We start from the raw sequence: 72,089 nt of genomic DNA, 5'->3' as shown, positions 1-72,089 counted from the left end.
TTATCACAACATACTTTCATATCATTATAAATTGATGGTTAAGCAGACTAACTACATTCACGATTAGATTAAATGGATTTCAATGAAAGGTACACTTTAAAAGAGGAATACATCACATCAAGTTTTTGTGCATTATGTGAAAACGAGCCACAATTTTATGATCCTTTAGTTGTGAGTTGCTTAATGCTAATGGCCATGGGTGAAGGACCCGGGTATCTCCTGTCATTCCTGTTTTTTTGTTTGATGATGTAAATTTTCGTGATTTTGTTTGAAATTAGAACCTGGTGTAAAATTTGATGACCATATGAACAAGAATTATTTCATCTATCGGATTACATAAGAAAGAGCCCACTGAGTTTCGGATTTTAAAAGAATGCCTATAAAGAATATTGAATATTGGAGTAAACCTACATATAAAATGTTGAGTGAACATATAAACAAAGTGAACCGTGCTCTAGTGGTAAAGACACCGCCTCCCTAAAGTGGCAACCTAGGTTTGATTCTGTCATGCACATAATTTTTTGATTTGTTTTTCCTTTTCTCTTTTAAATGATAACAAAGGTTGATTAGGGTTTCACTCTTTCACAAGCCACATCGCACATAATGCAGACATACTCACACGGTACTTGCCTCCCTCACCCTACTGTCCCAACGCATGGCGCCCACTTGCCTGCTTTCGGGTTTCCTCCCTAGCTCGGGTTTGAATTTATTCACGACCTTTTTATAACGGATTTTAATCCATTAACTTGTCCATGTATGCTTATTTTTCAATTTTTATGCCTAGTCGTATAAAATTAAAGCATTTAAAAACAGTGACCTCACAGGAAAAAATCCTGGATCCGTCACTAGTTAATTCCATGATGACATAATCCTTCGAGCTACATGTTTGTTTTCTTTGACGAGCTAGAAATGATAAGACTTTTAACCACAATAATCGGAGATATAGAAGCATACTATCTTTTGTGGTTATGCAGTAGGGCAAAACGAGTTGGTCATAACTAGAAGTATTATTGTAATTTAAAGTATTCTTGTTTCGTCGAGACATAGTTTGTACCCTCTATTATCTTGCTTAAACTTTTTATTTACTCCAATAATTAAAAAAGTGCTTTCATATTAAATTAAAGTTAGTCATGTCAAATCTTCATATGTATTGTAACAGAAAATGCACCAGCCTTAAAGGAATAAACACGTCACACTAGTAACATTATTACAACAATTACTTAAGAAAACAAAAGAAAAACATATTACTTTCGATATGTTTCAACATTAGTGTCTATATCAGATAAGGCTTTATCATTATAATAATTAATTTCGAGTATGATAATGATATTCAAATTTATGTAAAACAGTGCATTCTATTAGGCTATGTGTAGTGGAGGGACTACAAAATGGGTTGATTTACGTCATGTGACGTCTAGTTAGTAAATGGTAGGTTTTTGTGTATATATAATAATATCAATCAATCAATCATACCCAGTGGAGTCCCACCAATAGCAAAGCTACATGTAGGGTCTGGGGAGGGTGGGATGTAGGCACACCGTACCTCTATCCAGCGGGATAGAGAGGTGGCTTTCAGTGAGACCCTCGGCTATTGACTACATATGTATGCGGCAATATAAAAGGAAATCGAAGTTCAACTATAGTATAATTCATAGTAGCACGTAGTAAAAAATGATAATACTATATATATATATATATATATATACATATATATATATATATATATATATGAAAAGAAAATACCATAATGGTGTGTGACCAAAATAAGGTAAATATAGGCCCCTAAGGTATTCATATCTCCCTAAAAGTCCTTAACTTTAGTTTTACTTCTCAAAGAATTCCTATCTCTAACCATGTCCTCTGAGAGATTTAGGTCTATCAAATCATGCCTAATCCTCTCATCCCACGTCAACTTAGGTCGTCCTCTACCCCTCCTCCCCTCTATAGTAATATTTTTTACGGATCTAACCGGGTTCGTCGTCTGTCTTCTCTTCACATGTCCAAACCATCTCAATCTCCACTCTCTTATCTTGTCTGATATGTTAGTTACCCCTAATTTCTGTCGAAACACAACGTTTCTTATTCGGTCTAACCTTGTGTGCCCACACATCCAGCGTAGCATTCTCATATCTGCTACCTTCATCTTCCGCACTTGTGCCTTCTTGATGGCCCAACAACCTGTACCATATAGCATTGCAGGTCTAACTGCTACCCTATAAAATTTTCTCTTTAGTTTAGTTGGGAAACTCTTGTCGCATAATAGACTTGTGGCTGCCTTCCATCTACACCATCCTACCTGAACTCGATGTGTCACATCACTGTCTAATTCCCCATCGCTCTGAACGTATGATCCTAGATACTTAAACTTCGTTACCTGCGGAACCGGTTGCCGGTGATCTGGGCGTCCTCATTGTCCTTTAGTCCACCAAAATCACAGTGTAGGTACTCCGTCTTAGAGCGACTAATCCGTAAACCTTTTGTCTCTAAGGTTATTCGCCACTCCTCCAGCCTCCTGTTAAGGTCTTGCTTTCTCTTAGCAAGTAACACAATATCGTCTGCGAATATCATGTACCACGGGAGCGTCCCCTGAATCGACTTTGACAGCTCATCCAAGACTACTTCAAAAAGAAACGGACTCAACGCTGACCCCTGGTGGAGGCCTACCTCTACGGGGAAGAAGTCAGTATCCCCCACGGCGCACGGACAGTTGTTGCACTCCTGGTATACTTATCCATAATTATCTCTATATATTTCCTCGGGACTCCTCTACCCTTTAAGCACTCCCAGAGCACTTGTCGTGGCACGCTGTCGTAGGCCTTTTCTAGGTCAATAAACACCATATGCAGGTCACGCTTCTTCTCCCTATACTTTTCCATCAATCTTCTTAAAAGATGTATTGCCTCTGTGGTGGAACGCCTTGGCATGAAGCCAAATTGGTTCATCGTAACCTGAGTTTCCCGTCTAAGTCTAACCTTAATCACTCTTTCCCATAGTTTCATAGTATGGCTTAGTAGTTTGATTCCTCGGTAGTTACCACAGCATTGGGCGTCGCCTTTGTTTTTATAGATAGGAACTACAACGATGTTCCTCCACTTGTCTGGCATCTTACCAGATTTGAGGATAATACTGAACAAAGTAGTTAACCACATGACTCCTTCCTCTCCCAGACACTTCTACACCTCGATGGGTATGTTGTCTGGGCCAACCGCCTTAGCCCTTCCCATCCTCCTAAGTGCATTCTGCACCTCTTCCCGTGTGATCCGTCGGCAATAGCAGTTATTCGGTTGTTGTCGTTGGGAGATTGTGTCGTCATATTCTTCTTGGAAAGCTCTCCCATTGTTAAAAAGATTGTGGAAGTAGGTTTTCCATCTTAGTTTGATGTCCTGCTCCTTGACCAATACATGCCCATCTGTATCCTTTATGAACTTCACAGGCCCTAGATCTTGCCTTCTACGTTCCCTAGCTTTGGCAATCTTAAACGTTCATACATCCGTTTATAGGCCGTGTTCCCCCTCTTTTGTTTCTAAACGTTCATACATCCGTTTATAGGACGTGTTATTTGCTTCCACCACTGCCTTCTTCGCCTCTCTCTTTTCCGTTTTGTAGATCCCCTTCAATTCCCCTCGCTCCTCCTCATTCGTGCACCTCATAAGCTCCCTAAAACATCGTTGTTTGTCCTTTATCTTGACTTGTACGACCTCATTCCACCACCAAGATTCCTTATTGCCACCTGTCATTCCTGTTGTGACCCCGAGAGTCTCCTTTGCTACTTGAATGATCTTTGTCACCATAGCTTCCCACATACGAGTGATCTTCCCACATATTAGTATATATAATAATAATAATAATATATACACACAACGCCGGCAACAAATGACCCCCCCTTATTGCCCCACAATTCGCCGGGGGGTGTGGGGTGTTTGCGCTCATCTTCGTTGAAATTCGCCCCAATCGTCATCCAATACATATGCCCTTAGGAGTACAATAATCGACAATTCATACTTTATTTTCTTAATATTTTATTGTATGCAAAACTTTCTAGAGTATTAGAAAATTCTTTGTTAAGTTATTTGTTAAAAGTATACATTTTTTAATAAGTATAAACAAAATACTTTTGAATATAATTGAATATAAAGTGAATAAATGAAATGTATTCGTATATTTTCTTTTCTAGAAATTTAAAAGCTTGTATTTTGTAGGTTTCGGATTTTATGTAATTTATAGCCTTTTGAACTATGTTTTTTGTTGGTACACGAAACTAAGACTATGTGTAGTCGTAAAGCTTCACATCCAGGGGTTATGCGTTACGTGGCGCCCAGTCAGAGTTATGGTTTTGTACAAAAACAGGCTGTAGTCATAACTCTCCACATCCAGGGGTTATGCGCCACGTGGCGCCCAGTCATTATAATTTTATTTGTTTTTTTTAAATAATAATTCATTTAAATAAATTAACATAAAATTAAAAATTACATTAAACTTCCAAATAAAAATTACATTAAACTAAATTAAAAAAAAATACATCAAATTAAAATAAAAAAACATAAATAATACTAATAAAACTAAAACTCATTTATATTTTTCTAAAATTTTCGCTCGTCGATACTCCACGATATCACCGTCTTTTTAACCTGAGGTTCGCCGGCGGGCTTTTTTGCGTGTTTTTTCGAACGTCCGCGTTGGCTCGAACCGCCCTCGGGTTGTGTCTCCGGCACGAACTCGACCTCGGGTTGGGTCTCCGGGGCGGGTTGGGAACCCGAACCCGCAAAAATGTTTGTCAATGGGTTTTGGAAACCGGGCACCGCATTTGGCATAGAGTTTTGTAGAAGTGCAAAGTACGCGGCCATTTGCGGGTCATACATTTGCGGGACGGGTACGGTTGGCGTTGGGGCGGTAGATTGGTTCGGTTGTGGATTTTGGTTGGCTTGACGGGCATGTTGACCGAAACCGAGAATATTTTGGTTGTTTGGAAACATGATGGTAGAAATATTAGTGTAAAAGATATAAATATTTGTGTAAATTGGTAGATTGGAAGGAATGTGTTAAAAAATATGAGTTTAGTTTGTTTATATAGTATACATATAATTAATTTTTTTTAAACTCCAACGGCTCCATCCAACGGTAACATTTTAATTCTCGTGCCATTCTAGCGTTTTAGATACAACGCGCAAAAAAAAACTTTAACATAACGCAGGGGGGGGCGGTGTACCCCCTGCGTTTTCACCCAAAACGCTAGGCACAACGTGCCACTACACCTGGTCTAATAATCGAAAACAACATAAAATGTATTTCGAAGAACAAGATGTTATCTTTTTGAGAATTTATATCAATTCAATGTTTGTAAAAGACCCGATGTTTTCCTTTTTATAGGGACCAACCAACAACAATTATTTTGTTGAATCATTGCAACCCTTCGCGAAAGGCTATGACGTTTGGAAATAACTAATGGCGGTTACAATTGTTGCTACCGAATTTAGTAACTTTTGATGATCATTTTTCGCAACTTTTAGTCATGTATGACGACCGAATGCATTATTAATAATTTCGTTGAGGCACGACTCAAACCAAGGAGGGGTCTTTTTGGAACCCCTTATAAGGGCTTTTCCTTTACGGCCTTAGAGATAAGCTAGTATTCGGAGTCATAAATGATGTTGTATGACTGTATAGCCCTAAGTTATAGGTTTGCTCAGATACAATTAATTTGAAAAAAACAAAAAATCAATTATATTAGCACTTCTAATTTTTTCTCTAGTTGTAATACACTAGCTTCTTATTTGTAGGTTTTAAAATTCATAGGGTATGGATATATCTTAGGGGTGAGCATAAAACCGAATTAACCGAACTGAAACCGAATAACTGAAAAAACCAAACCGAAGCATTAACGGACGGTTAATTTTTTAGTTTTTCGAAAAACTGATTTTTGGGTTTAGGTTAGGTTATCCATTTAAAAAAAAAAACGAACCGAACCTATGTTTTCTACGTATTTTTTTAAGATGTTATGACTTGAAACAAAACACCAAAAGAATATACCATTGATGGTGATGAAGATTATGAAGATGATTAAGATTGGGTCTAAACTTTGAAAATGAATAAGACAATGAATGAAGATTCGAGAAACCTTTAGTTTTTTTTATTAAGAACGTTGTTGAATTTTAAACTCTACTACTCAAACAACTTTGTATTTGTTTGGTTCCATATAACACGTGCATATTTTTGTATTTTGAATTAAATATGTATGAGGTACTCTATTTATTTAGAATTCTTTTTTTTTGTAATGTCTACTCACAATAAAAAAAACCCGATAATAACCTAAACCGAAACCGAAAATAACCGAAAACCGAATAACCGAATAATCGAAAACCGAATGGTTGGTATTCTAAAATAACCGATAGTTTAGGTTTAGGTTTGGGTTTCACCCAATAACCGAACCGAACCAAACCGAACCGTGCTCACCCCTAAATTATATCTTGTGGGTAATGTACATAACACTCTTAAATTGAAATGTTTCATTGGTACTCAAGAAAATTTTCAATCAGATAATTCACAAAGAAAACATAAGAACAAATATGCGGATGTGTAACCGGAACAATATACTTGTTGCTACGACAATTACAAGACCAATGATAGTGAATGGACTGGTTAGGCTAACAGGATTCAAGGGTTCCGGTTAACCTAACGTAGGTCGTGGTGTCCCTCTACGTTTGCAAAACGCAGAGAGAGGTTCACTAGTTTATTGTTAGTTGTTATAGTTCACGGATGATCCAAAACCGAGATGTTGAGATCGGTTTTGGATGAATTTCTTGATGAAGCTATGATGTTTGTGAAGTAAGAAAGAAATAAGCAAAGTGCATATTTCTCAAGGAAGAAGATAAGATCAGGGAGTGTGTGTTATGCCCAGATCTTGTTGTGTTCTTGTTTATGGCTAAGTTGTCATTTTATAGAATGAGAGATCAAGCCTTTTGTCCAGTGTATAAACTAATTCACCTCTAGTTTGCTTAGAGAGTTGACCTTTATGGGCGGGAACCTTTGGACCGTTGGTCCATGATTAAAATAATAATACTTTATCTGAGCATGTCCCTTGTTCAGAGGGAACAGTGATGTGAATAGTGATTTGACATCGTACTGTAGCACGTGAGTACTGTTCACGTACCTGTTTACATAAATTGGGCGGGAAAACGAAGCTTTTAACCTTTTAACCTTTTTAGCGTTAATGTGTGAAAGCCATTTTATTAATTCCTTGGGCTACCCACGTCATCAATACTAAAGTGGCCGGACGAAAGATTTTTCTTATATGAAGGACTAACCATCATAACATTTCAGGTGAACATTATAACCATCAATATTTTGATGCTTACGTTAGAGGAAAACTCTCAGTAAAAATTAAGCTCTAGTACTAGCAACTTATTTATCATCGATAGTCGAGTTGTTGTTGATAGTAAGTTATTATTGTGCTCATTTAAAGTTAGTACTAAGTTATCTTTAAAGATTAGTTGCCACTTTCAATCATTTACCATAGGAGACCAAATTGGAACCGGTCAATAAAAACCCACTGCTAATGGTTACCATTGTTAATCCGTTACGCTAGATAATTAGCTCTCATGCAAATTCCCATGAATAATGTAAATTCATAGCAACCTCTGGTTCATCTCATTAGAAGAATGAAAAATTCACTATTCACCACTCCCTATCCTTGGACCATGGGTGAGGGGTTGCCCTCGAACCCCTTATTAAGGGTGGCGCATGCCCCTAGAATCATCGGGTTTGCTTAGGTATAAATCAACAATAACCGTGAATAGCGTGTACACTTCTTCTAACCGTATGAATATTTATTCTTAATTTCTTTTGATTTTAAATATATTCAATTCTACTAAACCGGTATAATAAATTAATAACATTGAAGTCTAATATGTAACTTATTTAAATTTTACCTGGTTTCAACAAAAAAATTTACCAACTTCGGCAATGTTGATACATGTTATTGAGTTATGTGTGCAAGAAACTTACTTACTTTAAGGGTATATAAGAAGTAAAACTTTTTACTTTATGATACTTCGGCTGCTAAAGTCAACTTATTTTTTATAATTATATATTTATTTATATATTTCATTGGCAAAAAATATAATCATATTGCTTTGAAAATTCCATTTACACCGAAAGGAAGCCAAATAAATCAGCGGTGGGTCCCACATGGGTGACGTGTAGGGCTATCTTTACACTTAAAAATCTCAAAATAAAAAAATCACTTGAAAAAGAAGTAGACTACCAAAGGTGGCGAAACTTGATTGGTCTTCAAGTGTTTCCCCACGGTAGATTAACATGGGTTGGTCGTAGAGGATACTAGCTCATTTGTATAATACAACACTTTGTCTAAAATGATCATTGAGGATATGTTTAGTTACTAAAACAGTCCTTGTAGTTAGGGAAGTTACACACTTGACACCAAGAGGGGTTAGGTTTTTTAGGGTGGACGGGGTATCCGCGGTACCATATCCACGTAGTATTCACTATGTGGTAAAACGTTGTCGGAGCCTCGAGTATCAGTTTTGGGTTCTGGAATCGGGTATTTCTCATCGAATGGAAATGTGAGAATGTAGCTGTTGGGAAAGACACAATTGTAAAAATTGTGTCTAGGCGTCGATTATTCAACGAGTCATTGCTAGTCGGTACCCCCATCGACTGGTCACCAATCAATCATTTTTGGTCAAAATTAAAAAAATTATATATAAAATTTGTGTATATATACATTTGAAAAGGTACGTATAAATTCCAATCCAATTAATCTTTACAACTCTCGATTAATTGGTAGTCCCTACTCTCATCGTCCAACTAACGTCAACAGAGTTCTACAATGTTGCCAAAATTGTGAGAATGGTTTAGGGTGTTTGAAAGGAGTGATACCACTAACTAGGGTACTCCACTGTAGTCTGTAGTCTGTAAAACAAAAATTACAAGATTGATGAAATTTTAGGATATAGTAAAACGTGCTTTAAATTGGAACCCCTTCTACTATACTACGTTTTGAAGCAAATAAGATGTGAATATATTTTAAATAAACAAAGTAAAAGTGATTTCATTTTTATTTGTACTTACGGTGTTTTAAGTTACATAATATTCCTAAAGTATTAATAAGGGTAATTTTTCTTAATATCATATACTTAATAAACAATCGGGTTGATATATCTTTGATTCAACTTTTATCAAATTTCTTTGCTACTCTTGCACACACTCTCCCTTCTAGGGAGGACGGACAAACTCAAATATGATGGACACGGACAAACACAAAATTCAACACATTCAAAACGGTAACAGAACATGTTTTCGAGCATGGGACATGCATGATATTAGTTTTATAAAAACACTACGGGTATGAGACGTGTCTGATAATATGTGATACTTGACAGAAATCAAAAGCCCAAACCCAAAAAATAGAGAAGGGTCTCCAACTTTTATTTTACTTTGATCTCTCATAATTGTTGAGTTGACGCTGCAAATTTGCAAAGACATGTCAAAAATATGTTTAAAGCATTTCACTAGTGAACAAACTCCTAAAAGATATCAAGTAAATTTCAACACTAACATTTAAGTATGATTGTTCGAAATTTTTGTTTGATTTAGAAGTCATAACTAGAATCCTAGTGCTATTTCAAAATATAATGAACAAACTCCTAAAAGATACCAAGTAAATTTCAACACTAACATTTAAGCATGATTGTTCGAAATTTTTGTTTGATTTAGAAGTCATAACTAGAATCCTAGTGCTATTTCAAAATATAATGAACAAACTCCTAAAAGATACCAAGTAAATTTCAACACTAACATTTAAGCATGATTGTTCGAAATTTTTGTTTGATTTTGAAGTCATAACTAGAATCCTAGTGCTATTTCAAAATATAAATAAGAGGGGGATTTTTGGGGTTTGAATATATAAAATTCATATCATATTTATATTACATTCTTTTAAGGTCCTCCTAACCACACCTCACACCCCACCAGACGCTGCGTTTAGCCCTTACCGTGGCGGTTTATTCGACGTAATTGATTTGACGACGTCGACGGATGATTTGATTGGTGAAGTCTGTCGTTGTCCTAAAACACGCCGCGTTTAAACCTTAATGTTGCGTTTACAACCATCAATTATTTAGGTTGATTCCCAGACTTGTGGTGGTATACATTAGCTACATTACATACAAAGTATACATTAGCTAGCATGCAAAACATAAATTATTTGCTACATTACATACAAAGTGTCCAAATTCCCAACTCAAGAAAATGTCTTGGATGTTTGACGGTTATTTTCCGAGCCCGCCGAGGACAAACGACGAGGCAAGTATTCCGGATTTGAATCTTGTGCCGCCGGAGTTTGTAGATTATGACCGGGGGGGGGGGGGGGGGGGCGTTACCAAATTTGAACCAGGTATCGTCACATGTTTATTTGGGTTACCCGTCGTCATTAATTTCTGAAATTAGATTTGTTAACAATATATTTTGTTAGGAATATTTTGTGCACGATCAACCGGATTGGTATTTGGCGCCTAGCAGCAGTTCGTACTTGTCACATCCTGAACATGATTACGGTCAGCCGTCATACCATTTATCAGGAGACCCGCATTACGTTGCGCAGCCTTCGTACCATTTTAATACCGAGGAGCCGTATTCATGTAGTCAACGTTCGTACCCATTACCAGTAGGTGATGCTTATCGGTCACAACCAGAACCAGACCATATTCTTGAAACCCCCCACGAGAATGTTGATGAAGATTACGGCAGACATAATTCTGACGACGTTGGTGATAATTACATTCGCGAGGCTAAGGTGTCATATAAAACGGATATCGTACGAGCCAATTTGTTTTGTTTAATAAAAATATTTTGTAATTAGTAGTTGGCTTGAACTTGTTTTAAATTTGACGTTAATATTGTTTCAGTTATTTTCTTCTCGTGAGGAGCTGGAGGAGTGGGCGAAGAAAAGAGGTCGGGAGCATGGGTGTGTTGTTGTTGTCCAGCGGTCTAGGCTAAGAGCAGTGGATCTTGGATGCAATCGCGGCGGCGAACCAAAACTCACCGCCACAATCATGCGTACAGGCAGTATAAAGAAAGGATGTCCGTTTAAGCTAAAAGGAAGGCACAACCGTGTTGTTAATTTTTGGAAGCTTGAGGTCGTAAACGAGACGCACAACCACGACCCGTTCGTCTTTAAGGAGGGTCACGCGTATCTAAGGAGAATGACCGACGAGATGGTTGATATGGTTGCGAGGTTACACGCGGATGGATTGAAGACATCAAAATAGGTCCACTGTTACGAAGACAGTTTCCAGAAGCCTGCGTTATTGACAAGGACACACACAATCTTATAGAGTGCTGGAGAAGAGAAAATACAGTTGGCGATACCCCAATGCAGGTTCATGTTTTTGAATTTGATTTGTTGCAATGGATGTTCAAAAAAATACATTAACGTCAAATAAAACCGGTTGCAGGTATTTGAAAGCTTCCTGATTAATAACGGGCTCGTTTATCACACACGGGAGAACCCTGCCACAAACCGCATAGATGACGTATTCTTTTGTCATGACACGTCGCATAAAATGTGGCGTGCGTTCCCCCATTTGTTGCTGATTGACACCACTTACAACACAAACATGTACAAGTGGCCGTTTGTTCAGTTTATTGGCGTGACGTCGACGTCGAAGTCGTTCTGTATCGCGCACGCGGTGCTACTTAGGGAACGCCAGACGGATTTCACATGGGCCCTCAAGCACCTGAAAGGTATGCTCGAGGATTCTATTGAGCCGCGTGTCATAGTCACCGACAGAGAATCGGCCCTAATAAATTCTTGTAAACAAGTATTCCCGAATGCTACCAGAAACCTGTGCCGGTGGCACATACGTGAGAATATAAAGAAAAAGTGGAAGGGTATCTATGACAGCGAGGCAAGAGAAGATTTCGCTCTATTATGGACGGTCTTGTGTGAGTCTCCCACGTTCGATGAATATGAATATAACTGCTTAAAGTTGTAAGGAATGTTATTCAAAATTGGGAAAGAAAGTAAGTCGTTCTGATTATTAATATACAATAAGTGTTAATCTAGTAGTACATTTGATAAGTTTAGTTTTGTTTCGTTTTCAGAGGTATGGGAGTATATCCAAGATAGCTGGCTCTCACGAGAGAAGGAAAAGTTTGTATCTTGCTGGATGGCCGATCGGTTAAACTTCGGCGAGAGTACAACAAACCGAGTCGAGAGTCAGCACGCGAACTTGAAAAGGCACCTTAACGGGGCCAACAACACCCTCCACGCACTTGCGGCTTATACCATTGAGCTAATAGAAGCCCAGAAAATTGAAATCGGAGCAACATTTGAAAAATCCCGGATTACGTTGAAGAGAGACCATAACCTTCAGGTTTTTTACAGGCTACATTATAAAGTGTCGATCAAGGCTCTTACACTACTAGAAAAGGAGTACGGAAATCTTGACAAGATGATCAAGTCAGGAAATACGTGCCGACACCAGTTGCGAACATCTATGGGGTTGCCGTGTGCTTGTGAGGTGGAGCGTCACCTTGATACTTTGGTACCTATTTCACTAAAATCGATAGACCCGTTCTGGAGGAAGCTTGACTTCGATCCAGTGGTCCCGCCGGTAGAAGAAGAAGACTTCGAGGCAAAAATGGAAGAGCTTAAACAGACGGTTTTGATACGTAAAGATCGAAAACAGAAAAGAAGTCTTTTATCGAAGATTTGGTCCGTTCTTCCCAGCAACTCAAATAAAAAAGAGCCAGAGAAACGGGAGGACCCTCGCGGGCGCCCAAACCTAAACCAGCAAACAAAAAAGGTCGAGGCCGCCAGGCACAGCTCGTATATCCCTTCCTCGTACCCCACTTCGTCCTCACAGAACACTGACCAAACCCCCTCATTCTTGGAGCGTTCGCGGTTGCAGTCCCATTCACAGCTTAAGATGCCCCCTCCAAAACCTTCAAAACGGTCGTCTAAGAAAAAGGAGACTGGAGTTGCCATAGGTTTTCCTTTAGTTGTTTATCCGGAAGATGTTGCAGTGGTAAATCGGTATAAGGGCCTTGTTCCAAGCTGGAGTTACCCTTACATCTCAAGGATCATAGACGTAAAGCCTGACGGTAACTGCGGTTTTCGGGCAATTGCAGAGGGTTTAGGAATGAGTCAAAATTGTTGGAGGGAGGTTAGGGTTGCCATGAAGAATGAGATGGATAGGAACCCAGATTGGTGGAGGGAAAGATTAAATACGGAGCACCCGGAGTTTTTTGAGATGACCAGTAGCCGGTTTGATTTTTTAGAAACGGTTCAAGATGCGCCCTGCAACCGTTGGTTTCAGTTACCCGCCCATGGATATGTCGTTGCTCAAGCATTTAATTGCGTTAGGATTCTCATGGAGCCGCATAGCAGCCAGACCTTTTTCCCGATGAGAGAGGGACCAGATCTGTTTCGTGGTCATCCGGTACTGGCCATTGCTAATGTTACAGATACTCATTGGCTATATATACAACTTGAAGAGGATTTCCCGGTGCCTTTGCCGGTTACTACTTGGGCGAGATTTGCAAAAGAAGAGGCTTACGATTGGAGGGCCTTGTATGAAAATCGTATAAACGACTACCTTAGAATCATGTCAAGTTGGCGAGTCGAATGTGATACAGTTGATTTAACCGCTTGATTGAATATTTAAATCGATGTATCACAGCCACATATTATACGCACTGTGCGATTAAGTACATAAAAATATGTAATTTTATGTACTAATCGAATATCATTAAATATGAAGAACAATCGAACACGATGACACAATTGTCCAAAATAGCATCCACACGTCCACCATTAGTAGTCTTCGCACCCGTTTTCTTGTAATATTCACACGTAGTTTATTTGAAAACGTTTGGTATTTGTTTTGGTGACACTTGTTGAATGAGTTTGGGAGAGAGGTGTCATACGATGTTGTTTTTGGTGATATATGGTTTATGAGGTGGTGGGGGTGGGGGGGGAGAGGTTGTTCGGATGCTTTAAATGTATTGGCTTTGTAAACTGGAAAAAAAATCTCTATCCGCAACGGACGATTATCTGCGCGTTTGGTGGCGCGCGATTGCGAGTAAGCCTTTCCCTAAAGGTAGCCAAACAAAAGCCTCCTGCATCATTGAACCGTTGTACAGGTACGTGAACCTATGTTACTTTACATTACGTTACATTGTAATATATTACGTTACATTTTATAAAATTTACCTTATATTATATTTCGTTGTGCAGGTACCTACACAGGCTGATAGCCTCGTCAGTACAAGGTCGACATCAAGGTGCTGACCACTGCAAACTCTCAGACTTGTTCTTTCTGCGGTGCCTGTTGACGAAGATCGATTGCAACCTCGCCCATGGCTTCGCCTACTACATCACCACATACCCGCACAGGCAGGGAAGAGGATCGTTGCTCGGTGGCCCCTACGTGACGCGCATCGCGCATTATTTGGGACTTGAAACACAGCTACCTACCCTTACGATCCCGACAGTATCCCCCCGCGAGCTCACCCGTGCTAGCGCCCAGGGCATGCGTATTGTTCTCAAGTTTAGGGACCCCGACGGGACAAGAAGAGACCGTCTCGTCACGGACTTCGGTATGCCACCGTACATACCGGTGCCATTAGTTGAGCCTCCACCATTGATTGCCCTGGAGGTGCACGTCGACGACAACCACGAAGAGCAATCGGGGGACGAGGACATAGGGGTGGGGGAGGATGAGGCGGCGGATGGAACGGAGCAGGTTAAGGTTACTTTTATAACTCGTTTACATTTATTTGTTTATGTCTAAATATTAACGTTTAATTCTCATTTTAATGTTAGCCACGGGTGCCGCAGCACGCACCGCGCACCTATCACACTGTGCGTTTAGACCATGCCACGGATGCACACTTACGGAGAATCGAGGCCGCGGTGCTACGGATGCAACGTCAAATGGATTGGATGATGGAGAGGGAGGCCAGCCGACAGCGCGGTGAGGATTACACATTACCTCCCCCACGCTTTGATCACGAGGCTAGCACATCAAGGGCCGGCGCCTCAACTGACGGGGACGAAGACGGGGACACGGTAGTGTAAATATTGGTTTTCACTACTTTTTAATATTCTATCAAACTTTAATATTTTGTATGTTATGAAGTTTTTATGAACTTATTATGAACTTTTATAACAAGTTCAAATTTTGTATGAACGTGAACTTGTTATGAACTTTTATATTTTGTATCACATGGTTTTATGTTTTTTATGCTTTCTAATATTGAAAGGTAAATCCAACCAAGTAGTAACATAAACATGATCATAATATTAGTTTAACTACATAAACAAAAAAGAAAACGACGAGAGCTTTGATTCCAAAACACCAAAAATCAAAGCAAAATGAAGATGTATATTTCATTTAATATTTTTTTAAACAAATAGCCAACACCTAATATTATAGACTAAAATCACTTATTTTATATTTATTTAAATATATATCATTTTTTATCATAATAATCATAATCATATAATTAAAACAAATTTATATATAAATCAAATTCTTATAATTATCAACTTAGGTTAATATTAGTAATATTAATATTAATGATAATAATATGTTGATTTGAAATGGTGAGATGATAGTTGATTTGATTGATTGACCACAACGCCGCACACCGCCACGTTTACTCCTTACCGTTGCTTCTTGTGCGGTTTTCTAACCACACCGGCGGTGTGGTTAGAATTGCCCTTCTTTTATTCTTATTCCAATCATTTAATCACCAAACGGATGAAACAAAAACGTTGCAGGCCATACCTAGAACCTAGAACACTAGTTTGATAAATAAAAATTCACTAAATAAGATAACATAAAGTATATTATAAACATAGATATATAATAAAAGAAATTAGGAGGTTTGATTCTATTTTCTTTTCGCTTGTTTTTGAGATTAATTACAACCCATACGGGCTTAAGTTGAATTATACAGGACCGTTTATGAGAATCTATTGTTGATCAGTTCTTCATGTAAGTAATAGAAAACATGATAAATATTAAACTTATGAACCTGTTACAGCAGTGAGAGTAGTAACCGCAACAGAGAAGGATGTAGACGACATGGTTGTCAACTTGGTCGAGTTCCCCTTTAGGATGTATAGTTAAGGATGGTGTTAGGGTTCTTGAGAGGAACCCGGTTTTAGGAGAGAGGAGACACAAAATATTATTATATGTGTGTGATTAGGTTATGATGTTAATATTTATCTCTCTTTATATACACCCAAGGGAAACACTTTATTAGTTAATTATAGGTAATATGGTCCATCAACAATTACCAAACTAATATATAATAATGTATATTTAAAATTTTGATCTATCATAATATAAATGATTATAATGGCCATATATAATATATTATTATATATTATTCTTACATTCTCCCACTTGGCCGAGTAATCATTTATTATGATTATTAGATAAGCCTGATCAGGAGTTAACACTCATTTTAGCTTTAAACTTAAACTGGAGTAGAGAAATACAGTCATTGAATTGAACATAAGCTCAAGACCCCATTAATCATACTACAGTCCTTATTTAAAACCTAAGTAATTATGATCAAAATTTCCAAGTAAGCCCTTCAGAACGTTTGATTTGTATATTAATTTGTCTATATGTCATTATGCATGCAGAACATATTAAGAGACGTACAAAATCAAAACTGAGGAAAAATTACAATTAGTCATTCATAGTACAGTATGCAATTATACATGGTCATTAGTAATCTCGTCTTAATTATTAAGGGCTTTCATAAGACTTATGGGTGACAAACCATTAGTTAATGGATCCTTAAGCATATTAAGAAGGTATTCGATACGAAAAATTAGATTCCTCAATTCGTTTACAAACGAATAATTAATTTCATATCAAAATTTAATACAGCACCTCTCAAACTGTTATTGTATGAGAAAACATGGTAGCTGACTTTATCACAATAAGTCTACAATAAATAATTTATATGGAGTTTAATAAAAACTTATGAGTCCACTAATAAATGTTCAACAACATTTATTGACAACAACGTTGTAATTAATCAACATATTATGTCGTTATGACTTAGGTTGTTGTTATCAGTTCATTATGACTCCTCCATGAGATAGATTTGTCTACTGACATAAGAATATATCCCGAAAATTACATTTTCTTATATTTGAATATGACAAAGTTTAGAGTAATCTACCGGTTTGAATTCTCACTTCTTCTTTTAAATTAAGTCTTTCGTTTATTTTAAAGATATCTTAGTACTCTTTTAGATGCTTCACATTAATCTAGACATATCTAGTGTGTTGCAATTTTGAGTAATATCTAAACGAGTATAGACTTGAACTTATATAAGACTTCTACTTAATGAAGCATAAGGAAATAATCTATGTGTTTCTATTATCCTCTAAAGTAGAGCAATACTGTTTGTTACATGTGTAAGGAATATCTCTGAGATCTATAATATCAAAGTATGTGTGAAAAATGCTTTGACTCGTGTGACATATACTTGTCAGAAGAATGTCATCTATATAAGGACAAGTTTGTTTTTAGTTGCTCCCACTCATCTTGAGGTAGTTACATTATTCCACTTTTTTTTGATGAAAATAATTGTATAAAGATTTCATCATATTTGTTGTTTGCATTAACCCATATATGGATTTTATTGACTTATAGACTAAATGTTCTTTAACCTTCAGTTTATAACTTTTAGGTTGTTTTATGAACATATAATTATGTAAGCCGATTGTTAGGGAAAGTTGTTTTAATGTTCATCTAATGTAGCTCTTAACTATTGTAAGCTACTAGAACAATAATGATCCTTAAAGAAATCTTTTGTAATATAGGTAGGAAGATTATTTGATAATTGGTTTATCCTTGAATATAACATTTAACAATCAATCATGCTTCTTACTGTCTTAACGTTTCGTATTGGGATTTAGTTTAGTTATAAACACTCTAAGGTGATTCAACCAAATCTCAAAACGTTATCCTGACTTATGGAGTCAATTATGATTGATTCTAATGGTTTAATTATAAGGGGTATGATCATTAAACTTTCCAACATCCATTTCAACTTTAGTTAGGGAGGTTACATAATCATTAGTGTTAGTAGGTTTTAAAACCTAGATGGCCTACTGAGTTGATTATTAAGTAATTTTAAAAGTCTCGGTTTTATGAATTAGCTCTTTGTTAGGTTGCTATCATTTTTAGGATTCTAAGTATATAAGAGTTGGTGCAATATGGTGTACAAGAGGTGTAATTGGAGTTTAAATATGGAGTAAAATTTAATGACCCTCTTCCCCTCCTCTTGTACTTCTTACAAGTCATTATAAGGACTTTTACTGCTCTCACTAACCTTAGAAGCCTTTAGGAAAATTTGCATGCTTATGGTCAATATTTAAAGACCAAGAGGTGTAATTAAGATAATATCAAGTTTTCACTCCTCCACCTCTTGCAAATCTTGTAAGTTATGATTGAGACACTTAAGGCTCTCACTAATATTCGATATCTCTAAAAACTACATGAGAAGTTTCAATGATGTACGTGATGTGGGAATTTGTCATACATACGTTAGACTTAATTTAATTTGCTTAATGTGTCATAAGAAACTTAGGGACATATTTAGAGAAATCATATTAACTATATATGAATGGATCTCTTTAAGACCATAAATGATAGAAGACAGACTATATACAAGTAAATAGCCTTTTAAATGATAAAATAATTATGTCTGAATATTCTGTATGAATAAGTTCCACTAACGTAAGTGAAATATAGCTTCTGGTGGACCAATACTTATTTCTTAAGCCAAACAATGTTTAGGGCATCTAACACATGATTTAAAATCACTAATAATGAGATTATATGAAAAATCACCCTCATTAACCATGCCATGATTTCTCATGAAATTTGGTTTTAATGGATGCATTTTATATGTCTCATTTGTCTTTTGTTAAATTTTTATTTGCATGATAACAAAAGTTGTTAAAGTATATAGTATCATCTAGTTGTATTTTATAAATGTTTCAATCCAAATATTGATAATAAATCATATGAGAGTTTAAGGTAATAGTGACTTTATGTTAGCTATGCAAACCTTATAACTGTCATAATGTAGATTAAGTATTGATACTAAATTCTGATTAATCTCCAGAATATTTAAGGTATCATAAAGCGTAATTTGAAGACAGATTATCATGGTTCTAATAACCTTAACATTTAAATTTGTCACTAACCCTCATGTTATTTATTTGTTGATTTTTGGGTAAACATATAGAACTAGACTCAACCAATCTTGTGTTAATGTGAATATTAGGATTATCAAACTTTAATATCATTTACAACTGTAAATTTTAGCTAGTTGTTCTTTTGAATTATGGATAATCTTGTAATTACTATGTCTAATCTAATGGTATATTTTTGCAATAAGACTTCTCCTTAGAGAACTTAAAAGCTGGAAGTAATTCTTGTATTTTGTCTATGATTCTTAGAATTATCCTCTTTTAGGTTTTAATGGTATTAGTTGAATAACATCTTATTTCCAGTACTAGACATTTCTTTTCTTGTACATATGTTGCTGATCAACACACTCATTTTCCTTAGGTACTTCTGAGTGTTATAGTTGACTCTTAAGGCACCAGATTGTACTATTAAAAATTTTAGTATGTAATGTACTAGAAAATTGTAATTAATTTCATGTGTAGCCCTTAATTTTATGGGTCATGATTGTACATTATGATGTATTCAGTAATGCCATTTAACCTTATAGTTAGACTTTTTTAAGAAGTGCATGAATCTTAGGAGTTATTTGATTAGTCTTAGGTAAAACTAAATCTAAAATAACTCTAGTGATAACATTTATTTATATAAGTTCTTGATTATCATTATCGTAAGAGACATTATGATTGACTCATCCAATTTGTTATGCTCTAGTTTTCAATAGAATGATTGTTATTAGAAAGAGCAGTACGATAGTCATATCATGTCTTAATTGATAATTAAAACTGAGAAGAGCTAAATGTTATTAAAACTCTTTATGAGACAAAATTCAATTGTGTTTTGAGATTAGAGTGAATGATTTGGATAAGATTGTTATTTATAGAAGAAAATTATAGTGAGTAATGTCATGGAATATTAAAATAATACAGATTAATATTTATGACAATTAGAATAATGAAGAATCATTAATGTGAGGATAATATGTTTTATTGAATATGTGATATGTCTATTATTAACATCAAACTAATAGACTATAATTAAAAGATGTTTGATCCCGTTAAATCTCGTTCCAATCAATAACTAATGTTTAGATCTGATCTAGATCTATACGTTAATATTAATCATATGGATCTAACTCTTAAATACCTTAGCTCGATTGTTATTAGTACGTAATATATATTATCAATAATATTAACGTGAAGCTTGAGAGAGAGTATAAACTCAAGTTTTTCTGAATAATGTTATTTCTCTCCAAACTTCCCTAATTACAAGTGAACAGTGGTTCACTATTTATAGAGACGATCTGGTTCGCTAACATCCCCTAGCGAACCAGCATCCCCTTCGTTAACTTAACGAACCTCCCCCTGATTCGTTAACATCCCCTAACGAATCAGGAGGGAATACATTATAATGTCCTAGTTCGCTAACATCCCTAGCGAACTAGACTTAACCTTAACGAACTAGTCTTAGTTCGCTAACATTCTTAGCGAACTAGACTCAAACATAACGAATTAGATAAATAAACATGTAAATATTACATTTAAATATAAAATAAACATTAATGATAATTACAAAGACTCGAGACGCAAAACCGTGCACTAACAGACACCCCCTCGTCTTGAGCTCTTTATCTTTAACTTATTTGAAACGCTTTGTCTGCCAATCTCTGCAACTATGAATCCCATGTCCATGGCATACACGAACAACACGTTGGAATTGCATAGCCAGGTCATGATCTTCTTGGCGTTCAAACAAAATCTGCTTCCTGTGTAGCACGTCATTGTCTGTCTCTGATAAATTAACCAACCGCATTGGATCGATTATCTTGATGAGCTCAGTTTGTAGTCCTCGACCATGAACAATAACGGCCTCGCCAGTACGATTGTTATAGTACCAACGGTTGAAAGACAGATGAATATCTTGAGGCATTGTCTTCACAGGAACCCTTCTCATAGTCTTTGGTGGCTTCACTTTCAAAACAAGTTTCTTCCAGCCAGTCCTCGGATCAATCTCATCAGTACGTTTACGTCTTGGGACCTGGGGTTTGAAGAATTTGAAGCCATGATTGACCTCGAACAGTAAGTGTTGATGAAACCACTCAGCAGTTCGGTTACCCCACGATTGATAAATGGACGTCTCGCGAGGGTGCGTACATCCCAACGCGGTAATGTTAATACATCCATTATCCTCTCGTAATATTGGACACCCTTTTCCCATTTCACAATACATACCTTAAGTTCTGAATCATAGAGCCAGGAGACAATATCACCATGTACCTTAGAAACAGTCTTGAAGGTAGTCATCTGATTTGCCTCAATCCAAGCAGCAGCTGTATCCTTTCTTTCTTTATCTACATACCGAAATGCACTGATGATCTTACCCACTTTCTGGCGTTTGAACCATCTTTCAATGTCATCATCAGTCACTTATTTTAGTGAAGGAACAGTCCGTTGCACAATCTTCTCCAAATCATCCTCAGTCTCTTTAATTACGTCTTCATTAAATACCAGAGCACCTTGATCAACATTTGCATGTTGATACAAGTCCGGGTACTCATCAGCTGTCACATCCTCCATCTCAATCTCCTCGTTCTCATAAATAAAATTCGTATCCATAAATAACGGATCATCTTCCATTTCATTCTCATTGATCACTTCGACATTGGGCTCAGTCTCTAATGCAGTCAGCTGATCGTCGTTTAGCCCAAGTAGAATCGAGATCTGCTCCCTTGTCAAAGATCTAATCACAAACTCACCGATCTGTATCTCATCTCTGTTCACCACACTCCTAACCATCCCCAATTCATCAATAAATATCACCGTGTTAGCCTCAATCATTTCTATCGGCTTGGCAGCTGTTGGATCTTGATATGAAATTATCTGTTTGTTCGAATCATCAGCGCCACTAACACCAGCACCAGAGGATGAACCATGCGATTGTTTAGGCTCACCTCCTGCATCAGACTCGTCAGGATCATCATCATCATATTTGAGTTTCTTGAGGGCATCATCTTTACAAGTTAATTGTAAAATTAACTCATCTTGTTCTTTTAATTTCACCCCCTGAGACTCAACAATCGTGCGTAACGCCTTGGTCTCCTTTTGACAGAAAGAAATATAACTCATCATCTTTCGTTGATTCTCAATGAGTCGTTCTTGAGTTTGTCTGTCAGCTGCCATTTGATTTTCATATAAATGTAGCAGATTAAACAGCATTTCCGTTTGTCGACCCGGTGACAAGTTGTATACAGATGGATGAACAGGTTGAACAGGTCCTTGAGGCCGAGTGATCCTCATGAATGAGACATCACTAGGCAGAGGTGGAGGAAGAGTAGTTGTAGGCAGAGGAGGAGGTCTCATTGAAGTTGTTGAAGAAACAGTCGACAGCATAGCAGGAGGCCTCGGTATCTCGGTCAACGCCATTTGAGGAATTAAACCGAGCCTCGCATGTGACACCATCGTCGTGGTCGAAGTAAGCATCGGAGTGCTAGTAGTTAGCGGCACCGCCGAGCTTTGAGTAGTTGATTGACGAGGTGGTGGTGTTCCAATAATTACATCAGCTCCAGAAGACACACGGGGCTTCTTCGGTGGTTCATCAGTAGCTACCGCTTTGCCCTTTCGTTTTCGTTCTTGCTGAGCTTTTATGGTGGCAGCTAGAGCAGCATCGACTGCATCTTGTTGTTCTTTCAGAGCTCGCTCACCAGCTCCATCATCATTGTTAACATCATCATCCCCACCATCATTGTTCCCACCTTCTCCCCCTTCACGCTCGGAATCTGAATCATCATGGATCCAGCGCTCATTAGGAGGACATACATAATCTGGATTGATTATATGACCAATCATCCTTTTGTCCTGTGGCTTATCCTTTCGATATATCAACATCCGATGCACCATTTCAGCTTTCATATGCTCCATATCAAGAACATCGCTCACCAACGATCGATCAATCACCAAATCCGGTATCAGATCTTGAATAATTAATTGTAGAAAGCGTGGATACATCAAGAACTTCTTTGACGGTAGAGTTTGCTGAACTTGCTCTTTCAGATGATCAAAGATGAGTTCTGAGTAGTTGAATGGCTTGTTCAGGATTAAAGCAACAAATGCCGATTGTAAGCTCAGTCTACATTCATCGAAACCACCGCGACGTCCACTCAAGCAATGAAGCAAGACATGCAGCAAATACTTGTAAGGTGGACACAACCCATTCTTGTTCAACATTGACCGACGAATATCACCCCCATAATTTAATCTTGTGAATAGCCCCCTAACCAGCGTCCTGTCAAATTCACTCGGGTAATCGTCACTATCGTCAAATTGAAGTACCCGACGAATGACCTCAACATCAATCGTGATCGGAAGCTGATTAATTGTAGCTTGAACCCAATTACTTTCCTCAACATATACCGCCGTGTTCCAGAACTGTCTGATTATACTAAGATACACCTTGGGTTTAGCAGTGATTGCATAATGTATCTTCGAACGGCGTAAGAAATTTAACATAGCTCCGAACGTCCTTAAATCAGCCACATCATGATCGACATAAGCACATATGTTGTGCTTCTTATCGAACGGTAATAGAATCATTTCGACTTGTTGAGCTTGTTGTGGTGGTTGTCCTTGTGGTTGTTCTTGATGAGGTTGTTCCTGTGGTTGTTCTTGTTCAACCATGATTTACTGTATAAATAACAAACCGTTCATAAGAATAGATAACACACAATATATCCAAAAATATGTGTAATTAAACTAGTTACTCGTATTAGACGATTTATATACTTTAATTAAATTAAATGAATATTCAATCTAGTAAATTAATTAAAGTAAAATCTTTTTTAATGTCATTCGTTAACAATCACACTGATTCGTTATACAAAGATAACGAATCAGGCGATTCGCTATCAAGTAAATAACTTAACGAACTGGACCTAGCGAATCACTAAATAAGTTAACGAACTAAACTCTAGTTCGTTATATTTTAATCGAATCAAACTCTGATTCGTGTGACATCTTATTCGCTAAGCTAGTTCGTGTGAAATCTTAACGAATTGGACACGAAACAGTTCCAATTCGCTAAGACTAACGAATGGTAAAAATTAAGACTTTTTCTTTGACTTCACAAAGTCAAGGTCAAAATTATCAAGAACAATAATAGTCAACAATTTAAACCCAGATTCAATTAGACCATAATTGTCGTCGAATCAACAAGATAATCAGTTCGTTAAGCTCGGAAACACACTCGTTAATGTAGGTGAATGAGATTGAGACTCATTACCCAAATGTGTTAATAATCAAACGAACCAACAGTGAATATCGAGAACACATAACAATAATTAACCCAGCAAACAATAATCAAATATTGATTAGAGTCCACCAAGGGTATCGGAAAGTGATTCCGATCAAAATGATAACAAAATCAGACAATTAATAACATAAATTATACACAGAACGGTTTCAAAGGTTCAAAACCCTTAAACCTCTAAAATTACATAATTCAACAGTTAAATCAATGTCATTTTTGACGAAAATGATATCGACAAGAACATTTATACCTTAGAAACTCAAATATATCTTTGAAATGTTCAAACTTAAAGATCGAAAATATCAGAGAGAATTTGAATAGTTTCTGAAAGATGAAGAAAGAAGACGAACAGTGGAATACTATTTGTTATCTTGTCTTATATAGCGATACACGAAACCCTAGGCACAACTTGCACGAATCAGATGATTCGTTTAACTTAAAGTTAGCGAATTAGCCCATTCGCTAACTCAATTCGTTACCTTATGTTAGCGAATCACAATGTGATTCGTTAAATTAAAGATAGCGAATCAAGACATGATTCGTGTCATGATTCGTTAAATATGTATAACGAAGGGATGATTCGTTACAGAGTGCGGAAGCGAATTAGGTTAGCGAACCAGAAGCTAGTTCGCTAAAGAATCACCTAGTTCGTTATCCATAAATAACGAATGGGAGTTTAGCGAATTAAACTCTTTAATTTAATATTAAACTCTTTTATTTAATTTTAAATGAAATTAATTAAATGAATAAATTAAAGAATTAAATAAAATCAATAAGTTAAATTATCGAGAAACCCTTAGAACCCGACAACCTAATACGTTAAAATTGTTTCAGATTACCGAAACTTAATTTAAAAAAATTATTTAAGTATATTGTATAAAGAAGACGAAAATATTTTTGATATTTTGTAAAAAAAAAAGAATTGAAGAATGTATTTACAGAAGAATATTCAATCCTCTAAAATAGACCATCTTTTTGTGTTTTTCAATGATTTTATCAAAAGCAGTACATATTTTTGTATTTTTGTTGAGTTTGAGCAGAGAATCATATTGACCAAATTGCGCTTCCATCACAGTTTTATATTTCAACGATATTATGACTGGCGATAAGTCGGTCATTGGTATTGTTGTCCACATAAGTCTAATAACACACATTCAAGTATTTTTGTGATATGATTAAGTAGTTCAATTAGAGCACAGAATATCAGAAATTATCAGCCTTTAATCTTGGTTCAAGCGTAATTTGATTTTTGCCAAATCACCTCAACTTGACTTAAACCATTATATTGTTGATCAAAAAATTTGATACAAATTGAGAAATTTTGAGCAATGCATCAAGTTTCCTTTACTGTGAGTGAGTATGCACGAGTCCATCTGTCGGCTTACATACATTGTATCCCCTGGGGTCCGTTTCTTAATGGTATTAAGACGCACGCAAGGGAGGAACAATTGTATGACTAACAGCGGATTTTGATCAAGTCAGTAATTTAAATTGTACGAGGTACAGCGGTGATCAAGTTTAATGACTTTGGGTTTGCTCTAGAAAGCGAGTGAAATATTCATGCATATGAATATCCAGATGGTTAAGCCGCATAAAGACTCACGGTGTCCAGAATCTTAACGCTTGCTATTTGCTTTATTTGATTTTTGGGTGATCAACAAATATAAGGCTTGAGTATGACTGGTTATTACATTTCTGCCATCCTCACCAAGACTTTTGCTAGAGACTAACACCCCTTTCAATTTGGCCTTTCTTTATGTTTATATCATATACTTTACTCTACTGGGTTGTTTTAAGACCTACCAATGCACCAATGCAATTAAGCACACAGTCTTTTAAGCTTACTTTTTGCTGAACTTGGGGTCAAGATAATCAATGTACTATCATGTTCCCTTTTTGCTTCAAAAACTCAAAATTTTGAGGAGCATAAAACATAAATACAAGATAAATCTTATCGCCCCAGTTAACTTAAGAGAATAAATAAATGGCTAACCTTCAATCCACAAGTGAATCATAGGACCAAGACATGCAAGCATGCTTCATAAACTTAAATAACCGACATAATTTTCAGCGAGAAAATAATCTAAAAATCTTTTTGGTTTTTCTCTGTACAAACTTTAAAAACACAATATTTTTGTCTTTTTCAAATTTCCTATAAACAAAATAAACTTCACAATCTTTTTGGATTTTCGGATTTTTCTGTACAAAAATATAAATCACATTCTTTTTGGTTTTTCAAAATTTAAAATGTTTTTGATTTTTCTAAATTTTAAAGGAAAAACTTAAAGAACAGAAATCACAATATTTTTGAATTTTTCCTTAATTTTTTAATGTTTTTGGATTTTATCTATACAAACGAAAACACATTCTTTTTGTATTTTCTAGATTTCTCCCCCTAAAACCTAAAATATAAAATAAGACTAAATATATAAATGCAATTAAAAAAAATAATTATACTAATTTGAGGATCTCAGCAAGGGTCTTCAATCCATTTAAACCAAGCAAAAAAGTAAAACGTGTTTTATCGAACGCTTTGGTAAATAGATCGGCTTTTTGAAAATCTGTGTGCACTTTCTCAAGATCAATGAATTTCTTTTCATAACAATCCCGTGTAAAATGATATCGAATCTCGATATGTTTCGTTTTAGAATGTTGTACGGGATTCTTGGTGATACTTATAGCAGCAGAATTATCAATCAAGATGGGAGTAGTAAGAAACTTCAAACCGTAGTCGCGAAGATGTTGTTGTATCCACAGAACCTGGGAACAGCAACTCGAGGCTGCAACATATTCAGCTTCGGCGGTTGAAGTAGAGACCATTGTCTGCTTCTTACACTGCCAGGAAACAAGCCGATTTCCTAAGAATTGACATCCTGCAGTCGTTGATTTGAAGTTGATCTTGCATCCTCCATAATCTGAGTCTGAGTAGGCGGTAAAATCGAAAGTATTATCTTTGGGGTACCATAACCCGATGTCAGGATTTCCCCGTAGATATTGCAAAATACGCTTGACCGCTGCCAGGTGAGTCACTCGGGGACTAGCTTGGTACCTAGCACACACACAAACAGCAAACATTATGTCGGGTCGAGAAGCAGTTAAATACATTAGAGAACCAATCATAGCACGATAAAGGGTCGGATCAACAGTATCCTCCAATTCATCCGGTGATAAATTGTGACCCACTGGAAGAGGAGTTGAAGGGATTTTTCCGGCAGTTATCTTGAATCGGCTCAAGACATCGTTCACATATTTAGTCTGATGAATGAAGATTCCCTTATCAGATTGATGAACCTGCAGCCCTAAAAAGAAATTCATCTCTCCCATCGAGCTCATTTCGAACTTGGTTTGCATGGACTTCTCGAATTCCTTACATAAAGTGTCGTTTGTAGACCCAAATATAATATCATCAATATAAATCTGGACTAGAAGAAGATCATCACCAACAGTTTTATGAAATAAAGTACAGTCAACAGTTCCTCGTTTGAAGCCATTATCAGTCAGATGGTCGGCGAGCGTGCCATACCAAGCTCTCGGGGCTTGATGTAGACCATACAGGGCCTTGTTTAAACGGTAAACACGGTCTGGATAATCAGGATCTTCAAAACCAGGTGGTTGTTGAACAAACACTTCCTCATGTAGTTCACCATTGAGAAATGCACTTTTAACATCCATTTGATAGACCTTGATATTCTTGTAAGCAGCATAAGCCAGGAAGATTCGAATCGACTCTAATCTTGCAACTGGAGCATATACCTCAGTATAATCAATACCCTCTTGCTGATGAAAACCTTGCACCACTAGACGTGCTTTGTTTCTGACAATCACCCCTCGATCATCTTTTTTACATTTAAATACCCACTTAGTCGGAATAGCTTTCTTGACTCTAGCAGGCTTGTCTATTAAATCCCAAACACCCAATCACGCAAACTGTTGTAATTCCTCTTGCATAGCTTCTACCCAAGAAGGATCATCAAGTGCCTTATGAGCTGTCGTTGGCTCAACTTGAGATAGAAAACAATTGAATTTAGCAATATTCACTATTCCCGAATAGTATAAATTAGTGTAAGCACACAATACGTTATTGTCGCTTGACGAAGCAACTTGATGACGTGTTCGAACGCCCACATCAAGTTCGCCAATGATATTGTCCTGTGGATGATATCCATGAATCCGAAGAGTAGGATTTTCAGGAACAACAACATTATCAAATAAATTAGTGTAATGTTCACCCAACTCGGGAGATGAAGCATTATCACTATCAAGATCAATAACTTGAATCTCAGCTTGATCATCATCGGAAGAGGTAGAAGCACTATCAATAACAACTAGAGGAACAACTTGAGATTCTTCAGTTATAGCATCTGGTTGAACTTCAACTACATTAGAACTTGAAGAGCTTGGAATGTTCAAATGTTCTTCAAAGTATGCTCTAACCAGATCTTCATCGATGTGTTCAGTCGAAGGAATAAAAGAATTAAATAAACTATCGTAATCAAACATCCAGTCTGGACCTTTCCCTTGAGGAGGAGTTGTGTACTTTTGACAGTCCACATGGTACCATTCTTCAACACAGCCAGATGTACAATTAAATACTCTTTTCTTTGGAGACGCATATCCCAAGAAATATCCTTCGATAGCCTTTTCATCAAATTTACCCGATTCCTTCTTCAACATTGTACACGGACACCCAAATGGTTCCAGGTACTTTAAATTAGGTTTTCTGTTATTTAATATTTCATAGATTGTCTTCTTGAGTCGCTTTATTGTTAGAACCCGATTAAGTGTATAACAAGCTGTGTTCACTGCTTCATTCCAAAATTGAATAGGAAGCTTTGAATCAGCAAGCATTGTACGTGCAGCTTCAATCAGAGTTCAATTTTTCCTTTCAGCAACACCATTTTGTTGTGGTACATAAGGTGCACTATATTCTCGGTGAATTCCGTTTTGAATACAAAAGAAATCCAAAATAGTGTTTTTGAATTCAGTACCATTATCACTTCGGATTCTCCTCACCTTTTGTTTATACAATGATTCTATCTTAGTAATAAGGTTTTGTACCAAAACAGGTGTTTGATCTTTTGAACTCATAAATAACACCCATGAATATCTTGAATAATCATCTGTCACAACCAGACAATACCAGTCTCCAGAAATACTTTCACGATTCACTGGACCAAACAAATCCATATGAAGTCGTTCAAGAGGAGTATTAATGGAATTCAATAACTTAGAAGGATGTGTCTTCTTCTTCTGCTTGCCCTTTTTGCATGCAATACAATGATCAGATAATTTAAAGTTCTTTAACGAAACACCCTCAACTAAATTATTTGCCATTAAATAATTCATCTTTCTAACATGAATGTGACCCATTCTTCGATGCCATAGAATCGAGTCTTTCTCAGTTGCTTTCAAGACAAAACATGTTTCGATCGATGTTGATATCTTAGAACTCATGTTTAAGACATAAATATCATTTGATCGTGGTGATCGCATGACAACCATGTCCTCGGGAATAATAAAACCCGGTTTCAAGATAAGACACTCTTTGTCAGTAAATATTGTAGTGTACTTTTTATCACAAATCTGCGATACACTCAATAAGTTATGATCAACCTTGTCACAATAATTTACTTTTTCAAATGTAATATGACCATTTAAAACATCACCCTCCTGTGTGATCATGCCCCCAGAATTCCCAGCAAACGCTACATAACCCCCTTGAATATTTCTTACGTTGGTTAATAGGTCGAGATTTCCGGTAATATGACGAGAACATCCGCTATCCATGATCCAGTTTTCACCAGAAATGGTCTTGGATGAACCCTACACACAAACAAAAGTGATTAGTTCAAAAAGGCAGCCCAGGCCTCAGTCTTGGGCACCTTTTGGTTTTCTCTTTGATCATTAACTTTAACAGTTTTCAATTGTTGTTCAGCCACTTGTGAATAAGTTACCGACTTCTTAGACTTTCGTCTTAAATAAGCTGCATGAACAATGTTTGAATTCCTGTTTTGACATATAGGTTCAGTTGGAATGAATTTTGGTTTCACTTGACCGTGTGTCTCATTGATATGCAACACTTTCCTAGGATTCACATCAGAGAATAAAATATGAGTATCATCAGCATATGACACAGGTCGTTTCAGAATCTCCTTAACCATTGGAATTGGTTTAGATTTGTCCTTGATAAAAGGATGAAGATTTCAAAAGTTCTGTTGATTACAATTCTTCACAACATGACCTTGTTGACCGCATAAAAAACACGTTCGCATGTCCACATGGTGATGTTTAGAAGAAATTGGAATAGATGGTTGATGATGACTCACATTTTTAGTCATGCTCTTAGCAAACTCATCAGATAATTCAGATTTCTTCTTTAGATAAAAATCTAAATTAGAACTGTTTGAAAAACTTTTTAGTGTATCTGTTCCAGTTGACTTAACAAAGTTAATCTTCTTAGCTTGTTTTAAAAATTGTTTTGCCTTAGTCAATGGATCAGATTGAACTGATGTTTTTGTTTGAGCATACACACGTTCAAGTTCTTGAATTTTTGAAGTTTCATTGACAAAAACACTCTCAATAAGTTCAGGTTTGATAATACTTATTGGAATATCTTGTTCAGTGAACCTTGTGTCCATTCCCTTTAACTTAAAAACCCTAGCAGCAGATGGCTTAGAACTAGAAGGATTAATGAAACGCATTAAATCCTAATCAGAAATTTTCGGTTTAACTGACTTCTTTGCCTTCATAGAGTTCACATTATTTGAATTTTCCTTTTTCTCTTGAGGTTTGTGTGAATCATACACTACTTCCTCAAATTCGTGAGGTTCGCACAGAATATGATTAGAACTGGGAATGTTCTTATTCTTGTGTATAATCGCTGGTTCAAACACATCCTCGATAATGACCTCGTCATTGTGTTCAACAAACACCTTTTTGCTTTGGACATGAGATTTTTGAGGAGCAACTTGGGGTTTAACAATTTCAGGTTTAACCACTTTAGGTTTTTCAGAAATCACAGATTCCTTTTGAATCAAATCCTCTTCTATTCTTGCAAAAGGAATAATTTTATAATCATTATGAAAAGGTGGTGGAATTTCAACAAAACCAATACCTTTCTTAGAATCTTTTTGTTTTCCAGAAACTTCAATAATTTCATTCAATAAAAATGAAGAATTTCGAAATTTACCCAACTTGTTCTTCAACTCAAGAACCTCATTCTCAAGCTCAGTTATCTTAGAACGATGTTTCAAAATTTCCTAAAACTTTTGGTCATTAATGGTCATTTTCACAGATAACTCGGCTTTGAGATCATGATTAGTTTTCGACAATGCTTTAATCTTTTCTCGAGATTTCATTTGAGACTCAAGAGATTGTCGATAAGTGTCCTTAAGAGAAGCAATTTCTCTTATAAGATTATCATTTTGATTTTTCAAAGCATCTAACTTAGAGTTGTTAGATTCACAGTTAACACATGATGCTTTAACAAATGAAGTAGAAGAAATAGAATTACTAACCTCATTGATCTTAGCCATGCAAGCAAACATTGATTCAGAAGTCTTATCGAAAGAATCGTCAGAATCAGATCCAGAATCATTATCTGAAGACATCACACTACCAGTAGCATCTTGACAATCTTCATGTAACCCAAACATAGCTAAATTTGCTTGAACATCATTGCATAGTAGCCGTTGTGACCAATCAGTTCCGTCTGCTAACATTGCTTGTTTTGTAGAAGAAGGTGGTTTCTTTTCAGCATCACTTCCTCGTGGTGAAGAAGCATTTTGACTTTGACCACGAGGTCCAGTGTATTCTTTTCTTGGTTTGTCACATTCCTTCGCGAAATGCCCGAATTCTTGACAATTATAACACTTCACCTTTAATTTGTCAAAACCCAACTTCTTGTTTAACGCTGGAAGATCTTTTCCAGTTCTCTGCATGAATCTTTTAACTTTACGAACAATCATGGCCATATTCCATTTCAAACCCATGATCTCTAGATCATCCGGATCTATCTGATCATAATCCTCATCAGTTAACTCACTTGTGGCAATTTTACTACTCACCAAGTTTTCATATGAAGACATAAATGCCGTCAGAAAAGCAAAGTTTTGCTCAGCTTCCTTCATATTCACACTAGGTGGTGTAGCAAATGGATTGGTACTAGTAGAACTTCCAGAACCACCTGAATTACCAGCAGAGTAGAAACAAACTTTTGGATCATTAAATATAGCAGATTCTTTTTCACTTGCGGCATGAGTTAGAAAAGCAGTGATTGGTGAGATTGTTGAACTGAGAGGCATACTTCCACCGTAGAAAGCCGGATCTTGATTTTCTTTGGAAGATTTTTGACACTTAAGATCATATTCTCTAGCTTCAATCTTTTGTAGAAATTCAAGTGCTGTCAAATCTTCATTTAGAAAATAATCATTTTCTTTCAAAACCATGAGAAATGTTGAATAGGAACTAGGAAGCACACTCTTGATAGTGTCAATTTTATCTCTTTCAGAAATTTCCATTTTCATTTTGTCCATTTCAGCAATTAAGTGACTAAATCTTGTAGTCATCTCTTCAACTGTTTCTCCTTTTAATAAATTGAAGTTTCTAAATTGAAACTTGAGCATCACTTTCTTACTCTCAGCTGTGTTACCCATGCTTCTCATACGCAGATGTTGAAACAAAGATGCACATCTCTTGATACTTCCAACTTGATGAAAAATATTCTCTGGTAAAGCCATGGTCAAAGTAGAATATGCTTTTATCTCGATTTCTAAAGCTTTCTTCTCTTCTTGTGAGTATTGAGAAACAGCTTTAGGAGTATACCCAATAGTATCATCACCAATCATTGGTGCAACATAAACCTCATCAAGACAATATGAGCAGTCAGGATGAACAGATCCCAAATGTGCACGAAACCAAGGTTCCCATTTGGCAAAGTCACTGAACTTCATCAATCTTGGACATTTAGAATGTGATCCTATCTCGGTATCAAGTTGCAATATTTGTTGCATCAACATATTTTGAGACGCCAATGCATACATACCAGCCATATTTGAAAAATAAACAAGTAATGAAATCTCTTAACGAATCAGTGAACAACAATAACGAATTGGAACAGTTGTAGCGAACTGTGAATAGTGTAGCGAATTGAGTCTTAACGAATCAAGTCTTAACGAATGAGGTGAGTGTGTTAGCGAATCAAAAGTCAACCTAGCGAGTCAACTTAACGAATCACAAATAAAGTTAACGAATCACTCAAAAGGCGAAACAGATAACGAATGTGAAGAAAGTTTAACGAATCACAAGTCAACCTAACGAATTGACCAAACGAATTGACCAAGTCAACTTAACGAATTGATCACACGAATTGACCAAGTTAACTTAACGAATTGATCACACGAATTGACCAAGTCAAATTAACGAATTGATCACACGAATTGACCAAGTCAACTTAACGAATTACTAAGGAGTGCTTAGCGAATTAAAATAACGAATCAGCTACAGTTGATAGCGAATCAACACTATAGCGAATTATACTATAACGAATCAGGTTGTTACAACCGTTTGTAATAAACTTGATTCCTTTCTGCCACGTGGCAAAAAGTTGTTAGAGCACAAATTCCAAGACAAACACGTGTCAAACGAATCAGTTATCTAGTTAACGAACTAGATGACACGAATTGATTAACTCACACGAATCAGTTAGCGAACTGATTAGCGAATGGCAAGAACTGATAGCGAATCAAGTTAAAAACATAGCGAATTGTTTGAAACTTTATAACGAATCGCATTCATCTTCAAATCTTCAAACATTCAAGAACAATTTCCAGAAATATGAAGATCAAACCCAGAAACTTATCAATTCCAGATTCGTAATACACACTCAATTGTTAACCAAATCTAACACATAATATACCAAATTCTTGGTAATCACAATGCGAATTCAACCCAACACATCTCGTAACCGATTATCACAATACACGAATCAATTTCAACCAAAACTAATCTCCTGTTTACGGACTCAAACCGAAAACACAATAAACATCACAAATCCAATCCACCATTCAATTCCACTCAATTGAACATCAATAATACCTTAACTAAACCAGATTCACTCTAATCCATCCAGATTCAATCCAAATCAACTCAAATAGATTCAAACTCAATCCAAACAGAAAATAAACACAAAAACTATAACAATAACAATCAAACCAAGCGAATTGAGCCCCGAAAGCTCTGATACCACTTGTTTGATCCCGTTAAATCTCGTTCCAATCAATAACTAATGTTTAGATCTGATCTAGATCTATACGTTAATATTAATCATATGGATCTAACTCTTAAATACCTTAGCTCGATTGTTATTAGTATGTAATATATATTATCAATAATATTAACATGAAGCTTGAGAGAGAGTATAAACTTAAGTTTTTCTGAATAATGTTATTTCTCTCCAAACTTCCCTAATTACAAGTGAACAGTGGTTCACTATTTATAGAAGACGATCTGGTTCGCTAACATCCCCTAGCGAACCAGCATCCCCTTCGTTAACTTAATGAACCTCCCCCTGATTCGTTAACATCCCCTAACGAATCAGGAGGGAATACATTATAATGTCCTAGTTCGCTAACATCCCTAGCGAACTAGACTTAACCTTAACGAACTAGTCTTAGTTCGCTAACATTCTTAGCGAACTAGACTCAAACATAACGAATTACATAAATAAACATTTAAATATTACATTTAAATATAAAATAAACATTAATGATAATTACAAAGACTCGAGACGCAAAACCGTACACTAACAAAAGATCTATTTAAACAAACAATAAATCACCTTTGGGCAGAATTAAAATTTATTTAAGTATGTGTGCAAAACAATTGCATCACATCACCTTTGGGAAGAAGTGAGACAACTATTTTAATTATGCACGGGCTAGTTTTGCTAGATAAAATGTAACACATTACCTTTGGGCAGAAGTGAGACATTTATATCATGTTTTGCAAAAACTAACAAAGGCTTTCAATTAGACTTGAATGATATGGTAAATGCAACACATCACTTTTGGGCAGAATTGATACATTAAAAAATTCATTCAAGTTAAGCCTTTTAGCTTTGAATTTATATATATATATATACATATAATATTTAATAATTTACAAAACTATTTAGTTAATAGTAAATCATTAGAGTTCTCGAAAAATTTAGTTTTTGGAAAATTGAGTTTCCAAAAAATTTTGAGTTTCCGAGAATCTTAATGGGTTTACGGGGTTATGAGGTTTATGGTTTATGGTCGGTAAACTAGTTAGAAACCCATACACTGACTTGAAAACCCGTAGACTAATCCATGATTTTTATTAACTAAATTAATAATGATAAGATTTGGTTCAAATCTTTTTAATGATTAACAACTAGATCTGTTTCCTATTTTAAGAGGATCAAATCTTTTAAGAAAATATTTAAACTACTAAGTTATCCAAGATTTGAAAAAATATTTTCCTAAATAATAATTAACAGATTTTAATCTTGATTTTGAACCAACATATGTATAATTTTCGATAATTATGATGAACACGAAAAACATCATCGAAAATTTTAACAATTAAACATACAAAAAAAAAACTTGGAATCGAAATCTTTAAACATGAAATTAACAGATTTCGAAAATATTAGAGTTTACTAAATATGAATTTTAGCGATTTTAAACAGTTTCATATATTTTTTTTTTCGTAATAGAACATGAAAAAATAAACCGAAAAAATTAGGGTTTATCAAGTTTTAGTCCATGTCTTCTGATTCAATTCCAGATTTAGGAAAAAAACATGAAGAACTGATTAATCAGCATCGCTCTGATACCACATGTTGATCAGTTCTTCATGTAAGTAATGGAAAACATGATAATATTAAACTTATGAACCTGTTACAGCAGCGAGAGTAGTAACCGCAACAAAGAAGGATGTAGACAATATGGTTGTCAACTTGGTCGAGTTCCCCTTTAGGATGTATTGTTAAGGATGGTGTTAGGGTTCTTGAGAGGAACCCGGTTTTAGGAGAGAGGAGACACACAAAATTATTATATGTGTGTGATTAGGTTATGATGTTAATATTTATCTCTCTTTATATACACCCAAGTGGAAACCCTTTATTAATTAATTATAGGTAATATGGTCCATCAACAATTACCAAACTAATATATAATAAGGTATATTTAATATTTTGATATATTATAATATAAATGATTATAATGGCCATATATAAATATGTATTATTATATATTATTCTTACATCTATAAGGATTTTGAGCTTGATCCAAGTAAAGAAATGGCCCATAAATTATAGCTGAGCCAGCTCGAACTTGGATTGAATGTAAACCGAGTTAAAAAATGTATATCGAGCTTAGCTTGTCTACAAACTGATAATTGATGGTGATAGGAAGTGAGGCATGGCTGTTTATTGCGATGTGAGTAGGAGTAACCCAACCATTTTGAATGCTCAAAGGAAAATTAAAACTTAGGGCCCTTTTTAAAAATTATGGATTCACACTTTCAACATATATTTAGCATGAAAATTACTCAACTTAAACTTATATGACATCTAATCAATTACTATATAGGTGGATTTTGGTCAAATAAAGTTGATTATCTGAATTATAAATCAAATCAAAGTTGATTAAGAGAGTTTAAGCCAAAAAAACGACTTACACCATTGCATTAGTCCATATCTCAACAACCATACATTTAGTCCAAAATGCAAAAAACATACTTTAGATAACGCACACAATAAAAGATAGAAATAATGATATTATCTTAGTCTCAAACAACATCAACTAAATCGGTATCAAACTATCATCTCAATCACTAAAAATCTTCAATGGTAAGTTACTACAACTAATTTCTTCAACAATCGCTATCTTTCTCTTCTATGATACCAAATTCCATTGCATTGATAACATCTACTTAGTTTTAAGTGTTAGAATATAGACGAGTTTATTCTTACTATCCTATACAATTTTCATCTAACAAAACATATAACTTTCAGACATAACAAACTATACGTACTACATTTATTAAATCTAATTAACGAACCTAATCAAGATCTTTAAAATTTATATAGCACGTCAGCGTACATGTGATCATATTTTTCGGTTCAGCTCAATTCAGTTAGGCTTCTTCACATACAGTCTAAAATATATTTTAGTTAGGGGTAAGCATAAACCAGGTAAGACTCGACAGACCGAACTGATCAGATCCGATTATATTACAATAGAGTCGCTTCTCAGGTCTATAGAACACCATTAAACGTGCCCGAGTCGGATCTCACATGTCTAGCCCTTTGCTCCTATATGGGTAAGCATCAACCAGTTAAGACTCGAATCAATCCAACCTAGTTGTTTACAATATGGTCGATTCCCGGGTCTTGAGAATACCATTAAGCGGGTCTCGGTCTAGTTATACAACTATTTAAATTTGTTGAACCTAAAGGGTTATATATAATTAACAACATTAAACTACAAGGACTAGTTATGCAAGATATAATATTGAAGGTCAAACTCAACGACTCGTCGATGTGTGTGTCCTACTCTGTATGGGCGATGATTGCGTGTGTCGTCGCGTCATATTATTCCTACACACGTGTCATCATCTCACTCGTCTTCATTTTAATAAAAACACACAATTTTCATCATTTCAATTCATTTCATTTTCCATTAACACACACTCACACCTTTTCTTCATTCAGCTGCGTGTTCTTATTGCAGTTCTTTAACATCACATTCAAACATATGGATTCAGACGAGCACGTCGACTCGTCGGACATTTTGTCCACGAGCTCAACCGTCTCGTCGATATTCAGCACCACCAGCGACGTCGACTTATCGAGTAATTATTATAATAGTAATAATAATAATTACTCGATTACCAGCAGCTCCTCTGGCGAGATTTTAAAGGTGTCGCTAGAGGAGAGCGGCGACGGCGTTACGAGACTGTTGAAGAAGTGTGACATTTCGTCCACGAGTTCAACCGTGTCGTCGATTTCCAACACTAGCGACGTCGAGTTATCGAGTAACTATAGCAATAGTTACTCGATTAACAGCAGCTCTTTTGGCGAAATTTTAGAGCCATCACCGCTAAAGGTTTCGCTAGAGGAGAGCGGCGACGGCGCTGGTGTTACAAGACGGTTGAATTCGGACATTTCGTCCGCGAGTTCAACCGTATCGTCAATATTCAGCACCAGTGACGTCGAGTTATCGAGTAATTATAGTAATAATTACTCAATAACCAGCAACTCCTCCGGCGAGGTATTAGCGCCGTTGAAGCCGGAGAGCGGCGACGGCGCTGGTGTGACGACAAGACGGTTGAGGTCGGATATTTCGTCTGCGAGCTCAACCGTCTCGTCGATATTCAGCACCAGCGACGTAGACTTATCGAGTAACTATAGCAATAGTTACTCGATAACCAGCAGCTCCTCTGGTGAGATTTTGGCACCACCGCTTAAGGTCTCACCAGAGGAGAGCGGTGACGGCACTGGTGTGACAACGAGACAGTTGAATGACATTTCGTCCGCCAGCTCAACTGTCTCGTCGATATTCAGCACCAGCGACGTCGACTTATCATGTAACTACACCAATAGTTACTCGATAACCAGCAGCTCCTCGGGGGATAATTTGGCGGCGGCGGTGCCGTTGAAGTTATCTCTAGAGGAGCTCGGCGACAGCGCTGGGCTGGTGACGCGACGGTTAAAGAAGAAATGTGTCGGAAAAAATAAAGGAGTAGTGTGGGGGTTTAAATCGGTGATTGGAAGGCGGAAGGAGATGGAGGATGCGGTGGCGGTGGTGCCGGGGTTCATGACTCTCTCGTGCGAACACGTCGGAGGGTGTACCGGTTCAAGAGGCTCCGGTGAGATCTTGCCGGTTCATTTTTTTGGTGTGTATGATGGGCATGGTGGATCACAAGTAAGCTTTGTTTTCATAATCCATAGTATTTTTGGTTTTGAAGTTAATATACAAATTGCATGAATAGTTTACATGCATACTTGATCTTGAATTTACAAGCTATTGTAGATATTTGTTCGTTAAGGTTTTTTATCGAACAAGTGAACCGTTTGCGAACAGCTAATCGAATGGAATTTCTTGTTTGTATTTGTTTATTAAGAAATTGAATTTGTTCATGAACGGTTCACAAATAAAAACACAAACGTTTATTTGATTTAGCTAATCGAGAATGGTTAAAGTGTCAACAGTTCGGTTCGACTACCGATATTGTGTGTGGGTGTTTTTTTAAACACTCATATTAATATGTTAAGTATATATGTTAATTTTATATATAATTATTACATAATAGTAATATGCTTTGGTTATGTTAATAATTTATTTTTCTTAAATTTATATGATAAAATTAGAAAAACTAATAAAAAAATATTAGAAATCTTTAATGAATTAACATAAATAAACAAACTTTAATGAACATAAAATGACACAAACAAACACCTTATCAAACATTCAGAAACACACTTGAACAAATATGGTCTTAAGCTCTGTTCAGTTGTTCAGTCATTTAGTTAGTCATTTAATTGATCAAACAAAGTTCTCGTTTTCATTTTCGTTCATTTAATTGATCTTGAGACCTATAGGTTGCAACATTAAAACAATACCACCACAACAACCTCCTTGTTTGTTACGTTAGTTACTCTCAAAAGAGTAAATACTTAAACAAATTTTGGAATATTAAAAAAAAAGATATTTAATGACTGCCACATAACAAGCATTAATTGGACCTCTAAGAAAGTTCCTGTAGCTTTACGTTTCTCTTAATATATAGTATAATTATGAAAATCTATGATGTTTAATTAAATTTTTTATAATATATATATTTTCACATTAAATTGAGAGAAAAAAATATTGATGACGTAATAATATAATAATAGTATTTATCATACCAAAACATAGGATTCCCAACAGATGAATAATGAATTATACATCAAAGTAGTTAGGTTTGTTTTAGTATTTATGTGTTTATTTATATATATTTTAATAATAAATAAAATATGTTGATTATGACTTGGTGAGACACGTAGCATGTTGGAAGTGGTCAATATCAATATCATTTATCATTCTTTTTTTGTTTCTAGCACACGTGTTTGGTGTTTCCCTTCCAAGTAACTTTAATAAAAAGATAGCTTAAACTTCTAGATAAAATAGAAAAAAAAGGTATGGATTTATTTATTATTTAGAAGGTTGGGTTGTTGACTTGTATATATATAATAATAACTAGTATACTTATATAAATCTCATTTATTATTTTATTATATGATTCTAATTTTACAAGTTGCAATAATCATGTAGAAAAACCACATCAAAACTTTTGAAAAGTCTAAAAAAAACAAAAAAACTGTTTCGTAGTATATTGTTGTGTTAGTTTCAACATATCTTGCTAATGAACTAACAATTGCAAGAGTTTATATAGGTAAAAGTAATTACCAAAGGATTCAAATTGAGGGTTTAATGATATTAAATTATTAACCATCCATAACCAACAAAAAATAAACTTGTATGACTTACTTCATGTCGTTTTTTAATCATGCATTAGGTTATAAAATTAGAAGCAAGAGCAACTGCATATTTGGTTATCAATACATATAAGAAGGTTTATTATATATAATTAATAGTTAAAAATTATCAAATGAGACGAACCATTTTCGTATTGTTCAGAGTAAAGACGAATCGTGACACTTTCTGAATCGGCCACTAATAAACTAAAAACATACAACACAAATTTACACACACTAAAATGAGTTTCAAAAGTTCTACATACATTCTTTTATTTTTAACTTTTTTTATATTATTTACTACTATCAAATTATATAGATAAATCATTAATATGGAATGTTTAAAATATTTATTAATTGTTTTAATGAGATAGTTATGACTTTCAAAGTTAAACAATAATGATGCCACTTGGCAAAAAAATGAGACAATTAGGTGTCATGTGGTACAACAATGACTTTTATTTATTATAATAGTAGATATTTGGCATTTAAAAAAATATTTACTTACATAATAATTTAATATAAAGGGTTGTAATATTGGGTTGGATTTAGTATAAATTTTTAAATACATTGGTGTCATTTGTATATGTCATCAACAACAACACTACATACATACATATCAGTTATTTATTTATTTATTTCTTATTTTCTTTAATTATAAGGTTAGAAATGTAAAGAAAATACATAGCTCACGAAGTTACATATATGTAACTTATGAAATTACCTATATGTATCTTATACGGGGTGCATATATGCAGCATAAATGTTACACATATGTAACTTTGTGACCTACGTATTTTGTTTATTTATTTTACATTTTTAAACCTATATTAAAAAGAAATAAAATGAAAATAAAAAAAAGTTAATTGGTTAGTACTAGTTTTCTCGTATCTTTTGATTGATATTAGATTAATATGTTTATATCATACGTTTAAGGTTTACGATTGTTGATTAGTATAACTTTTATATGAAAAATGGGATTTTGTATTTAATGCCCATATTTAATTATTTTGACAAATTTTTAAACGCTAAGTTGAAGTTCCACATATGTTAGAAAACAACTGTCGACTTAATTATTAATTTTGATATTAAAACAAATGATATAAATAATATTTGACCACAACCAACTTCTAATATGAATGCGATCTTTGTTTGATTAAAATTATAGATAAATTTTAAGCACCTCCTATTTCCCATCCGGATCATGCAGTATTTTGGCCGGTTACGGGTACGGGCCCCACGGGTCACCAACCACATCAATCTGACTGTAAATGATATCAGCAGTGTGCATTGTGTGGTTGTGATATCACAATCAAAACTTAGAATAAAGGTTGTTTCACTTTCATGACAGCATTATATTGCTAATTAGTTAAGGTTGGATAGTGAAGAGGTTGGTCCCAGCAAAGCCCAGTTGGACCCGCAAGACTCACCTTAAAGAGGGACGTCTGCGCAGAAACCAACTGGATCCGCAGGACCAACCATGCTCAGAGACGTGACGTCCTTACGCGCAGTACGCAAGCTGTTCCCGCAGGAAATGCCTCCCAATGGTGAAGGACTCTGCCTGTTCCCGCAGCTGCGGATACAAGCCATCAGGGAAGGCCACCCGCGCAGCAAGGCTACACGCACAAGGCACTTAGCTCTCAATCACTCAGTGTCACCTGAAGGAATGAGCAAAGCCGGGAACAATCCCGCACAAAGGCGGGAGGGGGAATACTCCCGCCCAAAAGCCAGTCCGTACGTTACGGGAAGATCTTCTGTACTGTACCTGACGAGGTATGGACAAAAGATCTGACTAAAGATACGACAGCTTATTGACAACAGTATGGCGAGCAGCATGCTCTTGTACTGTATGTCACTATTAGCCGCTGTCTACTCACCAACTCCTGTCATACCACGTGCATAGCCGGCAGTTGGTGGAAAAGGAATAGTACACAGCAGGCCTGGTCACTGTCAGCCGCTGCCTACCCACCGACTACCAGCAGGGCACGTGCGTAGGCCACAGTTGGTAGAACAGGAATACTATTCAGCCGGCCACACCTCATTGGAAACCTACCTTCGGCTATAAATACCCCAAATGGTATGATCATCTCATCTTATCATATCCTATCACATTACCATCATATTATCATCATATTATACCTGATATCTGCTCTAGCAATCTCTTAATATACATTTATATTTAAAGAGCAATCTAGTCTGATTCTCACTCCGGAGGGTGGTCACAAGGAGGAACCCCCCCTTCTCAGTGACAAGCTCACGGTGTCTGTTTTGCAGGTTATCAGAAGAACCATCTTTTCTGGGTCTAACCCCTCGTGGGAAACATCTATCTAACCCCCAGGTTACTCGTAATCTGCCCGGGGTCCGGTTAGTGTTTCTTCATTGGCGCCATCCGTGCATAAAAGCTAGAACTTCATTTCTTTTCAGTTTTTTCAAACTTCTGGAAAGATGGTTAAAGAAACTCCGGTAACCACAACCCCAGCTACTGGGGGGAATACCGGATACACAGTCTTTACAAACACTACCCCGGTTACCCAAGCCGGGGCAAGTGAAGTAAATTTTACGAACACTACCCCAGTTACCCAAGCTGGGGCAAGTGCAGTAAATAATCGCTCACTGGGATTCACCGATACCCAGTTAGAGAAACGAACAAGACTCCCCCGCCAAACACTCGATGAAGTTAAGGCATGGGCGGAGGCACGTCAGAAGGAATTCCAAGCTGAGTTGGACGAACGCTTGCGTTCTGTCCAACAGGCTGACGAATTCGAAGAATACTTGGACGATGACTCGGAGGAATCCGACACCGACGCGAACCCTCGCCATAGGGCAAAAGGGAAGCGTAAGGAAACGGACTCCCAACCGAGAAGGCGTTTTGGAGAAGCCTTCAAACCAAAAAACACAGGAGGAAATCCACGTGACTTCTCCAAAACATTCAGACCAACTGTGGCAAATGCGGGAACGTCCAAATTTGCAAGGGACATTGCGGAAGCAATCGCCCCAAAAAGTGCCAAACAGATGTCCAACATCGGCACTTATGATGGTATATCCGATCCAGACGACCATTTGAACAGATTCATAGCGGGGGCAACCGTCAGCAATTGGACGGAACCTACGTGGTGTTACATGTTCCAAATGACGCTTGTTGGGCCAGCTAGAGCGTGGTTCGATCGTCTACCGGTCAACCACATCTACGACTGGGCAGACTTCCAACAGAAGTTTAGCCAACACTTCAGCCAGCAAAGAAAGTATACCGAGGAGCAATGGACAATCCTCAAATGCATTCGAGAGGAAGATGAATCTTTGTTAGACTTCATCACTCGCTTCAACTCGAAGAAGCTAAGTCTGGGTAACATTAGCGAAGATCTCGTTCGCGCTGCTTTTATTCAGGGCGCGAACGACCCAGAGCTCATCCGCACCTTAACGGGTAAAGATGGCATGCCATCCACATGGGATGCCATCATGACAGCAGCTAAACGCTTTGCGGAAACGAAGAAGCAACTGGGTAGAGATCTCCCACATAGCACAAACCTCTACACCCAGAAAACAAGGGAAGACAACGTCCTTACCGCCCGATTAAACAAAAAGCGGAAGCTAGGCATTTGGCAGTCAAGGGTAAACTTTGACACCTCATCCGGCTTGCAACATCGGTTAGGCGGAAGGGATAACGTACGGTCGAACCAGAACTCCAGATGGACGCCACTCACCAAAAGCGTCACCGAGATATTCGCCACTGAGGAGCTCCCATGGCCAAAGCCTCCAATAATCCGACATCGTCACAATGCTGATCGGAGCAAACACTGTGACTTTCACAGGACAAAAGGCCACAACACTGAAGAATGCATAGACGTAAAGGACATGGTCGAAGCATTTTTCAGAGATGGGACGCTCGCGCACCTCGTGGCGCAATGAACGCTGAGCAGGCTGATGCGCGTAGAACCCCACTTGGGGAAAACACGAATAAAATTGCAGCTTCAATGTTGGAGACTACATACTGCGCAAACAACGAGATCCCGAACCAGGTGCATATCGGCTCGATGGCACTCCCATCCCAACAACATGGAAGGGAGCTCAATTACACAGTTTGCATGTAGATCAATTCCAAATTTGTAAAGAAAAGGCCCAGAGCCATTTCTAATGGAAATGATTCTCCTTAGAACATCGACGCTGATGATTTTACATTTATACTTTTATGAACTTTCAACACGGATATGCCGGTTTTCACCGCATAATTACGTGGAAAGTCGTTGCGTGGGGAAGGCGGCAAAACCCGCATAAACCCAAAAAACGGCAAACCTTCACGCAGGTCAGTTGAAGGGGAAAAGTTCAGTCATCCCACTAAATGAAAGTGCCGGTCTATCCGCATGAATCATGATAGAGGAAACTGAACACTAACCTATTAACAACCGCGCGTCGAACGGTTAATTTATTCAACACGGATATGCCGGTTTTCACCGCATAATTACGTGGAAAGTCGTTGCGTGGGGAAGGCGGCAAAACCCGCATAAACCCAAAAAACGGCAAACCTTCACGCAGGTCAGTTGAAGGGGAAAAGTTCAGTCATCCCACTAAATGAAAGTGCCGGTCTATCCGCATGAATCATGATAGAGGAAACTGAACACTAACCTATTAACAACCGCGCGTCGAACGGTTAATCTATTCAACACGGATATGCCGGTTTTCACCGCATAATTACGTGGAAAGTCGTTGCGTGGGGAAGGCGGCAAAACCCGCATAAACCCAAAAAACGGCAAACCTTCACGCAGGTCAGTTGAAGGGGAAAAGTTCAGTCATCCCACTAAATGAAAGTGCCGGTCTATCCGCATGAATCATGATAGAGGAAACTGAACACTAACCTATTAACAACCGCGCGTCGAATGGTTTATTCAACACTAATATGCCGGTTTTCACCGCATAATTACGTGGAAAGCCGTTGCGTGGGGAAGGCGGCAAAACCCGCATAAACCCAAAAAACGGAAAACCTTCACGCAGGTCAGTCATAGGTAAGCTTTGGCCAACTAAATGAAAGTGCCGGTCCTAACCGCACAAATCATAAGAGGAAACCGAACCTATTGACAACCGCGCGTCGAACGGAAAACTTATTCAAAACAAAATTTCTAACAAAAGGATGAGGAAAATCTACACGCAGGTCAGATGTACGTAAAGTTTAGCCATCCTACTAAGTGCAAGTGACGGTCCTACCCGCACAATCACGAAAGAGGAAGCAAAACTTCAACCTATTATCTACCACGTTCAAAGGTTAACTTATCCTAAACACTTAGAAATTTCAAAAAGGATGAGGAAAACCTACACGCAGGTCAGATGTACGTAAAGTTTAGCCATCCTACTAAGTGCAAGTGATGGTCCTACCCGCACAATCACGAAAGAGGAAGCAAAACTTCAACCTATTATCTACCACGTTCAAAGGTTAACTTATCCTAAACACTTAGAAATTTCAAAAAAGATGAGGAAAACCTCCACGCAGGTCAGATGGTAAAGTTTAGCCATCCTACTAAGTGCAAGTGACGGTCCTACCCGCACAATCACGAAAGAGGAAGCAAAACTTCAACCTATTATCTACCACGTTCAAAGGTTAACTTATTCTAAACACTTGGAAAATTGCTAATTTAAACTAAGTATGCAAGTCGTATAACGTTTATAAAGCAAGGAATCCAATGAAAATAGCGGTCTTACCCGCACAAAGATTTATATTTCACAATGATTCATTACAAGAGTGGCCGGGTAACTACCCGCCTACAAGAAAATAAATCTATACAAGCTAAATCTATCCTAGCAGTGGGAAGGGATCTTCAGGATCAAGCTTCAGGGCCACTTCCACTTGGACCAACACCATCAGTAGAGCGTGGCAGTTCAAGGAAAGCTTTAAGGATAGCTAGCCCATCATCAGCAGCAGCAACTTGGTTCACCTTCTCCACCACCGGATGCGGGAAGGCGGCATACTGATTCACTGCTTGGTCATAAACAGCTTCAGTATCAACATTATACAAAGGGAAGTTGGAAGGCGGGATGCCTTTCTCAACGAACCCTAGACCAAGCAGGAAGCCGGCATTTTCCCCATCCTCGTGAGAAGCGTTGAGGGCTGCGCTCATAGCATCGTCGTAAGACGTCTCCGTGAAGACTCGATGCACAACTTACAAAAAAGAAAATACAAGTATCAGAACCTTTTCTATTTACAAAGAAAAGCGTAAAGACATGAAAAGCATACCTGAGACAACGCTTCTCGAAGAAGCCATTCCTTGGCAACCAGAGCTTCTTGGAGGGCAGCTTGAGCTTCGTTACGGGCGCGTTCGGCTTCACTCTTGTTGAGGTTGGCAAGCAACACTTCTTTAGCCGCAGCCTCTTCGACGCCCTTTAGCTTCCGCTCAGCATGGTCAAGCACCCCCCTCTGGTCCAAGATCTCCTGGAGCTTTTTGGCGTCTTCCATCGCCAATGCATCATGAGCCTGCTGGAGAGCCTCTAATTTGGCTTTAAGCTCTTCATTCTCCAGGCGTAGAGGCTCAGCAACAGCTTCAGCCTTGGTGGCCCTCTCGGTTGCGTTCCTTGCAGTTTCCTTAGCTAGCCGAAGCTGTTCTTTAACAGCTTGGGCAGCCTTGGAACGGGCCTCGAGCCGGGCCTGAACTTCAACCTCGAGGGCCTTGAAGGCCTTCTCTTTTTCCGCAGCCACTGCGGTAAGCCTTTGGTTCTCCTCCCGGACAGCCTGCGCCCTGAGCTACTTCTTTAATGCGAGCTGCTTTTAACTTGTCGTTTTCACGACAAAGCAGCTCGACGCGCGGCTGCATCCGGGCCAGGAGAACCCGAAGCTCATTGGTTAGCCTACCCTCCTGGTAGCTAGCCATGGCTTCCCCCAACGCACCACTAGGAGCAGCGTGACGAGCCCACTCCACGCACTCCACAGGGGTGCGAAGGGTTGTTCCTCGGCGAATGTTCCATCGTGGAACATACACTTCATTGGAATCCGACACTGCAAAAAACAAAAAGCAGTTAGGAAAAGATGATAAAAAAATATATATAAAATAGGCCAAAAGAACCCTACGCACCTGTAGGGTCAATAACAGGCCGATAGCCGCCAAACCCATCACCTGAACCCAAGGGAAATCCATCCAAGAGGTCAGGCAGATGGGAAGGAGGCAGAGGTTGGCGATAAGCCCCATGCATACCTGAAGGATCGGCCGTCGTTGCCGATGACGAAGGAGGCATGGTAAAGGCCGCCGCGGCCGCCGCTGCGGAATCCGCAGCAAAAGTAACCGCCGGCTCGGTGAAAGATGCGGTAAAAATGGCACTCACAGCCGGCGGTGACGTCATCACAGCTGGAACAGTCGGCTCAAAGGAGTGAGCAACTGAACCAGCGGAAGCAGGCGCAGGCGCCTGGGTCGTCGCCTCAGGTAGGCTGACCAAGCCTACCGTCATGGGCGGAGGGGTACTCTGCGCTCCACCCTGGAATGCGTCAACATCCACGCCTGCACAAAGAAGATAAGTATTAATGATGGAAAACTATGAAGTTAAAGATAAAGGAAGTTTGTACTTACGGGTTTTCTTGAGCCTGAAAGTGCGGACGGGCGGGGATGAACCCGATGGAGCCGGCCTCTTCACGCCGGTCACCGTTGTCATCCTGGGCTCTCCGGAGGTGACAATCGTCGCAGCCTCCGGAGCGGTGGTCTTATCACCACCGGGATTCCCCGCCACCTCTTCGCTCTCGGTCTCCGAATCAGACCGAGGCACCGGATCGGCAGTGGAGGCCACATTCTCCTTCCCCTTCCCGCCGGCAGCCTTCTTCTTCCGCACCAACGGAGGACCATCTGCGGATTCCTCATCAGAACATACGATTAGAGGAATTCCAGCAGAGGTTTCAACATTGAGGGGTCGAGGGTTGAATAGCGCCTTACCTGGCCGCCTGGCGCTAAGGATCTCGTGGCCTAGTGGGTAGACCTCCACGAACCGATCCGCCGTTTGTTCTAGGATGGGCAACTCGTTCTCTAGAGCGCGAGTACCCATCCGAGTGGGACCGTCAGCCTCCCGCGGGTACATGAGCGACTGCAAGTTGTTCCCCTCTGAAATAAACAGCAAAGAAGTTAGAAGAAATTCTAAATCAACAAAAAGAAACAGAGCATACCGTAAGGAACATAGTTCGAACCGTATTCAAGGACGATTGGGATCTTTTGCGCATCCGCATCCTTCCACACCCGGCTCATCCCCAGCATCACCATCCCGGACTCCGTAAACCGGAGATTGGACTCGGGATATCTTCGAAAACCATTCCGCCTCCTGGTAGTTGGAGGCGTGAAGGCTGGGAAGTGCTTGCCCATTCTTGAATTTCATGGCAAGGGGGATGTCGCGAGCGGAAATGTAGAAGAACTCCCGCTTCCACGAGCGAAGACTGCGCTCGGTTGCGCAAATCTTCAAACCCTTAATCCGGGTTATCAGAGTATACCACCCCTGGATGCACCTCCAGGAGTAGAAGGTCATCAGGCGGTCGACATAGGGCTCAATGCCCAGAATCCGGCACACCCACTCGAAGTGGCGAATCTTGGCAATCGCCATCGGATGCACCTCGGTCAGGTGCACACCGTGCCTCTCAAGGACACGGTAAACAAACTTTGTCAATGGGAACCTAAGATTCCCATAAACAAAGAATGCAGCATATACCCCGATCTTGCCTCTGGGGGCATCATACACCGTCTGATGGGGTTCAGGAAACTCAGGCTCGAGAGACTCGAGCATGAACTTCCTGACGACGTACTGATATAGATCGACAGGCAGAGCACACTGGCACTCGCCAGCAGTACTCTTGTCATCGGCTGTAGATTCGAGATCACGTGAAGACATCTTGCAGATGAAAGAAGAAAACGATTTCAAGGGAATGCTCGACTGAAAAGATGAGTATTCGCCGGAAATCGTTTTGAAGATGAAGAGAAGAGTGAAAGTGTGGATTACAAAGAACCCTCTCCCCCTTTATATACTAATCGCAATTAATGCGATGAATTTAATGCGGAAGGGAGAGAAATCGAAGGTGCAATGAAACTGTGACACGTGGCAAAAAGCAAGCTGGCAACAGCTGTTGAAAGGACGCGTACCATTAATTTCGCGGCCACGCGCCCGAAAAATCGCGCCCACGCGCCTGAAAAAGCGTCTGGAATGACCAGGTACTGTCACGTCACCATAACTTCCTGCACGTCCTGACACAGTCAGAAGAAATCGTCGCACGACGTTTCAGAGGTTTGGACTGTTCTTATCCTTTCACCAACTCTTCGAATTTCAAAATTCAAAAAGATTCAAAAGTAAGCGGGAAAATACCCCTTACCTTGGCAACCAAGTAACCATAAGACGGGTGCGGGTACAGTGTTAAGGCAAAACCCTTCACATACCTAGCACCCGCAGGGAATTGAAGCCAAGAATACCTTGGCAACCAAGTAACCATAAGACGGATGCGGGTACAGTGTTAAGGCAAAACCCTTCACATACCTAGCACCCGCAGGGAATTGAAGCCAAGAATACCTCGGCAACCAAGTAACCATAAGACGGATGCGGATACAGTGTTAAGGCAAAACCCTTCACATACCTAGCACCCGCAGGGAATGGACGCCAGGAATACCTTGGAAGTAAAGTAACCGTAAGACGAGCGCGGGTACAGTGTCAAGGCAAAACCCTTCACATACCTAGCGCTCCGCAGGGAATTGAAACCAAGAAGGATCTTCTGGGCAATGCTTGCGGAAACGGAAATAACATCCCCGCATAGCGGGAATGTCGAAAACTACATTGTTTGAAGCTCCAGGGTGGAATTGGTGGTTTTAACATAATTGATCACTATGTTCAAAACTACCAAAACCTCATGGAGAATCCACACAAGTGGGACTCAACGCTCCTGACTTGCGAGGAGGTTGCAGACCTACCCGCATCATACCCAAAGATCAAGCAGGAAAGTCGGGAATTTCTGCAAGTGACAAGGACTTCCGCGGGAAGAATCCCCATGGAAAACCTTACAACTGAACCCTTTTCAAAACCCTTTGCTTAAGTCCAAAAGTTCACCTCACTTTATTAAACATTCATGAGAAGAACATTGGACTGGGGGGACTTGAAGAGGTAGGTCCCAGCAAAGCCCAGTTGGACCCGCAAGACTCACCTTGAAGAGGGACGTCTGCGCAGAAACCAACTGGATCCGCAGGACCAACCATGCTCAGAGACGTGACGTCCTTACGCGCAGTACGCAAGCTGTTCCCGCAGGAAATGCCTCCCAATGGTGAAGGACTCTGCCTGTTCCCGCAGCTGCGGATACAAGCCATCAGGGAAGGCCACCCGCGCAGCAAGGCTACACGCACAAGGCACTTAGCTCTCAATCACTCAGTGTCACCTGAAGGAATGAGCAAAGCCGGGAACAATCCCGCACAAAGGCGGGAGGGGGAATACTCCCGCCCAAATGCCTGTCCGTACGATACGGGAAGATCTTCTGTACTGTACCTGACGAGGTATGGACAAAAGATCTGACTAAAGATACGACAGCTTATTGACAACAGTATGGCGAGCAGGATGCTCTTGTACTGTATGTCACTATTAGCCGCTGCCTACTCACCAACTCCTGTCATACCACGTGCATAGCCGGCAGTTGGTGGAAAAGAAATAGTACACAGCAGGCCTGGTCACTGTCAGCCGCTGCCTACCCACCGACTACCAGCAGGGCACGTGCGTAGGCCACAGTTGGTAGAACAGGAATACTATTCAGCCGGCCACACCTCCTTGGAAACCTACATTCGGCTATAAATACCGCAAATGGTATGATCATCTCATCTTATCATATCCTATCACATTACCATCATATTATCATCATATTATACCTGATATCTGCTCTAGCAATTTCTTAATATACATTTATATTTAAAGAGCAATCTAGTCTGATTCTCACGCCGGAGGGTGGTCACAAGGAGGAACCCCCCCCTTCTCAGTGACAAGCTCACGGTGTCTGTTTTGCAGGTTATCAGAAGAACCATCTTTTCTGGGTCTAACCCCTCGTGGGAAACATCTATCTAACCCCCAGGTTACTCGTAATCTGCCCGGGGTCCGGTTAGTGTTTCTTCAGATAGTTTCTGGTTTTATGATGTTTTTTTTTTATTTTTTGATAATGTAATTTATCATTAAAAAATTATAGTTACAACAATCACTTTCAACATGTTATTTTGGTTTGACAGGTCTTTTTGGTTGACTTGGTTATGTTATGTTATTTTTATTTATTTATTTATTTTGTAAAATTGTATTTTGAAAAAGAGTTATAAATTAGTTAATGTCGTTAATTTTGAATATAGAAGAGTATTATTTTTATTATGAAAATACTAATCTAAGTCTTTGAATAAAAACACGTAACCCATTTAAGGTCATGAAGAATAGACTTCAGATGACGTTTATTTATTTGACCCATTGACCCATTGACCTGTTTGAGGTCAAACTTAAAACTTCAAATTGTCGCGCAACAATTAGTTCATGTTATTTAATATATAAATCATAGTTATTAAAAGCGTGCGCTTTTTGCGCTTAAGCGCACTTAAAGCGCCAGGCGCATTAATTGCGATTAGCATGCAACAGATAATTAAGGCGCAATCATCTTTCCCAAAACCTCCCCATGCGTATTAAATTCCCTTTAATAATCTGTTCATATTCTCTAGGAGTTCCTGATACTCCACTATTTAAAGGGTCCATAATCAATATTATGGCACACAAAATCATCAAGAAACTAAGAATTTACATTTTAATTTTGTTCTTAATTTCCTATTTTCGGATTTCTTTCTTTACTTTGTATTTTTTTTGTTCTTTGTTTCTTATAATCTTATCTAACTTTAATATTTGTTTCAACAAATGGCTTCTTGATACTACTTCATGTTTTGAATTTTGGTTGTTTTATAAACTATTTGAAGAATGAATGTATGTGTTCTTCATAATATGTTCTATTTAAGTTAAAATTTTTGTTTTTTTAACGTGCACTTTTTTTAAAAAATCTGGCGCTTTTTTTGCGCTTATCGCCTGGGCGCTAGACCCAGCCTCAACACTTTCGAGCGCTTATCGCATTTGATAACTATGATATAAATGTGAGTCGTTTGCGACTTTTCTGATTATTTTTTCGACTAATGAGTCACATTTACATAATAATGAAGACGAAAACCACCTAATGAACAAGATGTTATAACATTATGCATTTAGATTCTTTTTTTTTTCTTCGCATAAAATACAAAATATACTTTTACCTTTACCTACATTTAGTCGTCGTACCTTTTCTTTTGTACATTCGAGTTATTAAAACACGTTATTTTGTACCCTTAGATTCGCTATGTAAACTTTTTGTACCATTTTAGTCATTATATGGACATACTGGAAAGTTTTTGTCAGGTTTCGGTCGTTATCAGTAATACAAAAACTTAAACGTGACAAAAACTATCACAACATTTTACAAATGTGACATGTACTAAATTTATTTTTGAAAATATTAAGGTTGCAAAATTTTGCTCGGAGCGAATGCACGAAGTAATAGCAGAAGAGTGGGACCAAGATGCAAATGATGATTGTAAATGGCAGCAAAGATGGGAAGCAGTTATGTCAAGTAGTTTTGAGAGGGCTGACAATGAAGTAACTACCGAGGCGGTTGCACCCGATATAGTGGGGTCGACAGCGGTTACCGTTGTCTTATCTGGCTGCCAAATTATTGTATCCAACTGTGGTGATTCACGTGCGGTGCTTTGTCGTGGCATTGAGACGATTCCTTTGACCATTGACCAAAAGGTCAGATTCTCAACATTTTTCTTGTTCGGGTCAAAACGGGTAAATGTTATTATATTACATTATTATGGGTTAAAACGATCGAGCTTGGTTGATCGACACACGTTTTCATTCGTTTTTGTTTTTTAAGGTTAATATATGTGGTGGCCCACCACTCGTATATGGAAACTAATTTATCGACTATCCAGGAATGTATACGAGACTTTGCTTATACCAGATTCGGCCGAAACATGTCTGATGACAAAAATACCCTTAATAAATTTAAGAACAAAAAAAATACCCTTTTACTGATTTATCAAAAACCAACGTTTTAAGTGTAGCAGTGTAACCAAATTCGGCCATAACATGTGTAATGACAAAAATGACCTTAATATTTTTGAGAGGACTAAAATACCCTTTTATTGATTTATCAAAAAGCAACGTTTAAGTGTAACGGTGTAACCAAATTTGGCCAAAACACGTGTAATAGCAAAAATGAACTTAATATTTTTGAGAAGAGAAAAATACCTTTGTGGGTGTTTTTGTCATTTTACAGTGTTATGCAATGTTAATCAGATTAGATACATACTTGTGGGTGGCACTATCCCATTTTTAGTAAAATTATTTAGCGTTAAACCTGATAACGTAAATTATATAACTATATATAGTTACATAGACAACCACATGTTTTTTTTATAAGTTGTTTTAAGAGATTGTAGCATTAAAAATACATTTCGACAAAGTTACGACCAGTGTGACCCGTTTTCTTTTTACGTTACACTTATACCCACTTGACCCGTTAAAGATAAACCGAAAACAAATCTAGTGTTAAACTTATCACCAATACAAACTTTTGTTTTTGGTATAAAAACTAGTTATTAGTATCAATCTTTGTAGTTAAGATCTTGTTTAGTATTACTTTTATAGCCCGACCGAGAAGATGAACTTTTGAGAATTGAAGCACAAGACGGGAAAGTCATAAATTGGAACGGAGCAAGAGTATTTGGAGTTCTTGCCATGTCGAGATCGATAGGTATCTCATAAATCACTCGTATCTATTACATAGTTAATTACTATAACAATAAAAGATCTAGAACTCTAGGGGTGTGCAAGGGTCGGTTTTGGGCTCAATTAAGAGTTTTGAGAATATTCTATTTTTTCCGGCACGACAAAAGTTTTCAAACCGAACCAAAAATTTAGTTTTTGGGTTTTAAAAAACTTTTCGTTTTCGGTTTTCACAATTTTGTTTTTTGGCTTGAAAATTTTGAATATTGATTCAAATAATGAATTTAAGTACAAAATTTTGGGCCTAATTTCTTTTGCTAATTAATGATTAATTGATTACACATTTGAGCCTAATATATTGGGGCTACATAGTTTGTTATTTTCTTATAAGTTGCTTAGCATTCAATAATAAAAATCATAATATATAAATTCTATATCAAAAGCCATTAATTTTTTTTTATTTTTACTTCTTCAGTTATAAAAGTTGGTTTGGTGTTTATGGGTTCGATTCGGTTTTTTTCGGTTTTCAGTATAATTTAAATTGAAACTCTGTTTTTATAAAAAACATAAAATCAAACCGTCGGTTTTGAGTTGGTTCGGTTATTTCGGTTTGGTTATGTCGATTATTTTAGTTATGGGTGTGTTATTTTGGTTTGGTTACGTCGGTTATTTCCTACCGAATTCGAGAGTCTAGGGTATGAATCAAACACGTGATCACATGGTAATCAGTTTCTCGTCTTTAGGTGACCATCACTTACGACCATGGGTAATATCCGTCCCCGAAATAAGCTTCACCACAAGAACCGAAGACGACGAGTGTTTGATAATAGCAAGTGATGGACTATGGGATGTCATGACAAACAACGAGGTCGGTGAGATGGCTCGACGTATTTTCCGCCGCAGACGGCGGTATGCAGCTGCAGGCGAGTCAACGGCTGCACAAACCTTAGCCGACAGCTTAACCGAGATAGCCGTGGGGAGAAACAGTTCCGACAACATTTCGGTAATCGTTGTTGATCTTAAGTCAAAGAGAAGTAAACAGAACACGTGACCGAAAACAAAAACGCGCGGTTTATTGGTAAAGAGTTTAAAAAACTGACTGGTTTTTGAGATGGTAAATAAGATTAATGTGATTAATGATGTTATTTGGTCTGATTCATTATTATCTATTGAGTGGTAGGATTAATTAATATTGAGAATGTGAAAATGTGATTAATGATGTTATTATTGGTGAAAGCCAAACATTTGACTAATGGTAACATGTGATTGATGGATGTTGACATGTGATTGATGGATGGATGTTTGTGAAATTGAATATTTAGTTGATGTTAACATGTGATTAATGGATACTATTGGTGCCATGGTTTACATAACTGGACCGGGCGCTCGAACTGAGAACCGGGCATTGAACTGGTCTGGTTAAACATATTGAAGCCGTTTCTTATTCGAATCAACAGATTATTGGTCGGACCGGTAAACCAATTAAACAAAACCAGGTGATTGGACCGAAATTTTAATTTATTTTATTTTTCAAAAGCTCATTTTATATTTAGTTTTAATGTTTGATTAAAAAAATTACATATTTTGTTTTATATTACGTTTGTACTGTTTTGCTACTGTGCGGGTTGTGATAATAGAAGGTGATAATAAAAGTATCGATCATGATTAAACACTTACGCAGTTACGCCTTTCGGAAAATGTAATTAGATCGAATGATTCAATAATAATTATCGGTTCAAAGACTTAAATCAGCCCAAAATCTTCTATTTATTTTCTTTTCAGTTTGTGTTGATACAGCCCAAAAGATAATCTAAGCCCAATGAACCCAATTAATGATTGCTAGAGGTGCACACGAAAACCGGTTAACTGGTTTCTAACTGATTTTGTAACCGGTTACTAACCGGTCCAATCCTAACCGGTTACTAACCGATTCTAACCGCCGGTTAGTAACCGGTTTGTATTATTGATTTCAAAACCGGTTATAAACCGGTTAACCGATTTTTTTAATTATTATTTTATTAAAAACCGGTTATTAACCGGTTAACCGGTCTGGTCTAACCGGTCAAAACCGATTCTCTAATAGATCAAAACCGGTTACTATCCTACCCGAAAAACCGGTCTAACCGGTTATTTCCCGCCAAAAAAAACCGGTTACCAAATTAACCGGTTAATGGTTAACCGGTTAACCGATTTATGCACCTCTAATGATTGCAATTAGAGCCTTAGAGGTGTACAAAACCGGTTTAGAAGAAAAACCGGTTCGGGTTATAAACCTAATCAGTTTAGCTAACAAATAGTCATAACTGTCTTGGTCCAAACCGGTTTGTGTTATAAACCCGTTTAAGAGGAAAGTTGTTCGAACCATTCAAACTGATTCGGTTCGGTTTATGAACTGGTTTGAGAAAAAAAACCGGTTTGAGACTAAAAAAGTTTTTTTTTCTTCCCCAAATCTGGTCGGTTTTAAAACCGGTTTGGCCATTCAATGTCCGAACCGCTATACGAACCGTCGGGCTGGGTCGGTTTGAAAATCGGTTTAGCCCAAACCGGTTTTTGGTTGATACAAGGTCAGTTTCTAAACCGGTTAGGAACCGTTTTTTTTTCTTTTTCTTTTTTTTTTTTCATTTGAAGTTGCAACTTTGCAAATGCATTAATCTGATGTGGTGGTGATTTTTAATTAACATTTTTTTTTCTTTTATTTGAATGCTTCATATCATCAAACTCAACTTTCCTCGTTTAAGATCATTTTCTCTATAACTATTTTAGTATTCATGATCCTTTCAAATCTTTAAATGCACATTTTCATTACTTGCAATCAATCCGTACCTAAAAAACAATAACAAAAACGAACCAAAGTAGACTCCGACACTATGTACCACATAAACAAGTTTTTACTAGCATAAATACATGTGTCAAAGTCTATAAATATGCCTAAAAATGTAACAAACATTTCAATATTGTTTACATTTACCACTCCAACACTCTCATTGTTTTTTTTTTCTTTTTTTAAAAAATTATTTTTACCATAAAAACTTATTACTGAGGTCCAAAAATGAAAAAAAAAACCCTTTGAATAATTGATTTATTTCTACTTCTTTCGAGGTTGAAACATTATTTCAAAGGAAACAAACCACAATGGCTAGGTTAATAAGTTCTTTTTCTCTGAACAAAATCTTGATTTATAATGGTAATTAATTGTTTAATTCCATTTCGGACGGATTACCGGGATACTTTGTTCATGATAAAAGAAGTTAGAGGGGTTAAACCGAGTCTTAATCTGAGCCAACCTTTTGAAGTTGTCTTTGAAATATTTGGTTCCCCACGAACTCGCCTCTTCATAGCTCGTATATCTACCACCATTAATTCCTAGCTCAAAATCTCGAAAATTCACATATGCTTGTCTTGGGGAGTTTGAAACATGTTCGGTCATGTCTCTGTAAAGTCTATGAAGCGCATACAAACGGTGGTTAACACTTCTTTTATCACTTTCCCGACATGGGAAAACAGACACATCCTGTATATCAAAAAGCACATCTCTGTGTGGATTGATGACTCAGGCCTCCTATTCACCATGCCTCCATGAGGGTTCCACCTCATATATTCATTCTCCAACATCGTTTTCCATAATCTTTCTAGCCCGGTTACCGATATTACTTTTTTCACAAAATCCGATTTTGATTTAAAGTAGTCTATCCATGGGGCGTCAATGTTTGGGCAACCAGAAGTTGGAACATTGTAGTTGAACTTGGGGAGGTCCATAACCGCCTCGTGCCAAGTCATTTCACGACAATCTTTGGTTTTTAATCCAAGTTCTGGAATCTTTTCGTTTATAATTTCCAAAAGTTTATCCGGATCACCAAGAAAGTGTCCATAATAACTCGTAAATATCGTTTTGTTAGGTTGAGACGGCGCATCAGGATGTACCTCGATCATCGCACCGAGAAAAAGATTATCATCAAGAGTGGGGGCCACTTGTTGCCACTTGTATAGAATCTCGGTGGCACCCTGTTTCTAATGTTCTACTAATATAGAATATTGTGTTTTGTTGCGGGACCGGTATGAGTTTTAGTTTCCATGAGACAATGACTCCGTAGCTTCCGCCACCACCACCCCGTATAGCCCAGAACACATCCTCTCCCATGGAGGCCCGATCCAGGATATCCCCGTCCGCATTAATAATTCTTGCATCTAACACGTTATCAGCTGCAAGCCCGTACTTTCTCATCATGGTCCCATCCCCACCACCCGTGATGTACCTGCCCACACCCACACTAGGGTGCATACTCGAAGGGAACCCGAGGGTTTTGTTACTCTTTTGAACTCGATAGTAAAGATCACCAAGGATGGCTCCGACTTCAACCCAAACGGTACTATCCATAGGGTTTACGTTAACGTGGTGCATGTATCTTAAATCAAGAACAACAAATGGATGGGGTTTATACGAAGTGTAAGAGGAACCTTCGTAATCATGGCCTCCGCTTCTAAGGTAGGTGAATATCATGCTTTCTAGCACAAATAACCGCAAATTGGATTTGTCTTTCGTCCAACGGGAGGAAAATAATTGCGGGTTTTGGAGTGTTATCGGTTTTGAATCGTCGATTCATCACCCGGGATTGAAGGAAATATGAGAACATGGTGTCATTTTGGGTGTAAAAAGTCTCTGGGGAAATTGCATTTTTATTAGAAAGGCATTGATGAAAGGTTAGATCATAGGTTAGATAAACTGAAAATGAAAATGGAGTGAGTGATAATGATAACAACATGAGAACCAATGTTGAAGAAGCCATTGCTACTTGTCTTGAGGTATGTCAAATTAATATATATCATTTTTTTGCAATTATATTTTAGTCATATCATATAAATCTAATTACAATTTTAAGTATTATTATTCCATTAGTATATAAATGCTCACATGTTATCATACATTTTTGGTCAATGGATTTATGATGTTAACATAATTGTACATTTTTTTGTTTAATTTGCATATACATTTATTACTATTAACTGCAAATAACATAATATATTTGCATTAAATACATATATATGAAATGTTGTTCCATTAAATGTTAAGCATTTAAACAAAAGAAGGTTGTTTAAAACTATTTACTAAACATGTGTGGTAAATGTTAAGTACTATTATTATTATTATTATTATTATTATTATTATTATTATTGGTGGTGGTGGTGGTAGTAGTAGTATTAGTAATTACACGAAGAGATGAGACATAAAACTAAAATATGAGATGAGAGAAGAACCACCATTTACTAAACATTCATCGTAATCTCTAACTCTGAACCCCCCATTTATATATCTGACAAGGCTTTCTTCATGCTCCCACGGACCCGGTTCTTCTTGTTGGGCCCATAAGATTCATAACATGAGTTGTGTTTTCATGATGTGAAGATAATTTCAGATTACCTAAGAATTACTCTTAACATCATGCCACTTCTGCAGCTAAAAGGGGTTGAAGCCGTAAGAAAGTCACTTGGAAGAAATTAGATTTGCAAGGTGTATAAAGGAGAACTCTCTCGGAATCCGAAGGCCACAAATCTGTAATCGTGAAGAGTCTAGATCGTACAAATGGTTTATATAAATTAATTTTTATTAAGAGATTGCAATCCTAATAGTTTTAGCCATAAGAATGTCTTTATTATAGGATTTTGTGAAGAGATAAGTGAGAGGATTGTTGTTTTTGAGCCTATGGTTAATGGAAGTCTAAAATATCAAGTGAAAACACTGGTCTAACTTGGAAACAAAGGCAAAAGATTGCACGTACTAGCATACATTCACAACGGCCGTAACTCCCAATATTCAATGCACGGACACATTAAAATTTAAGAAAAAAACCGAAGACATGCATTAGAATTCGTAGCATACCTATAAAACATGACTGGCCGGGAAGTGATCATTTCTGATTTCATCATATCCATATGTGTAAACATTAGGCTATTGCGTGCCACTCTATGTGAACACATACATTCTAATTGCATAAATCTGATGTTTATTCGTTTGGTGTGGTTTTGTTTGAAATGAAAGAAATCTTATCTTTGAGATTAGTAGTTAAAACCATAAAAATTGATCAGCAACAGCCACTCATGGTATGAGGATGGTCATGTGATTAGCTTGAAAATCTTTCATGATATAAAGAAACAGATTGATGCAAATTGATTTTTCTCGACCATCGAATATGAATGTTTGCAAGAATAGGCCAAAGACCGTCGAAGATGGTTGAGGCTATAAAATAACTTGAGAAAGCCTTTGGATGTCAACATGTAACTTTCTTACTTTTCTGAATGTGTAATCAAATCTTATAACTCGAGCAGGAAGTAAATTTTTATTGTCAAGTAACAACTTCTTGTAGTTCTAATGCTTTCACGTTTACGGGACGAGTGGCAATGGGAGAACAAGTTGCCTATAGCAGGAATTAATCTTCATAATGAAAAGTTGTTGGTTCAATCTCCTTAACTGTATTTGATGTCTACTTTCCACCCATCGACATCTATCTATAGCAACAACGTCTTTATCAACAAGCTAACTTGTTGGTCGTTTGCTTATATATAGATGCAAACACTACTTTTTATTAATGAATTTTATCGATGCTATCTTCCTTGACAATGTGGAAACACCAAGGAAGCTTCAAACTAACTGAAAAGAAAGTTAATGCTTCATTGATATAGAAACTTGGTCTTTATGTAATTATTAGTTAAGAGTCTTAAGAAGAAGTTCTAACATGCATATACATATAGTACTTTTGTTTGTAAATACTGCATACCTTATTCCATTCATAAATCGATTTGAGAGGAATTAAGATAGTTTTCATGTTAGAAAAAGTAGCCAAATATTAAAAAAAAAGAGAAGTAAAAGCCCAATTGTGTGTAAAATAAGGAAGGAAAAACACTGTTAGTGTGGGCCGATACAAAGGTCATGAATCATTGTTGTATTTCTACTTCTTTTTTAAAGTTAAAAACATTTGCTAAAAAAACAAAACAAAATAAAAGAAAACAAACGCACACCACAATGCCTAGGTTGATTGGTCCATTTTCTCTGAATAACTTGATCCATGATCACTACACAAATATAACTGTTTCTAATTAATATCATTTTGGACGGATTACCAGGATGCTTTGTTTATGGCGGAAGAAGTTATCCGGGTCAAACTTAGTCTTGACTTGCGCCAACCTTTTAAAGTTGTCTTTGAAATACTTGGTTCCCCACGAACTCGCCTCATCAAAACTGGTATCATTTCCATTACCATTAATTCCAAGCTCAAAGTCTCGAAAATTCACATATGCTTGTCTTGGCCACTTTGAAACATGTTGCGTCATGTGTCTGTAAAGGTCGTGAAGCGCGTGAAAACGGTGGTTAGAGCTTCTTATATCCTTTTCCGGGCAATTGGACACATTGAATATCAAAAAGCACATCTCTATGTGGATATGGGTTTGACGACTCGGGTAACTTGCTCATCATGCCTCCATGAGGGTTCCACATCATATACGGGGTGTACTCATTATCCAACATCGTTTTCCATATTCTCTCTATCCCGGTTTCGGATATTACTTGTTTCACAAAATCTGATTTTGATTTAAAGTTGTTTATGCTTGCGGGTAATCCAGTTAGTAGGTAGGAGGTTGGGACGCTATAATCGAACTTGGCTAGGTACATAACCGCCTTGATCCAACTCATTTCATAACAATCTTCTTTTTTTAATCCAAGTTCGGGAATATTGTCATTTATGATTTTCGAGAGTTCATCCGCCTTACCTAGAAAGTGCCCGTAATAACTTGTAAGTATTGTTTTGTTAGGTTGATACGGTACATCGGGATGTTGTAACATCCTAAAATTTCGTATTTAATAAAAGAAAGTCGCGTTTAGTCATTGGGCCTGAATAATTAATTAGTATTAATAAAGATCATGGACTTGGACTAATTAAGATGGATTAAAGGGATTGGCCTTAGGTCCATGGGCTTTAAGGGATATAAATATCCCCTAAAGCATCCTAAAACCCTAAATCCTCATTCTTATCATCCTAATCTCTACGCACTCAAAAAAACACAAACATCCTACACCATATTCGACCGAGAGAGAGAGACGATAGGGATTTGAGACCAAACGAACACTAGCATGTATTAGATCTTTATCTCACGAGCTATATACAAGATCTAGAGTTCATAACCAAGTTAAACGAGATCCAAACGAGCACTAAAGGTATGTTCTTGATCTTAAAGTTTTTGTTTTTATAACCGTTTAGCCTTGAAACTTAGAACGGGAGTAGATCGAGTATAGACGAAACGTAAAGTTGTAAACTTGATGATAAAATGAACCTAACGAACCCGCGAACCTAAACGGCTCGTTTAAAACGAAATCCTAGATCCACTCTCTAAACGTTCACTATAAAGGTTCGTGCTTTATGTTATAAACGGGTCAAGATTGGACCGCAAATGGTCAAGGGAACGTTTAGGGCTAAGGCCAAATCATAAAATGAGTATTTAAGTTGTGAAATGTGCGACGAAGCGAACCAGTGAGCTGCAGACCACGAACTTCGCTTACTGTATAACTTCGCTGCATAAGTTCGCTGTAGCTAAACTTCGCTACAAGCCAACTACGCCAAGATAAGTTCGCTTGAAAATAAGTTCGTTCAAAAGTCAAGTTCGCTGGCTAACTTCGCTTGATGTTAAGTTCGATACAAGCAAGTTCAACTTCGCTGAACCATATGTTTGCTGGACTCTAAGTTCGCCAAGTCTTAAGTTTGCCGAACCTTAAGTTCGCTTAAGTTAAGTTCGCTTAACATGCATTTTAAGGTAACGAATCGGGCTAACGAATGAGTAGGTGAATAAAATAGTAACTTAAAATCCTAATAGGAAATGCGTTAAGACAGTTAATGAAAATAAAATTTTTCCAAGCTGACCTGGCAGCTCGACCCCAGCCAGGGGCTTTGTCCCTTGGACCCTGCTAGGGGCTGTCGCCCCTAGACCCCGCTGCCAGGGGCGCTGCCCCCGGACCCCCGTTCATTGTGGGATTTTATAAAGATAGAAATACAATATGAGTAGTAGTAGTTAATTGATACATGTAAATATTATACAGTTAGCCGTGCACAGCTCAAGAAGGGAATAACGATTAACGGAGAGCGTAACAGGATTCAGGTGAGTTTCTAGCCCCATTTATTTGTTATGTTTTCGGGGCTGTGTGCATACTCGATGTGATAGTTAATACACTTACCTTAATCGGTAAGTGTATGCCTTATATGGTTTATATGTTATGTATGTATATCTTAAATGTGAATGAAAACTTGTTGGCATGTGAACGATCTTCGGATATTGCACGTGCTAACAAGGGAGGCATGTTTATGATAAAGGAATGTGTATGATAGATATATGTACAGTATATGAATATGTATGAATGATTAAAGAAAGTATGCATGTTATGGGTATGTAAAGACAGTATGTACGAAGATGAAGAAAGAGGGACCAGACCCTAATAATATCTGAGATAGAGAAGGAGGGACCAGACCCTTAATAATATCTGAGATAGAGAAGTAAAAAGGGACCAGACCCTAATAATATCTGAGATAGACAAGAAAGGGACCAGACCCTAAAATATCTGAGATAGACGAAGAAAAAGGGACCAGACCCTAATAATATCTGAGATAGAATGGACAGTAACTATATAGTATGAAAGTAATAAAGTATGAATGTACGTATGAAATAACGTAATGAAAGTAAGTTAGTAAAGTAATTATTATATATCTTCGGATGCATGATTGAAGGTAAGTGTATGTAATGTATTATGCTTGATTAACTAGAACTCACTCAGCATAGCTGACTTTTAGTATGCACGCAGGTGAGTAGGATGAGGCAGCTCGCTTGAGGGGACACGTGGCAGAAGAATAAGAGCCTGGCATCTGAAGACTTATGATGTTTTAATTTTAATTCTTTGCTTTTGAAAGACAAGTTGTTTGTTAAGGCAAGTTTTGGATTATTATGAAATGTTTTATGAAAGCTTTTATGTTTCGCGTAAAGTTTTAATTAACTCTGATATTTGAACTGTGTTTATGAGTAAATCCAACATCCAAAGTAGGGCTACCCGTAACGGGGCCTTACAGATTTACCTCCATAACCGCACCGAGAAAAAGATTTTCGTCAAGCGTGAGGGCCACTTGTATAAAATCTTGGTGGCACCTTGTTCCAATGTTCTATGAATATAGAACACCGTGTTTTGTGGTGGGACCGGTACGAGTCTGAGTTTCCATGAGACAATGACTCCATAGCTCCCACCACCACCACCACGTATAGCCCAAAACACATCCTCTCCCATGGAGGCGCGATCCAGGATCTCTCCTTTCGCGTTAATAATTTTTGCATCTAACGCATTATCAGCTGCAAGCCCGTACTTTCTCATCATGGTCCCATCCCCACCTCCCGTGACATACCCGCCCACACCCACGCTTGGGTGCATACTCGAAGGGAACCCTAGGGTTCCATTACTCGTCTCTTGAACTCGGTAGTAAAGCTCACCAAGGGTGGCTCCGGCCTCAACCCAAACCGTATTATCAGTCGTGTTAACAATAACATCATGCATTGCATCTAAATCAAGAACAACAAATGAATCAAGTGCAAGGGACTCGTAAGAGGAACCTTCATAGTCATGGCCTCCACTTCTAAGCCGTAGGTGAATTCCGAGCTTTTTGGCACAAATAACCGCGATTTGGATTTGTGCTTCGCTCAATGGTATGAAAATTGCTTCAGGTTGGGGAGTGCTAGCGGTTTGGAATCGTAGATTCATCACCCGATGATAAAGAGCTTCAAGGAATTTGGGGGTTTGGTCTTGGATGTAAAACTTGTCTGGTAAAACCACCATGTTATCAGAAAGGCATTGATGGAAGGCTTGATCTAAAAGTGAAAATGAAAATGTAGTGAGTGATAATGATAACAGCATGAGAATCAATGTTGAAGCAGCCATTGCTACTTGTCTTGAGGTCTATCATTAATATATATATCAGTTTCTTTGCAATTAAAATTTAGTCATATCATATTCTTCTAAATACCATTTTTTAAGTATCATATATAATTAGTACTTAAATGCTCACATGTTTTTAGAAATTAATGTTGGTCATGATGTAATTATGAGTTCAATTATTGTATATTTGTTGGGTTATATTTGTAAATACATTAATTACTATTTTTTTTTGACGATCAACAAAGAGAAATAATGAAATATTATTACCACTAAAAGACAGCCAAAGACAGCAAAATACACACAAAACACATGTATTAGTATTAACTAAAAGTAACATAATATATTTGCATTATTTACATATGAATCATGGTTCCATTAAATGTCACGTATTTTATAACGTTTTTTTTAAGACAGGCTTTATAAAACAAGAAACAACCCGGTTAGCAGACCGTTAATCAGGTAAGATACACATGAAGAGAATGAGATTTTGCAACCAATCCGTCTATCTAACCTTACATTTACTATTTCGACTAGAATACCATAAAAAGACATGAAATTATAATAGAATCAAGAAGAAACTCTTTACTTCCCTCACGATTTCCATAAATAGCTTCATTGCATCCTCCCCACATACTCCACCAAGCGATAAAGATCATAGCTTCAATCAACTTCTTTGGTTTAGTAAAATGATTTGAATCCAACCACTAGTTTCAGATCAATCTCGGATTTCATGGAACCGTATACGAAACATTAAGCCGTACCCCAATCCCACACCACACACGTTGAGCAAAATTGCATTCGCCAGAAATGTGTTCTATGGTCTCAACCGAAGATGAACACAACAGGCACATATATAGTAGACGGTATATCGAATCCTCTCTTGCTTAAGTTAAGTCCATAGTCGGAATATGATCCAACGTACGATAGCCTCCATGCATGAATGTTCACCTTCTTAGGCAACGTCTTGTTCCATTGATCTAGTAGCGTGAAGGGCATCCTATAAAGTCAACCGATCTATAACTTTTCTCACTCCCTTAACTGAAAAATCATCTCCATCTTCCAAGTCCCACTCCCATTTGTCATCCGAACAGGAGATGTGAACATTACCCAATTCCCATCATGTATAACCACGTAGCTAACGATTTTGACATCTCATGTTGTCAAACTTGATTAGACAGGTTGTCTAGTTATGAGACGGCCCGTCTCATAATTGCGGCCTGCCTCGTCTAATTATTGCGGCACATGAGACGCCCGTCACTGGGAAACCTTTGTGACTGGTTTTAGTATGATATGGACCATCTAATAAAGATACAGTCTGTCTCATTCAAGTTTTGCCTAATTATTGATTAGACGTTATACTTAAGTTTGAAAGAATGACCAAATGGTCCCTTAACTTTGAAAATTAGCAAAAATGATGGGGAAGTTTTTAGGTTGTTGCAATTACTCAGTATAACTTTCTTCTATAAATCTATATCTCATCCAAATCATTCACTCTAAATCTTAAAACCGTTTAAACCAATCATTGATTTGGTTTCATGGTTTGTTTTTTTTAAACTTTCTTGATAGATTGGCTTTAAAGTTTTCAAATTATAGCAAACTGTTTGATTTTAGTTCATATGGCTAGGGCTGTTCACGAACCAAGCCGAATCGAGCAAACGTCGGCTCGAACTCGGCTCGAACTCGGCTCGAATTGTATCCGAGCGGCTCGGCTCGGTTCGAATTTAAGTAAACGTGCAAGAAAGCGTTGCTCGAAATTGGCTCGAATTGAAACTGAGCGGCTCGGCTCGGCTCATTTTCGCTCAGAATGAAGAATACGAGGGGACTAAACTTTAAGACGTAGAATGGCCTGTGAATAGTCGTTAGTGTGCGATTCCGATTAGGATTCTCCGATCCAACGGCGTGGATAGAGAGGAGTGGAGCCGTGGCATGGATTGTGATGGTGTGGATTGAGAGGGTGACGAACTAATGTTGTGATGGCACTGGTTTGAATTGATGCAGGTTAGCATTTAGGGATTTGGTTCACATGAAAGTGTTGGATTGTAATGGCGTGGCCATGGAATCGTCGATACACAGGACAATACATATTGTGAAATTTGGTCATTTAGGGTATGAAAACATTACCACTGCGTTGCTGGTCATTATTTTCTGTTTATATGATATTTCAAGTGTACTGAGTAAATAATTCAATATGTCAATATTACTTATAAAATTAAATATATCTTTGTACATGTATATAAGGGTGGTTTATTGTACAATAATCAGTTATCGTACATTAGGTACGCGAATTTTATAAACGTCGATTTAATTTTTACGCGGTGGCATAATCATAAATAACCTAAATCTAAGTCTACGATATAATTCATCAATTGATTCATCGAGCGTCATCTATATCAATATAATTCAACCATCGATCCATATCAATCTAATCTACAGATTGGAATCAAACTAAATAGAGTTATCTAAACCTAAAATGTTCGTTACATGCAAATAAACTTCAAACACAATCGGTTAATTTTTTTTAAATTAAACAAACTTTGTTCTTCAATTTTTCGCCTAATCATACAAATTTGAGCCTTAAATTTTACAGTTGCAACTTATTTTAGATGTTAAACAAAATTGGAGACATTGTACATTTAAAATTTCTGGCCAAAACGAACACCTTTAAACGTTTAAGTTTAGAAGTTCTGTAAAACTTTAGAAGTTCTAACAAACTTTAGAAGTTCTAACAAAAGGTTTAGAAGTTCTATACAAAAAGTTTAGAAGTTCGGTACCAACACTTTAGAAGTTCTAACAAAAAGTTAAGAAGTTCAATCTAAATTCCCACCCTTAAACATTCAAGATTAAACCTTTAAACGTTCAGGCAATATAACTTAAATTTTCAGGCAAAAAAACTTTAAACGTTCCAGCCAAATTCTCATACTTAAACGTTCAGTTAAAACCCATCGCTCAAAACTCAAAATGGATCAATTGAAACTTCAAATTGATGATTAATTGGATCAATTTCAAAGTTTACTTGATCAATTAGTTCAACAATTTCAATTTCAATTGGTCAATTTGATCAACTGACCTGTGAGCAAATCGCGACGGAGGAAGATGGTGTTCACGACGGTATCGTCGATGGTCGCGACGGTGAATGCAATCGTTGGACAGTGACGAATTGATGAACGGTGTTGGTGAAGGTGTTGATGAAATTTACAATATTGTCACGTGTTTTTTGAAATCAACGGTGTAGAAACACACACACGTAATGTACGATTAGGGATTATTGTATTGGATCCTTTATCTATAATTCTAAGTGTATATATAATGATATATATATATATATATAAAATAAAACATATAAAAAATATTCGATCCGAACCGAACCGAACGAACCCTTGGTTGTTGCTTGGCTCGTTTACAAACTGAACGAATTGAGCGCCTCGTTTACAATCGATCGAGCGAAAAAATGAGCGAGCAATTTTCGAGCAATTTCTGAGCGAGCAGTGAATGAGTTCGAGCGACGAGTGGTTTGAACGGCCCTACATATAGCCATATAAATCTGGACCGGACTTGATAATTAAAGCAAGCCATATAGTTTTAAAATTTATAAAGTTGGGGGATTAGGCTAGTTAACCTGAACTCTACGATTGCGGGCCTATTAAATCTCTTAGGAGGGTGGGGCACCCATCCAACAAGAATGTAGAGAAAAAAAAAGCTAGTGCTCAATTGCTCACATTCAACCAGTATTTGTCCAGTGTCCACTCATGTTTTGCTGATTTGTAAAAAAAAAAATAAATAAAACAAAAAGAAGTTTTTATTTATTCACAATTAATATCTCAAAATGTTGCATTAATAAATGTAATTGAAATTGTAAGACTTCCTTGTACATGGAAATTTGTGATTGTTATATGTTATTTGTGAATCTACATAGGTGACTTTTAGATTCGTGAAATGGTAATAACTGATAAATGTACGGCTTGGTTCTATATATCTTTCAACGATTTGGTTTTTGGTTTTTCACGGTTTGACCTAAAAACCGTTAGTTGATCTCTCTTTGAACTTTAACCTACATACAAGAAAGGCCAACACATGCGACACGATTGAATAACGTAAGGAATTCACCATTATTGTTTCTACATCTATACATAATGTGATAAGAAAGCATATATAATACATATGCATCATATAAAACTTGAGAAAACTAAATAAAGATGGAAGTACAAACACGATATTTATTAATCAAACAATTAATAAGAGATATCAATCCAAAGTTCATCCTCAACTGCCAAGATATTTGAAACTTGTCGCATTGTCGGCCTTTCCTGTGGGTTAGAGCTCAAACATGCTCTTGAGATAATCAAAATCGACTCCACTAGTTTTTCAACTTGGGGCGATGGTGGCGGTATCCGATTATCTCCCACATTGGTAGGCAACAAATAATCAGAAGATAAAGCTGGCAAAGATGTTATGAGTTCTCCAGGATGCTTTCCCATGACCACTTCTAGTGCAACAACTCCGAAGCTATACACATCACATTTCTCAGTTGCCACCATTGTATAAGCAAGCTCTACATGCAATAAGGTAATATAAATCCATATACAAAAGGTTCTAACATATATAAATATTTATGAAAATTTAGAAGATATGTTTAGAACTAAACTAAGTTACCTGGTGCTATATAACCATAGGTTCCTGCGACCGCTGTCCAGTTTGACTAGTCTAGCTTTAAAAGTTTGGCCGTGCCAAAATCAGAGATATGTGCCTCATAATCAGAATCAAGAAGGATGTTGGCTGATGAAATGTCTCTATGGACTATTGGTGGTGAGCAATCATGGTGCATATATGTCAAACCATTAACTAAAGCCCTTACAATCTGGACCCTTTTCAACCAATCCAATTCCTTCGATAGGATATCACTATTTAATATTGATCTGAGGCTTCCCTTTTCAAGGTATTCATAAATTAAAAATGAGTGACGGGAATGGTTGCAAAATCCAAAGAGCTTCACTATGTTCCGATGCCTTATGTTGGTTAATGCGCGCACCTCACTAAGAAAACCTTTATGATTAATTAGATTCTCTGATGATGAAGAATGAATTTTCTTGACAGCTACTGTAATATTGTTAGGTTGTAACTTCGCTTTATACACAGAGCCGTATCCTCCGGTGCCAATACAATATGCTTCATCAAAATCATTTGTCACCTTTAGGATTTCATCATACGCTACCCTTCCATCAAAGCTTGATATGGAAAAGAAATCATTATTTTCTTCAACCAATGGTTCTACCGGAGAAGAGCTTTTCCTTTTTTGCTTATAAGCATAGAGGCCTCCGAGTAAAATTGCCCCGAAAAGGGGGAGTATTATCACAAGGACGAGCCTATGATGAAAGCTATCTTTATTTTTCTTCATTGGAATTTGACTTTCACAAAGTTTCAATCCTGTTATATTTCCACACAAACCTGGATTGCCTTGGAATACTTGTATGGATAAATTTTTGAAGATAGCAAATGTGGTAGGAACTGGACCTACGAGCTCATTGTAAGACAGGTTGACATCCATCTCTCCGTGAAAATCTCTAAAGGCGTCAGGAATTGAACCAGATAATTTGTTGTGTGAAAGGTTCAAACTTACCAAATTCTTTAATAGTTGAATGTTAGATGGTATCTCTCCCGTGAGTGAATTCCATGAGAAATCAAGTGTGGTAAGTTGCCCTAAGGCACCAACCTCATTCGGTATTTTTCCACTGAGCTTGTTATTACTAACACTCAAGTAATATATCTGTTCCCACTTACTAATGGATTTTGGTATTGGCCCGTTCAATTTGTTTGCGGATATATCGAGAGTATAGAGATTATGCAGTGACCCAAGCTCTTGAGGTATAACACCTGAAAGTCAGTTTTCTTTCAAGGACAAATACAACATGCCTTTCATCTTTTCAAATTCCTTCGGAATTTCACAAGCCAAGCTATTTGAAGAAAGATCGAGATTCTGTAGTCGAGTAAACTTCCAAACTCTGGTGGAATGCAACCACTTATGTTGTTATATCCCATTGCTAAGGATGTCAAATTCTTACATTTACTCAAGTTTTGAGATAGCGGCCCATGAAAATTGTTGTGGCTGACGTCAAGTAGTTCTAAACTCTGATACACTCCAAAACTATCTGACATGTCTCCAATAAATTGGTTAAAGTCAAAACGACCTCTTATTAAGGTGGAGCATTTCTTTATGCCTATTGGTATAGGACCCGTGAGTTGATTATGACTTACTGATAAATTTTGAAGCTTTCCTCCACGGCACAAATCTTCTGGC

General features: G+C 37.5%; 1 protein-coding gene and 2 pseudogenes across 3 annotated transcripts in view; 1 reads left to right on the top strand and 2 right to left on the bottom strand.

The window, feature by feature from the left end:
• The first annotated feature begins 38,268 nt into the window (after positions 1–38,268).
• LOC143622490 (protein phosphatase 2C 77-like) lies at positions 38,269–56,137 on the top strand. Of its 2 annotated transcripts, XM_077093619.1 has the most exons (5): positions 38,269–38,497; positions 38,684–39,502; positions 53,578–53,865; positions 54,769–54,874; positions 55,590–56,137. In XM_077093619.1, exons 1-5 carry the CDS (start codon positions 38,333–38,335, stop codon positions 55,895–55,897), a joined length of 1,686 nt encoding a protein of 561 aa, XP_076949734.1. In that variant the 5' UTR covers positions 38,269–38,332; the 3' UTR covers positions 55,898–56,137. The 2 variants fall into 2 exon arrangements, with proteins under 2 accessions (XP_076949734.1, XP_076949733.1); XM_077093618.1 differs by having other exon boundaries at positions 38,269–39,502.
• A 5,721-nt stretch (positions 56,138–61,858) lies between these two features.
• On the bottom strand, positions 61,859–65,800 carry LOC143622431 (monolignol oxidoreductase AtBBE-like 13; annotated as a pseudogene).
• Positions 65,801–69,617: 3,817 nt separating this feature from the next.
• LOC143622489 (uncharacterized) overlaps positions 69,618–72,089 on the bottom strand; it is a 3,620-nt pseudogene continuing 1,148 nt past the window's right edge. Inside the window, exons 1-2 of the transcript XR_013151716.1 lie at positions 70,448–72,089; positions 69,618–70,346 (exon numbers count right to left, since the gene is read on the bottom strand). The exon at positions 70,448–72,089 is cut by the window's right edge and continues 1,148 nt beyond it. The product of XR_013151716.1 is annotated as an uncharacterized LOC143622489 (transcript). The remainder of the gene's footprint in view (positions 70,347–70,447) is intronic.

The sequence above is a fragment of the Bidens hawaiensis genome, unplaced genomic scaffold (assembly GCF_021521415.1).
Source record: "Bidens hawaiensis isolate Kalapana, Puna unplaced genomic scaffold, B.hawaiensis_p1.1 tig00003141_1, whole genome shotgun sequence".
NCBI lineage: Eukaryota > Viridiplantae > Streptophyta > Magnoliopsida > Asterales > Asteraceae > Bidens > Bidens hawaiensis.
Note: the sequence above shows the minus strand (reverse complement) of the source record. Positions and strands in the feature narration are given on the sequence as shown.

Excerpts from the sequence above, each read along its gene's own strand:
- LOC143622490 (XM_077093618.1), top strand. The coding sequence starts at position 38,333 with ATGGATTCAGACGAGCACGTCGACTCGTCGGACATTTTGTCCACGAGC. Across the intron at positions 39,503-53,577 it reads ATGGGCATGGTGGATCACAA|GTTGCAAAATTTTGCTCGGA; the intron begins GTAAGCTTTGTT and ends GAAAATATTAAG. Across the intron at positions 54,875-55,589 it reads TGCCATGTCGAGATCGATAG|GTGACCATCACTTACGACCA; the intron begins GTATCTCATAAA and ends TCTCGTCTTTAG.